Below are 71,388 nucleotides of genomic sequence, written 5' to 3'. Positions count from 1 at the left end.
ACGGTACTCGTCACGCCGGATACAGTAAATCCGGCCGGGCCGAACACAGTAGACAAAGCTCGTTTGAGCTGCGTCGTGATATAGCCCAATACAGAGGCGCCGCACACCCACTATGCTTCACAGATGAAGTAAAGGATCATCAAATCCCCGAGGGTTTCAAACCCGTGAACATCGAATCATACGATGGCACAACAGATCCTGCGGTATGGATCGAGGACTATCTCCTTCATATCCACATGGCCCGCGGTGATGACCTACACGCCATCAAATACCTCCCACTCAAGCTTAAAGAAACAGCTCGGCATTGGCTTAACAGCTTGCCAGCAGAATCAATTGGTTGTTGGGAGGACCTGGAAGCTGCATTCCTCGACAATTTCCAGGGCACTTATGTGCGACCACCAGACGCCGATGACCTTAGCCACATAACTCAGCAGCCAGAGGAATCGGCCAGACAATTCTGGACACGGTTCCTAACCAAGAAAAATCAAATCGTCGACTGTCCGGACGCAGAGGCCCTAGCAGCCTTCAAGCATAACATCCGCGACGAGTGGCTTGCACGGCACCTAGGACAGGAAAAGCCGAAATCTATGGCAGCCCTCACGACACTTATGACCCGCTTTTGCGTGGGAGAAGACAGCTGGCTAGCTCACAGCAATAACATGACCAAGAGCCCTGGTAATTTGGACACCAAGGACAGCAGTGGCAGGTCGCGTCGCAACAAGCAAAAGCGCCGCATTAACAGCGACAATGCTGAGGATACGGCAGTTAATGCCGGATTCAGAGGCTCTAAACCCGATCAGCGGAAAAAGCCATTCAAAAGAAATACTCCGGGCCCGTCCAGTTTGGACCGAATACTCGACCGCTCATGCCAGATACATGGCACCCCCGAAAAACCAGCCAATCACACCAACAGGGATTGTTGGGTGTTCAAGCAGGCAGGCAAGTTAAATGCCAAAAGCAGAGACAAGGGGCTGCATAGCGATGACGAGGAAGAGCCCCGACCGCCGAACAACAGTGGACAGAAAGGTTTTCCCCCACAAGTGCGGACGGTGAACATGATATACGCAACCCACATCCCCAAGAGGGAGTGGAAGCGTGCGCTAAGGGACGTATACGCGATGGAGCCAGTCGCCCCAAAGTTCAACCCACGGTCTTCCTGCCCGATCACTTTTGATCGAAGGGACCACCCCACTAGCATCCGTCATGGCGGATTCGCCGCATTGGTTCTAGACCCAATTATTGACGGATTTCACCTCACTAGAGTCCTTATGGATGGCGGCAGCAGCCTGAACCTGCTTTACCAGGATACAATGCGGAAAATGGGCATCGATCCCTCGAGGATTAAACCCACTAAAACGACCTTTAAAGGCGTCATACCAGGTGTAGAGGCCAACTGTACAGGCTCAGTTACACTTGAAGTGGTCTTCGGATCTCCGGATAATTTCCGAAGCGAGGAGTTAATCTTCGACATAGTCCCGTTCCGTAGTGGCTATCACGCACTGCTCGGGCGAACTGCATTTGCCAAGTTCAATGCGGTGCCACACTACGCATACCTCAAGCTCAAGATGCCAGGCCCTCGAGGAGTCATCACGGTCAATGGAAACACCGAACGCTCTCTCCGAACGGAGGAGCATACGGCGGCTATCGCAGCGGAAGTACAAAGCAGCTTCTCAAGGCAATTCTCCAGTCCGGCCATTAAACGTCTGGACACCGTCAAGCGCGCCCGGAGTAACCTACAACAAGACCGCCTGGCACGTTCCGAGCAAGCGTAGCAATGCGGCCCCAACCCCAGCCCTCGCGAACTTGCGAAACCAGTGTTGTGCGTACATAACTACGCTCTGGAAATACCATGGGCACAGGGGGAGGGGCACCATCACGGCACGCCCGAAACGCGGCTTAAACCGCACTAGGGGCTGCCGATTTCTTAATTTTCTCTTATTTTCAGGACTCCATTCTTCGGAAGGCCTGTCCGGCAGTACAATTGCCGCACAAACGATACAACAACCAGGGGAGCAGAAAGCTACGCCGCACTATGGAACTCTAAGGTGGTCTCTATAATGAGCAGTATACCTGTTTCACATACCATTCCGCAGCTCGCCCCTGGAAAGGACATGTTAAATAGTCCCATCTTTTGCTTATTGCACTATTTGTATCGTTCTGATTTGATCGCAGCTTTTTTAAATAAACAATGCATAGCTTCCGTCTATTATTGCATTACTCTTTTTTACGAATATATGTTCATTAATGACATGTTGCACCCGTACACTTTGGTACGGCCAATACGCCAGGGGCTTAAGTACCCCACAATATGGTGTGAGAAGTCCAAACACTTTCACAAGTGCGGCACCCCGAACTTATATCATTATATGCATCAGCTCTGAATCATGTCTTGGGTCAATAGTTGGGTTTGCCCGGCTCCTATGTTTTGGTACCTTACGTTTCGTTATATCGGCTAAGGTAGCACTAGGAGAACTACTGCGATTGTGCCCCAGTTGAGCTGGGCTAAGCACCTCAGTAGAGAAAGCTAAAACTGACCGTCATGATGAGGCGAGAGCTGGTCGCTGTTCGAGAGGTTTTCGAGTCCCTAAAGACTTATGCCGCTTAGAGCGAGGAGTCGGCTTTGTCCGGCCTAGGCATGGATAGCGCCCCGAACTCGGTCTTCCGAACACTAGGGGCTTCGCCGAAATTTAAAATTATAGAATTCTATGGCTAAGTGAGAGTGTTCAAGCATTATAGTCCGATTTCCTTGTTCGTTGTGTTGAGCGCCTCCCTCGAAGGACCCAAGAATGGGAAAAAGAGCGCTCATGTTTATCCCGAACACCCCAGCACTCGTGGCATGGGGGCAGAAGCCGACGACTCGCCATCTCTCAAATTTGATAAACGGCCGCACAGAAGGTAATATTTTAAATTCAAAAGCGTTGCTTAGCGCATATGAACAAGTTTTCAGCGTACAGGATCACAAAATGCGAGTTTACTCAAAAATTACATCTTTGGAGCATTCATCCGCTATAAGGCGGGCACCCTTCAGGATGCCCTCATAATACGCTTCCGGGACGCGATGCTCCTTGCCCGGCGGTGGCCCGTCCTTCACCAGCTTCTCTGCATCCATCTTTCCCCAGTGCACTTTAGCACGGGCAAGCGCCCTACGGGCACCTTCGATGCAGACGGAGCGCTTGATTACTTCAAGCCGTGGACAGGCATCCACCAGCCGCCTCACTAGCCTGAAGTAGCTCCCAGGCAGAGCCTCTCCAGGCCAAAGCCGAACTATGAGGCCCTTTATGGCCTGTTCGGCCACCTTGTGGAGCTCGACCATTTGCTTCAGCTGGTCGCTCAAAGGCACCAGGTGTCCGGCCTCAGCATACTGAGACCAGGACACCTTCTCCGTCGAGCTCCCCTCCTCGGCTCGGTAGTAGGCGGCGGCATCAGACGCACTGCAGGGCAAATCTGCGAACGCTCCTGGAGAGCTCCGGACTCGGGTAAGTAACAAGTAATTCGCTTTCACGTGCTTGCTTTGCATAATGAATGCCTTACCCGCCAATATTTTCTTCATCGCTTCAATTTCTTGGAGGGCTTTCTGGGGTTCGGCCTTGGCATACTTCGCGCTTTCGAGGGCTGCCGCAATCTCGGACGCTTGCGTCTTTGAGTCAAGCTCCAAACTCTCGTGTTTTTTCACGAGAGCCTGGAGCTCTTTCTGCACCTCCTCCACCCGCGCCTCCTGCTTCCCTCTCTCTTTGCGCTCCGCGGCCGCTCTGTTTTCGGCCTCGGACAGCGCTTTCTTAAGGTTTGCCACCTCGGTCATGGCCCCTATAATAGCACGTTGATCCTGTCATTTTTTGCAACCACATCTTCTCTATATACTTGCGCAAGGTATTACTTACCTTCCTTCTCCTCGAGTTGCCTCTTGGCATGGCCGAGCTCGTTCTCGGACCGCGCGAGGTTTTGCTTCAGCGTATCCACCTCCGCAGTCAGTGCGGCGGAGGCCAGCAGCAAAGCCTGCATACGCATATTGACTTGAATATGTTAGACTCCTGCGAATGTTATTAGATCCTCTATTCGGCTTTTCTTTCCAAACGTCGAACAGAGCATCAGGGGCTACTGTCTATGTGGTAATATTTTTACATATTCTTTACTTACCTCAAAGCCTGCTAGAAGGCTGGCACAGGCTTCAGTCAGTCCGCTCTTGGCGGACTGAACCTTCTGGATCATCGCACTCATAATAGTGTGGTGCTCCTCGTCGATGGAGGCGCCGTTAAGCACCTCCAGCAAATTGTCCGGTGCCTCCGGTTGGACGGAGGTCACCAGCTCGGTAGGCTTGCTCCTCTTGGAAGGAGGCTGCCTACCGGAGTCCGGAACCGTTGAAGGTTCCGGCGCGGTGTCCGGCTCAAGGCCGGACTTGGAGCCCTTGGGGGTTCTATCCCCTTTACGCCTGGAGTCCGGGAGGTCGCCTTGCGGCGCCTCCAGGACCGCCTCCTCCTGGCTTGGAACCTGTTGGGACGCCACCTCGGCGTCGTCCGTAGGGTGGGGGGAGGTAGCTGTCGAAAGCGAATTCACATCCGACGAATCCAGGGAACCGCTCGACGACAAGTCGATCCGGTCTTTGGGTGGACTGCATAAACATGTTCGACGTAAGGAAAAGCTGTGCAATGGAGGAATACTATGAATCACTCTGGTATCCGGATACTTACGATTTCGCCAGGGACTTGGCCCTGAGCGGCCACTCCTCTTCGCCGTTGTCGGCGTTGGTGGAGTAGTCCGGAGGAGGGGTCTTCCCCTTCTTGGACCCTTCGGCCTCCCCTGTTGGGGCGGCCTTCCTTTTCTTCCCTCCCCCCGCTGGAGGGGGAGAGGTCTCTTCTTCCTCCTCCTCGTCTTCACGGGAGGAGTGCGTCTTGGAGTCGTTGGATGATGAATCCGACACCTCCAGGCGCCGGGCACTCTTTCGAGTCCCCGTGGCCTTCTTCTCGGCCTTCTTCTCCGGCACCACATAGGGTGCCGGAACCAGCAGCTTCGCCAAGCGAGCGTCCGCTAGGCCTTCGGGCAAAGGAGCCGGACAGTTGATCTGTCCGGACATCTCCTGCCAATCCTGTCAAAGGTAAGGGAGCTTAGATCCCGCATGGAGTCAAACTATGAAAAACTAATACCCTGTAAAAGGTAAAAACAGCTTACCACACTAGCGTGACGCTGCATGCTGAATCCGCGATCCTCGATAGCAGATGCGGGGGCCTCGGCGCCCTTGAAAAGCACCTTCCAGGCATCTTCGTACGTCGTGTCGAAGAGCCTGCTCAGAGTTCGGTGCTGCGCCGGGTCGAACTCCCACAGGTTGAAAGCCCGTTGTTGACACGGGAGGATCCGGCGGATGAGCATAACCTGGACTACGTTGACAAGTTTGAGCTTCTTGTCCACAGGGTTTGGATGCATGTTTGGAGTCCGGTCAGCTCTCCTTTTTACCCCACGACAGGCCTGTCTCTTTTCAGGAGGTGAGCCGCGTAGGGGGTCCGGATCGGAACTCGGGGGCTGTGACCCATTCAGGGTCGCGCGGCTCGGTAATGTAAACCACCCCGATTGCCACCCCTTTAGGGTCTCCATGAAGGAGCCCTCGAGCCATAGGACGTTGGGCATCTTGCCCACCATGGCGCCTCCGCACTCCACCTGGGTGCCACGCACCACCTTCGGCTTGACATTGAAAGTCTTGAGCCATAGGCCGAAATGGGGGCGGATGCAGAGGAAAGCCTCGCACACGGCGATAAACGCCGAGATGTTGAGGACAAAGTTCGGGGCCAGATCATGGAAATCCAGGCCATAGTAGAACATGAGCCCCCGGACAAATGGGTGGAGAGGGAAGCCCAGTCCGCGGAGGAAATGGGGGAGGAACACCACCCTCTCATGGGGCCTAGGGGTGGGGATGAGCTGCCCCTCTTCGGGAAGCCGGTGCACAATGTCGTTAGACAAGTATCCGGCCTTCCTCAGTTTTTTGATGTGTCCCTCCGTGACAGAGGAGACCATCCACTTGCCTCCCGCTCCGGACATGGCTGGAGAAGGTTGAGGTGGGGTGTGCGGACTTGGGCGCTGGAGCTCGAGTGCGCGGAAATGGATAGGCAAAGGAGGAAGAAGGCGTGGATGAAAAGGTGAATCCTTATCCCCTTATATGGGTGGACGCGACTATGCGTCCCAACCAGCCTGGTAAAACTCGCTTATCTCCCAAGCACCGTAATCAATGGCGCGGTTGGGTTACCCACGCCCGTATTGATGAGAATCCCGGAATAAGGGGACACGATCTCTGCTTTGACAAGACGTGCCAAGGAAACCGCCTCGCTAAACGCGCTGAGGTGGGACAGTAAAACGATTCAAATAAAGACTTGGCCGTGGTGTGATGTCACGCTACGAAATACGTCGGCAGATTAGATTTGTGTAAATATTAGTCTCTCTATGGCAATATGTGGAAACTTATTTTGCAGAGCCGGACACTACCTTTGTGTTCAAAATCTTTTATAAAGTACTGGGAGGAGGAACCCGCCTTGCAATGCCGAAGACAATCTGCGCGTCGGACTCGTCATCATTGAAGCCTGGTTCAGGGGCTACTGAGGGAGTCCTGGATTAGGGGGTGTCCGGATAGCCGGACTATACCTTCGACCGGACTCCTGGACTATGAAGATACAAGATTGAAGACTTCGTCCCGTGTCCGGAAAGGACTTTCCTTGGCGTGGAAGGCAAGCTTGGCGATACGTATATGTAGATCTCCTACCATTGTAACCGACTCTGTGTAACCCTAGCCCTCTCCGGTGTCTATATAAACCGGAGGGTTTTAGTCTGTAGGACGAACAACAATCATACCATAGGCTAGCTTCTAGGGTTTAGCCTCCTTGATCTCGTGGTAGATCTACTCTTGTACTACCCATATCATCAATATTAATCAAGCAGGTGTAGGGTTTTACCTCCATCGAGAGGGCCCGAACCTGGGTAAAAACATCGTGTCCCTTGTCTCCTGTTACCATCCGCCTAGACGCACAGTTCGGGACCCCCTACCCGAGATCCGCCGGTTTTGACACCGACAGCTAGTGAGACCAAGCCATCGACCGTGTCATATGCTAGTCTAGTTGGCTGCGCGTCCACACAGCCCTTCGACTAGGGACCTTTTAGGACAGTCATTATACAATGCATAGTCCCACAAACAAGTCACGTACATGCTGATACACATTATCGATAATGTCCAAAGACTATTCTTTATTCATAAACACATAAGAACATAAGAAATATCATCATACATGATTGCCCTTAGGGCATATCTCCAACAGCTTCAGCTTCATCCCCCCCCCCCCCCCCCCCCCCCCCCCCCCCCCCCCCCACCCCCCGCCGCATGGTTGGCACTCCCTCCGACGGCGGCGCACCACATCCTCCGTGATTTTTGCTTCATGCAGCCGACACCCTATCAAGAGCCATAGCAGATAGGTGGATGCTCTACCACCGGCTTGCCCATCGTTTGAAGGCCTCACAACCTCCTTGCCGACAGGAGCAGGGGCATTAGCATTCTCACTGGACGGATCAACGCCTTCTCACATGCCAAAACCAAACCGATCATTGTCAATGCTGGAAGACCTTGCAGGAGGCCAAGCTACTCCATGAAGGACGTGATAGACTAGGAAGGAGGCATGACTCGTTAGGTAGGGAAGCCGAGGGGGAAGGTGCGGCTGGGCGGAAGGTGAAAGTGTGGTACACTTTTGTTACGAGAGATCTTGGGCATATAATCGATATTGCAGAGAGCCATATTCGATTACGTGGTAATATGAGCAAATATAAGCGAAACAACCATATCGTTTTCGGGCCGCACCGTAATCGGATGACACGAGGAAATCAATGAACCAAACACCTCCTGTCAAAAACTGGCCTTTGCTTTTGGGGACTCGTTTCTCCTTCTGGAGAAACTCTCCACATCACAAAGAACCTACGTGTTTGTGGTGATTGCCATTCTGCATACAAATACTTGTCCCTCGTCTCCGGAAGAAACCACAAGTTTCATCATTTTCATAAGGCGGATTGCTTATGTGCTGGTTATTGGCGATGGATCAATAAATTATTTTTTTATTCTCCATTAATGCATCATAACATTGATATAATCATCTAGCATTGCCTAGACAACGGAAGTTTAGCATGTCTTGAGGTTTCCTTCTATAGCTAGATTATTCTATCTGATGCCCCTGGCAGCATGTTTACTTACACCAAAACATGTAAACAAGGCAAACAATCCTGTCATGGTGATTATAAGGTTGGCACCAGTTTCTCATTCAGAATCACGGGATCTGTGGGTAATATTGTGGTGATGCATTTCAGCTTGCAGTATCCTTCTAAAATGAAGCTTGCGGCATCCCATTTTTCATTTGCGGAGGCTGCATTTTCACAACATTGATAAATTTTCCATAGATTCTATTCATTTTCGTCAGGAGTAAAGATGAGATTCTTCACAATGTAAGTTGGAATCGGCACTGTTTTTACTCTTCTGGATTTGTTTTGTTTACTTAAGCTCTTATATTAATTTTTTTATCGCTTCAGCGAACTCAAGATCAAGAATGTGTTGCTCATCACTCATTGACCTTTTGTTTCCACCCTATGGACGTTCATCCAAGTGTTATCTTGAAAATTCCATTGTTGCACCCTGAAAGGAAAATTTGAGTGACATTTTCAGGAGTAGAGGGCGGAATCCGTAGAGGGCCCAGTAGTGATATTGTTGAATCTATTACTTCCAGTAAAGTTATTACGTCACTAAAGAGATGTTACCTGGACCTGATCGAACTTACAATCCTAAGGTGGGATTGTCCACTTTGTACGGCATTGACAGTGAAATTGATCCACAGATCAAACACTTCAATTCTTTACTTGCAGCCTTGCAGGAGAATAAAACGATGTGAAGTGTCCAAGACTGTCGTTCAAATGTGATATTCAACAGGAGTCAGGCGATAATTCCATTGCTGTTATTTAAAACCTGTCTCACAGTTTTACCCTTTTGTGTGTGTAGTAATAAACATGCACTTAGAGCATCTATAGTCGGGCAACCCAAACACCCCTCATACGTCCGAGCGGACGCCCCGGTCAGTGACCGGTCATAAAAAAGCGACCTAGACGGGCGTCTCAAACGAGCCTCAAACGTACGTTTGGGCTGACCGGCACCTCTTATATCCAGCCAAAATCTAGGGTGGATATGGGGCGCCTGGGCGTGTCCGCCACGTCGGATCCGGACCACGTTGGCTCACCCGACCCCACATATAGTTCTCCCCATCCGCTGCTCGGACCAAACCCTAGTCACTTTACTCCACTCCCCTCAACCACCCAAGCTCCCATCCGGCGATCTCCGACCTTCTCCGGCATGGCGGCCAGCGAATCCGACGACGAGCAGTACAGATCCATCGACTATGGTGTCGTCCCGTGCGGTTTGAAGGAGGCAATGGTCGTCCGCATTGCACTACCGCCGCTCCCGGGAGGACAATGCCCGACCAACGACGGGATCTGTCCGGCGCGAGTCCATTGCGATGGCACATCAGGCGCTCAGATCCTTCGGCGCTGGATCATCCTGGTCGTCTCGGGAGCCTTCTTTCAATCTCCCTTTCCCCATCACCGGTTCGTCGGAGTATGAGTCCTACCAGGACCGGTGTGCCTGCCGTGAAAAGGAGAGGATGAGGGCAGTCAAGGCCCGCCTCACTGCCGGCATGGCGGTAGCGGAGGCGGCTGATGCGGCGACATGGGCGGCCCCAGAGGAGGAAGCCATTTGCGCCCGCATTGTAAAGAAGCGGAAATGGAGAAACACGCACACCCTCGCCCGAGAGCAAAATCGGACGGTCTGTGCCATGGCCGGACTGCCCACCAAGAAGGACAACGACACGTCAGACAGCTCCGGCGATGAGTAGATCCGGCTCGATCCGTACTACGTCTTCGGCCGCTACTTCCGCGAGAAGGACGACAAGGGCGCTGGGAAGGGCAAGGGCAGTTGTGAATGATCTTCTTCATAGCTAACATGTAGGTTAAACATGCCAATTTTTGGTAGTCCGATGGTAATGTCCTGATGTAGTAGCCGAACGATGTGTGTACTGCATCATTTACATAGTTGCATGAGTTTGTATTGATTTGAGGTATGTTAAATTGAGGTGTCCAATTGTGAGAAGGAAAAATTAAGGCGTGACCAATTAGTGTCCGGGGACGCGCCCGAGCGCGTCCGCGAGCGTTTGAGAGGCCAGATTTGCTAAGTCTGTTTGTAGATGCTCTTAGGCTGTATTGTCACTTATACGTTGACTGCAGTCACTACTTTTCTTCTCAACTGGTCGCTCCAAATATCTAAGAAAAAATGAACTAATGTTTGGCAAATATTGGGGTGAAGTTTTTAGAGACTATCTTCGATGCAGATTAACCCTAGCCGCCACTCCATTTCCTTCCCCTTTCACCGCTGCAAGGGTGCACCGCTTGCGGTGGCAGGGAGGCTGCTGATCGTGGAAGCCTGATATGGAGGGTTCGGTGGCCTGCTGTGGGTTGGCAACGGGGATGTGTGACCGAGTTGCAGTCTCCAGCAGGCAATGTTCGACGACGGCATTGGTGTTCCAGCGTAGCGATCTTCAGCGAAGGTCTGGCCTGGCTAGGCATCGGAGAAGAGGAGTTCGGTGCATGGTCCTGGACGGCGAGCTCGACATCAATCTCAGACCTGGCGTGCAGCGGCATGGGTGTCGTGTTTCGTTTGGGGAAGCGAGAAGATGGCGTTGCTACAGTGTAGGAATAATGTTCTCCCCGCCCTTTCCATCTGCCCCGTTGGTGTGCTCATCGCCGGCGGAGGGCGTGTGGAGTCGTGTTTCTAGCGGGTCTTTCGAGATTTGGATGATTTGATTTTCAGTGGATCCATCTGGATTCGGCTGGCTTTTATGGCCTTCAAAGTTTCTACACGCCCTTATTGGTGTATTCTTCTCCGTGGCGGCTATTTGCTTTGTAGATCGCAGTCGATGGCGTCTTTCCGGCCGCCGCTTCTACGAGCTCCCGGGTTCAAACAAATTTTCTCTGCTGAGGGCGAGGTCTGGTGGCAACATCGAGCTATGCGCACAGCGCGCCGCCGGCGGATGCAGGCGGAAGAAGACTTCGACACTCTCAAGGATTTGAATGTAATTTCATTTTTCTGTATGGGTGTGTAAGCACCTGTGGTACTTTTTTTTGGCCCTTTTGAAAAAAGAAGAAGAAAACCTGCATATACGAAATGTTAGAATTGGTCGGTCCGGGGTCCAAGTTGGTGCACCAATTTAAACACCAGCATACACGGAAGTGCAGCCACATGTCGCCGTGGAAACGAGCAAGTGCCCGGGAAAGTGTTATCAATTCTCTTGTCTATGGCATCTCAAAAAAAAAAAACCCCTCATGTCCATGGATCTTTTCGCCTGGTCCAACTAAAGGAGGGAGCATCAATAGGCAAAGCCCATTAGAAATTGACACAGCTCGCTCTTGTCCATTCCGAGGTGAGGATCTCGACTCGTGGAACATGATGTTAGCCTTGATTCCATCGTCCCTCCACACCAAGATGCCCCCCTCCCTGCCGTTTGGGCTTTTCCTCCTCGTCTCCCCCCATACAAGTCAAATCATAAACCTAGTGATTAACATCCTACAAATACTCCTTCGACTCTTCCTCTTCTCCCACTCTACAAATATAACCCTCCCCCTCCCTCTCTCTCTCTCTCTCACACACACACTCATAGCTAGACAGGCCATAAACATGGAGGCCACCGCACTTGTGCTCCTCCCTCACAGCCACAGTGGCCTCACGGCCAGAGCACCGCCTTGCGTGGGTGGAAGCTCCGCGATGAAGAGGAGCTACGTGAGGAGGATCAAGCGGAGCTCCACGGTGCGAGGGGTCATGGCGAGGCCACAAGAGGCGACGCTAGCTCGGGTCCCGGCGCCGGCGCCAACAAGGCCGGTGAGAGAGACGGCCGCGGCCACGACGACGACGAAGACGGTGTACCACGACACCTGGTTCGACAACCTGGCCATCGGCTACCTCTCCCGGAAACTTCAAGAAGCTTCTGGTTCGTGCTCGTATACACATATTTGCCAGCTTTGGGAATGGAATGATCCATCCTTCATGTCGTTTTACCCTACCCATGTGAGTTTCTGCTGCATGTGAAGAGACATAGTTTCATTATAGCGAATAAACCAGTGTTACTTTTAGCTTTCATTAATGGTAACGGAGCCCTATTCTGATGATAACCAAAGCCGCCACGGTTTCTTCTTTCTTGGCTCGCCCTCACGATCTTTGCCTCGACTAGGAAGATGGCCGCCCGTGTGGCTCAGACATTTGTGTCCCACGCGGCCACACGTATTTGTGGAAGGTCTTTTTCTTTTTCAGATGGGAGGTGGTCGGATCTAGGGAGTATATAAAAGTCGCTAGGTCGACAAAAGAAAAGTTCGTGGTTAAGTTGGGAAAAAAAATGATCGTAAAAAAATGTCGAATTAATAATGAGTAATTTGAGGTTAGATGCTTCACAAGAATAAAATGGGCATTTCCCAGATGCTTCTTTTCGTCGTTAGCTGATGGCCTTGCCTCCTGACGTATGCTACTATGGTCCATTTTTGTCAGCATAGGCCGATTAATTTAACTTAGTTAGCCAATAGTTAATGATTAATCAACGTTGATCACGTAATGCCATGCTTGGCTTGGTGCTTTCGTCCGTACGTGGCACGGCAAATTTTCTACCATTGCGGTATGTATATCTGTATATGTACGATCATATATATAAATATTAACGGAATAGCTTCGTTTTTTGGCCAAGAAGCCATATGTGGTAGTATTATGCATCTCCGTTTATGTCGCCCGGCTGGGTAGGACTTAGGCCCCACATCACCACATGCATGTATATATAATGTGAGAGAAGAAAATTCACTCGAGATTAGTGATGACAGGATAAAAGGAAAAATATTAGACGATCAAACCAATTTCATAATATGTTGAAGAGCTTAGCTACGCGATCGAGCCAGTAGCATATATACTTGCAAAACAAGCGCAAGTGCGTATCAGCATATATAGCCAGGCAACTACGAGTGGCCATAACTTGCCGATCGTATAACAATAAGAATGTGAGGCGCACACTCTAGGAATCTTTCAGTGGTGAGCCTGTCCTTTTTGTTCTTCTTCTTCTTCACACGATACTACCTAGTGGTAATGGAGAAGTCAAACATCATGTAGCCTCTGGGAGTTAGCCACTTAGTTAGTGTGTCTACTATGTGGCAGCTGTAAATTCCTTCTGGCACTGATCAGATTTTTCGACCCGAATTACATCCCGTATCTATGACGTACCCCTGTTTGATTTTTATATTTTTTCCCCCTCTAGACTAGAGTAAAGCGTTGGTGTTAGTCTGCTGTTGTGCACTATAGTTTTCTACAGTAATACAGTTTATTTAGATGTGGTGCAAATTAAGGATGGTCAACACTTGCTGTCTGGCCTGAACATATCATGCATGTATGACAGGGATAAAGAACGGAAAACATGGCTACCAAGGATTAATAGAGGCCGCTGTGGCAATCTCCAGAATCTTCAGGCTCGACACGCAGTGCGAGATTGTGGCCGGCGCTCTCGAACGAGCAATGCCAAGCTACATCGTCACAATGGCAAGTACACGCCCCAGCCCCATGCATAATTAACTTTATAACCGTATTCAGCAGGCTATGTCATCCCACCAGTGTTTTTCTAAATAAAAACAAAATTACAAAAAAAATGCCTCTACTTTTTACCTGTATTTAGTTTGACAGAACTCTGTTTGGGCAGATAAAGGTGATGATGCCACCTTCAAAATTTTCCAGGGAGTACTTTGCTGCCTTCACCACCATATTCTTCCCTTGGCTGGTTGGACCATGTGAGGTACTATATCAACAGATTTTCTCTCGATGACATGTTCTTGCTCCATGTACTCCCTCCGTCCCAAAATTCTTGTCTTAGATTTGTCTAGATACAGATGTATCTAATACTAAAACGTGACTTGATACATCCGTATCTAGACAAATCTATGACAAGAATTTTGGGACGGAGGGAGTAGTAAATATGTAATATCAGTTCATAATATAAGTAGCCTGCCCTCAATGAGGGCATCATCATTCAAAGAAAGACTCCATGCTAGTGCTTCTGGTGAGCCCTGCCCAAAATGAACCGATATAAAGCCACATGCCAAGTTGATAAATATTGCAAAAGTGGTAGGAATATACAAGACATTTATAGTACATATATTAATATTTCTTTAATGCAGTCCCACATGGAATACACTCCCCACTTTGGATAAGTTTTCTGAGTGATCATTATTATGTCATTGAACAAGGTCAGGGAATCTGAGGTCGATGGAACGAGAGAGAAGAATGTGGTGTACATCCCCAAATGCAGGTAACTCAATCATAACCGAGGAACTGTTCCGCTGAACAGCTAATGCTAAGGAAAATAAATGCAAGAAAACAAATTGTGGAATGAGTTAAACTAGGTTGAATATAAGGTGTCCCAAATATATTGGTCCAAACGGTTGCTCTAAGCATTCATAGGTGCAAAAACAATTAACTTATTTTGATATAAACAGTGCATGATTCTTCACCCATTGATTGAATGAATTTATTGCAGTATGTCCATCTTATAAGTAAATCCACTTGAAAGAAAAGGCAAGAAAGTACTAAGGCTGACATGCCACTTGTACTGTCCATGTCGCAATTGTGGCAGACTGATGTTCCTACTCACACTCCACAAACTGCCTATGCGAATAGATGAAAAATATCTTCTGAAAATAAGAAATGAAAAGTAAGAGGCCAATGCAACATACCAATACTACCCATGCTTGAGACACTATCCCAATTAACACCGACATAAGGAAAATATTTACTAAGGTGCAGAGTGCAGACATACCAACAAATCTTGACGTAAGTGGTGCTTATCTGTCTTAATTTGTTATCTTACTCGGCGACAGGTTTCTGGAAAGCACCAACTGTGTCGGTATGTGCACCAACCTTTGCAAGATCCCATCCCAGAAGTTTATGCAAGATTCGCTCGGAGTTTCTGTGTACATGTCACCCAGTAAGCTTCCTTTGCTCTGATCCACGATAGGCTATCCTGAATAGTGAGTATATTAGTGGGTACGCAACAACTGAAATATAATCGGTTCGAATACAAGTGAAATGATAAAATTAATATTCCGGCCCTCTGAGCAAGAGATTAATGGATTATCACTTAAGATATTGAAACCTGAAAGTGTATCTGAACTACCCTGGTCAGTGACCAAATTATAATGCAAGTGTAACAGTATACTACTAATGTTGACTTCAGTGAACTTAGAATGACATCTTTCCACTTTAAGTAGTGCTATAATAGGTCCCTAGCCACCCAAATGTTTAGACTAGCCCTTGAAGGGAAATGTTAACTCAAAGCATCCGTGATATCAAGATTCTCATATGAATAATACAGAACTCGATACTTATAAGACCTTGCCATCTATACCTAGGTTCTTTACCTTTTTTTGGTTATGGGAACCACAGGCCACCATTTGAGGAACAAAGAGGGTTGGAGTGGGACCAACGTGTTTGCAGGTCACACATTAATTGCAAGTGTTGGACAGAAATAGGGCTAGAGGAAGGGGGGCTGGCAGACAAGTTGTACTGTCTATTCCAACTGTTCCACAACCCAGGACTAGACAAACACAGTATAGGCACCTTCGCTTTAAAGTGCAGGGCCATCATGTTTCAAATATCAGAGCAATATGGTTCAGTCTCACTTATGAGAAGCACTTGCGAGTGTTGGTTCTTCCAGGGTGATTCGCTGTATATTTCAGCTGCAACAATCATTATTTCTAGGTCATACGATGTTGATATTTTACGACGGCAGTCCACCCAACTAGGATCAACTTGAGTTGGGATATGCAAGGCATGATTCTCCTTTTGTGCTTTAAAGTACATAGCTCCAGGGGCAGCCAGTGAATGTTGCTTACTGCCACTACAAAAGTGCTAATTGTCTTACCCCTTGGGGCTTCACTCCTGTATATTACAATGGAGCGCTTCCAACTCCATGTCTGATGCCCACAAAACCAAATAATCTATTCTTTCTTTATCTACTTTCTTTTATTTGGAATAAGTTCAAACAAGCCTTTAAGGACGTTACTAGTTAATTAAGAGGAAATAGAATATTACGTACTTATGTCAATCATATTGTTGCTATTCAGATTTTGAAGACATGAGCTGCGAGATGATCTTTGGACAGCAACCTCCTGAAGATGACCCAGCACTGAAGCAGCCCTGCTTCAGCACAAAATGTATGGAAGTCCCCAAATGAGACATTCAACATACTCAACAAATATTCTTCTTTAAGTTCTTATGCTTTTTGACTTTTATGCAGGTATCGCGAAGCAGGACTATGGTGTGAGTTGCTAGCATACTTGATCAGATAGAAATCATTAATGATTAAACACTCATGAAATATCAGTGAAATGCCCACAGCTCCATAGTTGTATTTTTCTTGAGAAACTTGCAGAAGGCATTTTTAATACATTCAACTATTACGTCAAATTGTTACCCAGAGTGGTCTAAGATGAAATGAAGAGCAGCGGAAATCATCATATCACTCAGAGCAAGAAATATGTAACATACTAACATCACTTGGTGGATCATGTTGTATACTTATAGGATGCGTATAGCTGTTCGGTAAACACTTACCTGGTTACCATTGATGTGCGTCCACATCAAGTACGGACCAGTAACAGAAGAAATTAGTTCAGATCGTTGGTTCAATCTTTGTAAGAACAAGACAAAGTCTGCTCGGACTGTGAAGGTTAAACGAGTGTAATCATCTGAGCTCTGGCAAAGCAATCCAAGACGAGACAATCCAGGACAAGGCTACAATTTGGTAGATGGCAAGAGCAAAATGATTGAGGGAGTTGTGTGCATCACTGAAAGCGCAAGTTTCAACATGAAGGCCTTCATAATACTACTCCATTTTGCTGTTTCTTTAGTTTCTTGTAGTTTACTAGCTTATCTCGTCTATCTGGCACAAAGTCTCTTGTTCACAACCTTGTAAAATTTCAAGCCATCTTAATAGGAATCTATTACAATTCTCAGCTAAGGTTAATAGGTTATTGGCTTTATCTTTTAGTTTCATATATTATTTGATCTCTGTTTTGAAGAGCAGCATATCTTATCTCTTACATAATCGAATTTGTTAGAGGCTTTATGTGAAGACAGGACCTCATACATTTAGGTCCAGCAAGAACAAGAAATAAATAGAGAAGTGCGCCCAAACCTTGCAGGACTCAGAGCCCTGCGTTACGGCGATGGAAGAGCCTAGTCACACGATCGATTGAGGACGAGCTCTCCAACTACCCTCTTGTGCACACACACACACACACACACACACCATTCTAAGGTATAGCAAATGTGCACCAACACAAAAAGAAGGGCAACGCGGAAAGCAAGCTTTATTTCGGGGATGTGAAGGTTATCTATCTTACTTGATACAACTCCGTTATTATTCAGAAATTTCTTGTTTCTGTCAGTAGTCTGGAGTTAATTACGTTTTTTACACTGTTCACTCACTCATACACAGGCTCAGATCACACCTGCACAGAGTGTAGCTAGAGGCAAAAAATAACATGAGGGCATCACTTTGCACTTATTGTGATACATTTTAGCCCAGAGCTTCTGACAGTACATTATGCAATCACATAAGATCTTTTACCAGTTAATTACATACTACCTCCGTCCGGGTTTATTAGTCCCCTTGGTGAAATATAAGTTATACTCCCTCCATTCCTAAATATAAGTCTTTTTAGAGATTCTAATATGAACTACATACGGAGCAAAATGAGTGAATCTACACTCTAAACAGCGTCTATATACATCCATATGCAGTCCATATTAAAATCTCTAAAAAGACCTACATTTAGGAACGGAGGGAGTATTATGCAAAAATAGTATCATTGGAAAGTACTTTCAAATATGAACTAACAATATAACTTTAATGACATATCACTTATATTTTGCTGGTCAAATATACGGTCAAAGTATGACCCAAAATACAATGGTGACTAATAAACCCAGACGGAAGTAGTACTAGAACAGGATATTACGTCTACTTGGCAGAAAGTGCACAACATTTTCTGAATATACGAAGTTGGCAGTGGCATATATCTAAGGGAGTACCTAGAACTCATCTAGAGGAGACGTAATTTGGTCTCATTCACCTGGAAAACAAGAACGGATACAACCCACGTCAGCACACACGCATCTTATAGCACCACATCCAATGGCTATAAAAGGTGAATGAGACCAAATTAAATCTCATCTAGATGAGTTCTAGCAAAACTGTATATTTAATTAATACATCAATCTCATACGTCTAAGTATCTTCTGGTATTTTGTAAAACAATCAGCCAAAAACTGGATCACACTTACAAACTCTAATATCTATTAAGGGAAATAAGTGTCTCAGAAAGGAGGGAAAATAGTTCAGCACCTTGCTAGATTGTGGGGCATATCTCCAGAGAAGTTGTTCTTGGTCCGAGAAAAAGGAAAAAGGGTTTCCACATCCTGATTCTGGAAACATTGGTAAATAAATCATGACTGACTTGACCAAAAAAGTAAAAAGTATCACAGCTTCAACATTATTACAGAAAAGAATAGTTAGGATCTACCAGCCTGAAGATGCCACTTTCTGGGACCTAGTGCACTTACAGAATATATTCACATAAAAAATTCATACAACACAACAAAGTCAAGACAAGGATAATCATCATTCAGCACTACCGACATGGCAAGCACTATTACCATGTTTTGGCTGCTGAGTTATTTCTGTGGCTTGCTTTGATAATTCTATTGGCGTTGAAACTGACACTACTCAGAACAGTTCCTGATCCCTCACTGAATGTGCCACACAATAATATGTATTTTTTATAATAACTACCAAATGAAAAACATTATCTCTTTCCCTGACACTTATTTTCCTTCAGAAGCATATAAACTTGTATGGTTACAGTAGTACTAGTACCGCAAATGGTGCACATAGAAATTTAACATTAAGAGATGTACACTCATGTTTCTATTTATTAATATTGAATGTCACTAGAGATGCAAATAAAAAATGTTAGCATTAAAAAAGGTCCCCGGTTTCCTAATTTAAATAGTCCACAAAAGATAAATCTCCAAAAAAAATTGAGATTTAAGTTTAATGAGGGGATAAAATCATATCTCAAAGTCTGTTCTCGACATGCAGATACGGACATATGGTCACTACTCCCTCCGTCCCGAATTAGTAATCTTAGATTTGTCTAGATACAGATGTATCTAGAGTAAGACACATTTTAGTGTTAGGTACATCCGTATCTAGACAAATCTAAGACAACTAATTTGGAATGGAGGTAATAAGCAGTTGCAATTTAAGAGACATGAAAGGACAGAAACCCAATAGTTCATCTTTTCATGGTATCCAGCTAAGAGATTCTAAATTGAATTTGATATCATGATACAATATGTCTGCAACTTAAAAGAATGCCATGAGCCCAAAAGGCATAAGCTCCAGAACTCCATATAGTTCCATTTCTAAATTCCTTTTCAATAGCACTGAAGGATTGTGAAATAGAATGCTAATACCAATCTTTCATTCACAGAGGTAGCTGCACAAAATTTCCTACCGAAGGGACTAAGATAGAACATCTAGCAACTCACATAGAGACGTGTGCATTCCAGTTACTTTAAAGGACAGACCCAGTGCTAATAGCTCCCACACCAGGGGGGTCTGGGGAAGGATTATACGAGGCAAGCCTTACCCCTGCACAATGCAATGCAGAGAGGCCGTGTCGGAACCAGGACCTCTTGGCACAAGTGGGGAGTACTTCACCACTGCGCCAGGCCTGTCCTTCGTGCATTCCAGTTACTTGAGAAATAAAAATAGAACAGGAAATGCCAAAGTGCAAATAAACAATAATCCCCTCATAAATCACATAAATCACTACTCCTATAAAGACGTCAATCAGTGGTGGCAGTTAATCACCTTCTGGCTCCTTTCTGCTGTGAGCCGTTAATCTATTGCAAACGTCTGAGATGGTGGTCATGCTTGCCACCAAAGTTGGAATAAAAGCAATATGTTGGGTCGTCTAACTTGATTCATCCATAGCAACGCATAGGTATTTACCTAGTATTGAAAATATTATATCTTGAGATTTTAGCATTACGACCAATCCCCCCCTTGAGTTTTTGTCCTTCAAACCACTTTTCACACTGAGTATCTTCAAAATATCACACCTGGACTAACTATTAACACTCAACACATGGTTTAGTCATGCATTTGATGCTTTTCGAGAAAATGCAAAAACGTTTGCGTTGCATTTCATTGAAAAGGAAGGGTTAATCTTATGGTCACACTCCAAGGTTTTGTTGGGTTCACAACTTATAGTTCTATCAGTGGATGCATTTGTGAATTGTAATTAAAATATAATTGAAAATCTCATGCTCAAATAGCAGTTCCAGAGTGTTGAAGCAAAGGTGCATGGCCTAACTGGTGTCATGTCAGTAGTATTTTCCACGTGTACAAATAACTGTGCTTATGGTCGGTGGTTTGAACACGAAAGTAAAACTCAACAAGGCAAAGAGCTGTAAGTTGGATGACTTGAGTATTGGTTATGCTAAAAGAACTATGAAACGTTACCATTGAATGGTAAGAATATTATACATCTAGACAATAATATCAGAGCCTGCTTTAGAACTGAGAACATGATAGATGAAATATAAACAGAGGTGAGAAAAGAGGACGATTTAACCATATTTGAGTCATACCATCCAGCATGTATTTGCAACATTTAGCCACCTTCAGTCCAGCTGCAGCCTGGTTTCGAGTCTAGCCCTCTTGACAATGATAGTCTAAGGATATTATCAGCACTATCCCTTCTCCCAAGCGAGACATAAATATCAGCAAGCATTTTATAGTTGGCCCGATTTTCTGGATCTAGGGACAAGAGATGTCTGGCAGCTGCTTCTCCAATCACCAAATTCCCAGATAAACGGGAAGCACTTAGCAATATCCCCCATAATATATGATTGTCTACACGTTCAGAAATAGTACTTTTTATCAGGTCATATGCATCAGCCAAGCGTCCAGTACGACAGAGCATATCAACAACACATGAAATATGCTCAACATCCGGCTCAAGACCATATTGCTCTTCCATGAACTTGAGCAAGTCCATTCCCTCTTCAACAAGACCTGTGTTCCTACATGCAGACAGCACGGCAAGAAAGGTGTAGCGATTCGGTTTCACTTCTGCTTTCTTCATCAACTCAAAAAGCTGGACAACTTCAGCAGCATGTCCATTCCAGGCATATACCTGAATCATAGAAGTCCAAGAGATTACATCCTTGTCCACAATCCCACTAAAGGTGTCAAATGAATGTCTAAGATCCCCGCATCGACCATACATGGTGATGAGTGAATTAGCAATTGCCCTTTCACTCTGGAAACCTCTTTTAACGATCTGACCATGTGCTTCCATCCCCTTCTTCAGTGATGGAATCGAAGAAATCATAGGTAGGATCTCCAAGAATGTGACAGCATCTGGATCAATGCCTACCCTTTGCATTTCCACTGCAAATCCTATTGCCTTTCCCACTTCCCCAATAACTCCACAGCCTTTGATCATGGCATTCCATGCAACTATGTCATCTCTCATTGCTGCAACTCCATGTAGAAGAGCAATTGAAGAATCTAACTGTCCACACCTTGCATACATATATATCAGTGCAGTTACCAAAGATGGATCTCTATTGAATTCACTAGAATCAGCCAGCACATAGCTTTGTTCAATCCATCTTCCTTGTTCCCACTGCCCCAGCTCAGCGCAGGCCGCAATGACATTAAGCAAGATGGACCTAGTGGCCGACACAGTCGAATTTGACAGCATCCAGTGGAAGAGGTTAAGAGCAGAATTGGGTCGTCCATTCCGAACAAGCCCACCAATCATCGTACTCCAAGTGATGGAATCTTTCTCCTCCATCTGACGAAACAACATCACAGCCTCCCTCAAACAGCCGGAGTAAAGATAAAGCTCCAGGAGAGAGTTGCAAACACAGACGTTAAGGTGGAAACCAGACCTAATCACAGCAGCATGCATCATATAGCAGACCTTCCAAGAACCATAGCTTGCAAACCCGGAAACCAAGCTCACCAGTGTCGCCTCAGTCGGAGACATTCCATCCACCATCCTCATCCTTACAAATAACCTGAGAGCCTCTCCCATGCAATTCGCACGGGCATAGCCAGCAATGAGGGCATTCCACACCACATCATCGCGGTGCGGCATTTCATCAAACACGTTGAGAGCGGCCTCCATGTCACCTGCTTCAGAATGCATTACGACCAGCGCCGTCCCGACCAGGAGGTCGGTCGAAAGCCCTCTGGAGCACGTTTCGCTCCCGATACGCCGGCCGAGCTCAAACTCCGACGCGCGAGCGCACGCCATCACGGCGAGGTGGTACGTGTGGCGGTCGGGCGGGCACGCCATCTCTCGGAAGACACCGACCGCCAGGCGGGGGAGGCCGAGAGCGAGGTACCCGCGGATCATGGCGTTGTAGAGGAGGGGCTTAGGCGGCGGCGCCGAGACGGGGAGCGATGCTGCCCGGGGCCGGGGAACAGCGTCGAACGCCCTGCGCGCGGCATTGGCGGCGCCGAGGCGGAAGTAGCGAGATACGAGGAGGGAGACGACGTAGCCGTTGCCGGCGAGACCCGACACTACGGCGAGGGCGTGGGGGCGGCGCACGTCGCCGGCGGTGGAGATGGAAGCGGCGAGGGCCTCTTTGAGCGCTTGGTAATGGTAAGTCGCGACGGGCATGTCTTGACAGGAAAGAAAGCAGGGGGAATACTTTCTTAGTGTCAGGGGAATGCTTATACTTTCTTTCTTAATATTTTAATTTATTGAGAAGATCATATTTCTTCCAGGAGAATACTTGTATACATGTTTCTAGTGTAATAAGGGGAATATTTAGACAAGTACTGCCGTGGGAGTTGGAAATGTGGTAACAAAAGTTTACTTTGGGGCTTCGGTGAAGGCATGGCAGTCGGAAACATGGTCATTCCAAGGAAGCAACTGGGTAAAGAAAAAAAAAAGTGAAGCATAGATGTGCTACGCGGTGGAGCACATGTGTGTTTTTCGCAAAACACATGTGTGCTCCGGCAGGTGAGGCAAGGGTATGATTCATCGTGAGCGCAAAGTATATTTTCCAGTGAAGCACAAGCTTCGTGACGGAGCACAATCGTGCTCCATTTGGTTCGGTGAAGCATATTAAACTGAAAAAAAACAATAGTGTACTCTTTTTTTTTCGCCGCACGTTAAATGCGGAGCGTCTTGAAGATCGGTCTCGATGTGTGATGTCTGCATCATCTTGACTCTTCAAGCTATACTAAGAGAAGGGTAAGCACTTACATACAACCCCTTTATTAGTACACAAGTTGCAAACAAAGAATCGATCACCCCAGGATCGAAAAAACATGTACTCCCTCCGGTCCTTTTTAGTTCGCATATAAGATTTGACTGAAGTCAAGCCTTGTAAAATTTGACCAACTTTATAGAAAAAAGTACCAACATTCACAATCTGAAATCAATATCAATAGATGTGTCATGACTTAAAATTTCATATTGTATAGCTTTAGCATGGCACATGTTGATATTTTTTCATATAAATATGATCAAACTTTATGAAGTTTGACTTTAGAGAATTTTAATATGCAAAGTAAAAAGGACCGAAGGGAGTACAAAACAGAGCTAATCTTTCCATTTCCCAGCATGTCAAAATGCACACTCTTGGTTTCTCTTCGAGAGGAAGCCAAGAAGCTGTAGATGATGTTGAAGGTATGGAGGAAGAGGACAACCTACAACGCATGTGAATGTTGTCAATGTTTTTTGTTGTAATTGAGTTGATTTTGAATAGACCTCTGCAGTGTGAATTAATTGATGTAACAAGCATTGTAATTCCCTTTAATTCAGTGAATGTATGCAAATTGATAAGTGAATTAATTGAAGTAAACGTCATTCATGTCAAGTATTTATTTTCTCTGCATTGTGACTTGAAATTTATCCGATATTGGCACCAATTGAATTGAAGAAAATTTGCAGCAGTTGAAAAATTCAGACAACAAGTACACTTTGAGCTATTGGCAAACAATATAGCATGATGTGTGCATCAGGAGTTCATGACACGTTCTTTTTCCTCCCTTCCTGTTGCGACAAATAAATTATGCATTGTTAAGTTGTATTTTTTTGTCGTTAGGTGGTATATGGATCTAGATGTAATTTTTACTATTTGTGGTATTTGTTGTACTGTCATGATTGAAGATGAATAGATTGAAAGTTTTTCTGCAATTTTTTTTGTAAACTTTCCTCTGGGCAGCATACGTATGTTCTTCACCAGACAAAACAAAAAATAGTAACTTGGAATAGTTCAAGCACAAAAGCAATCTTCTTGGAGGGATCGTGTGCCTGCTTTTATTCATGGAAATATTTTTAACAGGAGGGACACATGCATCAGATGAAATCATAGGAAGAGATCGAGTGGCAGATGCTTGCACAAATCAGATCCAATGCTATTGCATAAAACAAATCCCTTGCCTTAATGGATCAATTGTGATCATAAATTACACTCATTAATGGTATGATTCTAAAAATAATTAGTGATAAAATTCAGAATCTCACTCGCACTACTGGAAAACATGTCAGTGCAATACTCCTAGACACTTGCAACCAGACTACATAGCTGACAACTTGTTACTACTTATCTATTCATTTGTTTCTCTGCCTTTTCTGCTTTGCTCGGCTAAGTAAGACCACCACTGCAGAGTACTTCCTCTGCTTTGCTCGGCTAAGTTAGAGTACCAGACTGCACGCCGGAATCCCTCCTAAGCGGTGGTGCTACAGTGCCTAGTGGCGATTTGGGCGATTTGCCGGCGACTGGCGTCTATGTCGTGCTTCCCTTCCCGGTTCCCCCTGATCCCTTCTCCCCTCAGCTATCTTCTCTTCTGATCTGGTTTTCCTCTAGATTTCCCCTCTATCTCTTTCCCTTTCTCATGTATTGGTCTCCCTTCCTCTGTTATCTGTCTCGTCTTCGAATCCTACTTCTAAGTCATCTACTCTGTCCCAATAATCATGATTTCTTCTTCCTAGTGGTTTTCTATTCAATCCCCTCGGTCATCCCTTTCTTTTTCTGGTTGGAGCATGTTGTCGATGAAGCTATCCGGTGAGAGCCTTACTGCTTTTCCCGGGAAGACGGGAGGGCGCCTAGGTGTGGATTTGGCAGAGATGGAATGTTTCAAGGCGAGGGCGATGCAGATCATTCGCAAGTCGAGGGATCCGTCAAGATGTCTCGAGTTGATGCGAATTAAGGTGGGTTCATTACTGGATTCTGGTGGGTCTTCGGAACGAGGGATGTGCTCGTCGCGGGAAATTCCTCTTCCCCTGCAGGTTGGCACGACGACACTTGTGCTAAATGGAGCTCAGCTAGCTGCTCCTGAGATTGATATTACTGGGCGATGTCATGGAAATAAGCCTCTGGCTGGGTCTGATTCTAAAGCAGCAGAGGTGCAAGTGGATTTGGGGATGAATGATGCTGCGGTTGGCGTTGGTTCAGAGGGGCAGTGCCTTCTTCAACTGTGTGCTAATGCTGACCTGGGAATTCAACAATTTATGTTTTGCAATACAAAAGAACTGGATTGGATATGTGCGTGCATGTTTTCGGATACAAACATATCCAGTTATCGCTTTGTTCATGGAGTCCCGGTGGAAGAGGAGCCAGATCCAGGAGGATTTTGGTTGTCTGTTAAACATACAGTTAAAGTGCAGTTTCGGAGTTTGTTAACAAGTACATGGAAGAAGATCCAGCGGAATACAAAATGGGGTTTCTGGAAAAGCTCAAATAATATTAATACATGCTTCTTTGTTCGTTGTGGGCAGGATACTGATAATAGAATTATGGCAAGAATTCTGATCGAAGTAACTAGAGTGAACAATGTGACAGAGTTTTCTTTGTCTCAAGGATGTAGTGGTGTGGGGATACAGAGTATTGTTGTGATCGATGGTACAGCAGGATCGGCGGCATCCCTTGAGGATGACCGCCGGAACCAATGAATATTCTCTGCCTGAACTGTCGCGGAATTGGGCAACCGGAGATAGTTCGTGAAATCTGTGACCTGATTAGGTTACATCGCCCGGCCTTAGTTTTTCTCTTGGAGACTAAGGTCTCAGATAAGAGAGCTCAGGAGTTGAGGCATCGCTTGGGATTCAGCAATGCTTTCGGTGTTAAAGCAAGGGGGCTGAGTGCTGGTCTTGTTCTTTACTAGAATAATGATTCTAGTGTTTCGTTGAAATCTTTCAGTGACTCGCACATTGATGTATTTGTGTGCAATGAAGAGACAGGGGAAAAGGAATGGCGTTTCACTGGGTTTTATGGGGAGCCAACAAGAACCAAGAGGAAGAATAGTTGGGAATTAATACAGTTTATGCGAAGAGAATATGATCACCCATGGCTGTGTGCGGGGGATTTTAATAAAATTCTTGATGCATCTGAACAGTTTGGAGGCAATGACAGGGAAGAATGGAAGATGGAAGGATTTAGAGATACTGTTGATTACTGTCGCTTCACTGATTTGGGCTTCTCTGGTCTCCCATATACATGGGATAACCGACAGCAAGGACAAAACAATGTAAAAGTTCGCCTAGATAGAGGACTAGCTGATGACAAGTTTTTAGATCTATTTGATGACACTTCGGGGCGGCACATTCAGACCTCTGTGTCTGATCATTGCGCACTTGTATTAACGACTAATAGATCAGCTTGGTTACGAAATAAAGGACGAAACAAACCGTTTCGCTTCGAAAATGCCTGGACTCGCCACGAGAGGTATGAACAAGTGGTGGAAGAAGGATGGCATCCGCAAGCTAATGATCTGGCCGGCGTTTATGATGCGCTGAATGGTGTGCGACGTAGTCTGCAGAAATGGAGCCGGGAGGAGTTTGGTTCGGTGGAGAAACAACTTAAAATGATGAGAGAAAAATTGGAAAGGCTAAGAGCAGTCTCTTTAGGAACTGGGCCAACTCTAGCTGAACGAGACCTTCTCAAACGTATATCGGAGTTGCTGGCCAGAGAGGAGGCTCTCAAGAAGCAACGGTCCAGGGTTTTGTGGCTGCAGGAAGGTGATAGGAACACTGAGTTCTTCCATGCTAAGATGAAAGAAAGATCACGTACAAATAAAATTAAGTCATTGCGGAAGCCAGATGGTACGGTTGCGACCGAGCAACACGAGTTGGAAGCAATTGCTATGAATTTTTACATAGATCTGTTTACGGCACAGCAAGAGACTCATCCGGAGCTAGCAACAGAGTTGGTTCAGTGTAAAGTTTCACAAGAAATGAATGAAAAGCTGTGTTCTGTTATCACAAACGAGGAGATTGAAAGAGCTCTTTTCATGATGCATCCAAACAAGTCCCCAGGTCCAGATGGTTTTACAGCAGGTTTTTACATTCACCATTGGCATCTTTTGAAAGATGTTGTTTGCAATGCTGTGCGTACTTTTCTTGAAGGCGGTGATATGCCGGAGGTGGTTAATTCTACTGTTTTGGTCCTTATTCCAAAAATAAAAAATCCGCAAGACCTTACACAGTACAGGCCAATCTCATTGTGTAACGTGCTCTATAAACTAGCTTCAAAAGTTCTTGCTTTGAGGCTAAGACCAGTACTGCATCATATCATCGCGGAAGAACAAACAGCGTTTGTCCAAGGACGATTGATTTCAGACAATGTTCTTACGGCTTATGAGTGTATTCACTACCTCAAGAAGAAAAAGGGCAAATCTGGTGATGTGACAGTTAAGTTGGACATGGCCAAGGCATATGATAGGGTGGAATGGTCTTATCTACGTGCGATGATGAACAAGTTGGGATTTGCAGAAGCATGGATCGATAGAGTTATGGTATGTGTGCAGTCAGTATCTTTTTCTGTGCGCGTGAATGGGCAATTTTCTTCCACTTTCAGACCCACTCGAGGAATTAGGCAGGGCGATCCAATATCTCCCTACTTATTTCTTATTTGTGCGGAAGGATTGAGTTGTTTGCTGAAATTTAAAGGTCCGGTACATCTTCCTCGAGGTGTAAGAGTTGGCGTTCATGCTCCATGGGTCTCACACCTACTATTCGCCGATGATTGCTTGGTCTTTACACAGGCTACGGTTGAGGCTGCCACTAGGCTGCATAACATTTTGGACATCTATAAAACAGCTTCTGGTCAGATAGTCAACCGTAGTAAATCAGCCATTTTCTTTAGCGCAAACTGTACTGATGAGACAAAGGCAATGGTCCATGTGAATATGGAGATTGAGACGGAAGCATTAGTTGAGAAGTACCTTGGACTACCAACCGCCATTGGTAAATCTTCTGATGTACAGTTTGAGCACATAGCAACAAATATTCGAAAATTGGTGAATGGGTATGTTCCTAAACTCTTAAGCAGTGCGGCAAGGGAAGTTTTGATTAAAGCGGTATGCCAAGCTATCCCAACTTATTCTATGAGCTGCTTTAGACTTTCCAAGAAATTGTGCAAGAAATTAACCAATATTGTGGTCCGCTTCTTTTGGGGGGGAGATGATAATAAGAGGAAATTGCATTGGAAGAAGTGGAAGGATATTGCAATACCTAAAGGAGAAGGAGGGATGGGTTTTAGGGATTTCGAATTATTCAACCAGGCTATGCTGGCGAAACAAGGCTGGAGGTTGCTTACATCACCAGATTATCTATGCGCTAGAGTCTTAAAGGGTAAGTACTATCACGATCATGAATTTATGTCAGCTAAGAACAAAAGAGGATCCTCGCATATTTGGAGAGCCATTCTTCATGGCAGAGAGGGTCTAAAATTAGGCCTGATAAAGAGGGTTGGTGATGGTTCTTCTATTCACCCATGGGAGGATCCATGGATTCCTTTTAACCATGATTTCAAACCCCTAATTCAGCTTCTTGATGCAGCTATCAGTAGGGTGGAAGAATTGATTGACGCAGACAATGGTGAATGGAATATGAATTTGATTAATGCAAATTTTGTGGAACCGGATGTTAGTGTAATATGCAGGATTCCGATTAGTAATTCAGCTGAGGATATTTGGGCTTGGCAACCAGAAAAACATGGTCATTTCACTGTGAAATCGGCATATAGAGTTCTTGTCTCTAAAAGTCGTCAAACTTACCAGCCCGGGTCTAGCATCAATCAGGAGAAGGTATGGAAGAAAATGTGGAAACTTGAGGTCCCTCCCAAGGTGAAGAATTTCTGGTGGCGTATTATCCATGACTTTATACCCTGTCGTGCCGTTTTGAAGCGACGACATATGAAACGTATTGATTTCTGTGACACTTGTGGTCAACAGAAAACTACAATGCATGCTATCTTTGATTGCACTTGGGCAAGGATCTTCTGGGAGCAGGTGAAGTCCCTAACTGGCATAAAAATTCCTGACCTACATCCACACTCTTGGATGTTCGATGTGGTGGATGGTACAAAGATACCCCAATCTGAAGCTTGTATAATTTTAAGTGGAGCATGGGCGATCTGGACTGAACGAAATGCAAGAAAGCATGGAGAGTCTGGGCGCTGTATCATGCAATCAGTAAGATGGGTGATAGACTCGGTAATGGACTCAACAAGTGCTGGAAAAGTAAGCAAGCCGAAGCAATCAAAACAAATAAAATGGAATCCACCTGATGAAGGCGTGATGAAGATTAATGTAGATGCATCCTTTGATGATGTTTCCTGTCAAGGTTCGACTGGGCTGGTTATTCGGGATAGGGAGGGTGCATTACTTCGTGCACAAGCCTTTGGTATAATTTTGCAGCTAGCTCACAGTCCATGGAAGCAGAAGCAATTTGAGATGGGGTTCGAATGGCTATTGAGAGAGGTTTCAGCAGAGTTGAGGTGGAAACTGATGCTCAAGCTATTGTTAAGTTGTGGGAGTCAGATACCTTCGATCGTTCGGAGATAACTGCCATTCTTCAAGAGATCAGGGAGCTTTCTGATCAATTTGAGAGTTTTAGGCTGAAATTCGTACGTAGAGAAGCTAATGAAGCGGTTCATTTATATGCGAAGCAGGCGACAAGTGTTAGGAGAAGATGTTTATGGCTTAATTACACTCCTGTTTTCCTAATGAACACGTTGTATCATGACTGTATGCCTGCTTAAGTAAGCAATAAAACTCTTTTATGTTGCAAAAAAAAAAAGACTGCACGCCGGAAGAACTTTCTTCTTCTCTTCCTCCTCGGACCACTTCACTTGAGCACACGTCCGTGGATATGCTACACATGCATCACTTGTACGTCTCCATGTCCCGTCGACGAGCCATCGCAATGAGCTGAGCTTGAGCACGCCATGCTTCTTGTCTTGCTTCCAGCAGCTCATGCGGGGACTTGGTCACGTCGGAGGGGTCGATGTAAGGGTCGTTGAACTGCACGGTGTCCACCATCCGCTCCACCTTCCGCCGGGCCTCTGCTCTGCTGCGCTCGATGTCACGCCGGCGGCTGGCCTCTTCTTCGGCGGCGGCAGGGCGAGCCCAAGCCTTGGCGAGGCGAGCATTCTCGATCAGTTCGCGCATGCTGATCGGCGGCTTCGGTTGCGTCGCGCTTGCCGGAGATTCGGCGACCTGGTTCTTGGGACTTTTCGGACCCTTGCCGCTGGTGGGACACGGAAGGTTGATCTCGGCGGCGACCGCGACGCGGAGCTCGCCGCCGGGGCAGACTCCGCGTACGCGCTTCGCCGGCGGCTGCGGCTGCGATCTGTCGCGCACGGACATGGGACGCTTCGGCCTCTTGGCAGCGGCGGGGTTCGCCATCAGGGCAGGGTTCACGCGCACACGGGAAGAGCACGAGTGAAGGTCGGCGGCGGCGGCGCTACGGCGCGGGGGCAGAGACGGCGGGAGCACCGTGGTGCCGCCCATGGTCACGGCCGTGGAATCGCGAGAGCAACAGATCAGACGCAGCGGGAGGGAGCAAGAGGACGCGGATCGTGATCCTGGGGCAAGAAGGCGAGCTCGCCGGATCGGAGGTCGGGAAGCGGGAGGGGCAAGAAAGGGTTGGAACCGGTGGTGTGGCGGCAAAGGAGTAGTAAACCGGATTCTCGATGGGGATTGAATCCGAGTTGGGCCCTGAGACGCGCTGTTGGGAACGCGCTTCGATTTTCTGCGATTTCGTCCAACAACAATTCGAAAGGGCTAAGCTTCTCCAAACTCAAAGCCCAAATTAAAATCTCGAAAGCCCGTCGCGGCCCAAACCGGACACACGGCCGCCGCAGCAGAGATGGCCGCCGGAGTCAACGCCGATGGTCCTGATCCGGCCGGCACAACAGCCTCCGCCCCCAGCCGCTGAAGACGGCGCCGACTCCGAGGACCACGTGGGCTGCGGCGACAAGCCCCGGTGGCATTCTCAGCCGTGGCCGGCGACGGGAGCCACCTCGAGCCGTTCGCTGGGAGCATGCCCGCTGCGGGAGGCGAAGGGAGAGCTCCGGCGTGTTGCGGGGCACCGGCAGCGATGTTACACGGCCTCGAGCTCGGAGGTAGCCCGCCGCTCGGTAACCTCCACCACCCTGTAACTGTAAGCGCCTGTATTTGTGGCTTTTGTATTTTGTGTACAGACTACAGAAGCATACATAATTGCACATACAGAAGCATTATTCAGGACCAATTTCTTGCGAATTTACACCAGGATTGAAGAGCACAACGAGGAAAAATGGCCGGGCAATCCGATGGCGTTGGCGCAACGGACTAGCTCCTCTGCCTGTGGAAGCATTTGAGCCTCCCGCAGAGCATCACCAGGACAAGAACCACCTTCCCCTGGTCGCTCCACCACCCGGAGAAGCTGTAGGGCATGTCCTGGCAGACGCTCTGCTTCTCCGCGTGCGGCAGCCTCGCGCAGCTGTAACCGGTGGACAGTCCTACGTTCCTGTACGCGCTGCACGCACGCGTGGAAATCGATTCAGTCACAACACAAGCAGTTCCTGAAGAATTATGAGAGCACTAAAGTTTCAGAAGATTTTCATATGTTCGGCTAGTTACCTTATGACCTCGAAGATCATGTTGAATGTGGAGAAATTGAGGGGGTCGGCGGAGAGCGATCTCCTCTCGGTGATGCAGGCCAGCATTATCAGCACTGCGGTGCAGGCTAGTGGTGAAAACAGCATTTTATTCAGCGACATTCTTCTCTTGTTTGCCCCATCCTTGTGTTCTGTGATGCCCCTCTCGGCACCTTCATGCAGTGAGAGAAATGATGTCGAGGCCGGGATGCACCTGAAAATGCACAGATACTTGTTGATTGTTCTTGTGGTTGTTTGCCTGCCAACAAGAACTTTGAGTGCGCGGAACTTACATCATGGCGATGAATAGTATTAAAACCGCAGGAGCGACGAGGGAGCAGTCAATGGAATTCTCCCCTGCCTGCCTTGTGTTCACCGCCATGAACAATGCGTTGGTGATCTTCTGATTGGGGGTCAGCCCCGCAAACACTGCGGATTCCCAGTTCAAGCAGCAGAAAAACGTGACGGGCACGGCTATGAGAGCAGCGACCGATGCTGCAAGGAATACTGTCTGCTTGTTAGGCAGCAAGTGGTTAGAACCCAAGGCCTTTGTGTTGTTCATCATGAACTCCAACTCTTCAGGTTTAGCTCTGGTTATTCTTAGTCCTCTCAGTGCCCATATCATCAGCCTCAGAAACACAGGAAGCAGGGTGTTGCCTGCAAGAATCTGGCCAGTGAGTAGCAGGAGGAGGCCCTGGTTTGAGGAAAAAACCGCCATGCTCTCGTTCGTCGGAATTAGCCCTCCGTTGGTGAAAGAAGAGACGGTGACTGATATCGAGAAGAGCATGGTATTGATACTTTTCCTTGTTAGCACATCTCTTGCAGTTGAAACATGTGCTACGTACAAGAACACCAATAGAGAACCTACAAGAAGAATCAAGACCATGTATGCCAACAGCACAAATCCTATGTATTTGCGGCAACTCTTCTTGAGGCTAGTGGTATTAATTGATGGTGTTGCCGGGATTGCCTCTTCTATCTGCGACTCATCTTGCACGGTAACCGATGTAACTCTACTATCTTCAGGGTCATGCTTGTTTTGCTTGCTCAACTCATGAATATGGCCAAGCAGGGAAACAAACATCTCACTTCCTAACAACATCAAGAGAGTTAGGATAACTACTTGAGAGGTAGAAAGATCCTCCATTTTGATGGTAGCTAATCCTGTAACTGTGACTGCAGATGTCGAAAGGAAAAATATATCGACATAGCGAGGACTGTAGTTAGGGTTGCTTGGCTTCAGGGCCATCAAGGCAGCAAAGCCAAGTACATCAATGACAACAAAATAGGACAAGTGAATCAAAAGTGGGCTAAGATGGAAAGCAATGAACTGAAAAATGAACACAGATGAATTGCTGATATGCCTTGCCGAACTAAGAAAAGTATGCAGCCGGACAGGCATTGGAGTTAGATAGATGGCAGTGTGCCTCTATATCTTTGATGTATGTGCCTTGATTCAGCAGGCAACTACAAGTACAAGTGAGCAATGGAAGTATATATACAGCCCGGTCAAAGTTAGTGGACAAGCAGACATGGACAATGCGGTTTGAGATGCCTTCCATATTTTCCTTTGGAAAAAAAGATACCTTTCAGAACTTAATGCTATGCATGCGGGCGTGCAGATCGAGCTTAGAAAAAGAACAGTTTGAATGCGTGGTAAATTTTTGTCCCACCATTTGCCAATTGTCATCTTTCTAACGTCAACCATGACCAGCTCACCAGAGTAGGCAAGTGAAAGTGTTGTTTACATAGAAGGCAATTTGCCAATTGCCATGCCACTAAGGCAACCTTGATCGGGTGGTGTAACAGCTCGTATGTTCTGGTTGTGGAATTTCCTGGAAGCTATGCTAAACTTTTTTTGGATGGATGTAAGAGCACCTCTGAATTTCGCGTTGTAAAGTGCAAACAAGAATGTGCATAGAGCGATTTTGGTACTTTACCTTTGGCTCTTTCCTTGAAGATGTCCAGCAATAATGAGTCAGAAAGTGATTGCAGCTGCTATGCTACAAGGACATAGAGCATGTTTAGCTGTAATGGAACTCATGGCTAGGAAGTATTCTATGCCATGCTTCAAGGGAAATGTACAGACACAAGTGGACAAGAACCTTTCTCAGTTAGTCCCTTTGTAGTCAGTTCCCTGCTGACCATGGTACATCACAAATCCAGGATACAGTTACATCTTGATTGGTCCTAAGCTGAGGAGGTAAGATGAGTCCCGAGGTTATTTTAGTGCATGCGGCTAGGATTTCTCTACTCAAATTGGTGCTCAAATGGAGAGTGTTGCTTGATTGGCATCTTGAGGTAAAACCTGTAAATGTTACTGACTGAAGATGCTAATGGATTCACCTCACTTTGGAAGAGGACCCCAGAGAAGGTTCACTGAACTCAATAGCTTACCCCTTTGCATGATTTGGCGTTTGTTGTGACTTTGGCTTATATGATGGCCTTTCGTGTTCTGTTTGTACAATTATTTCTTCAAGTGAATCATTTGTGCGGTACTCAGACTGGATAGCGCCTCAACAAAATATACCGAGGTATTGTTCATTATTTCCATGCAGACTTTAGGGTTCGATTCCATAATCAACTAACCTTTGTTCAAAGCCATCAAGGAAACAAAACCAAGTACGTCGATGAAAAAAAATTAGGACAAGTAAATCAAAAGCAAGCTAAGATCGAAAGCAATGGACTGAAAAATAAACACAGATGAGCTGATGATATGCAGCTGGCTAGGCATTGGAGTTAAATGGAGTGGTTCGAGCTCTTTATAGTGTATGTGCCTGGCATTTACAAGTGAAATTTTACCAATGGAGTATTGGAGTATATCATCAGTTCTTAAATTTTAATCTTCAGAAAAAGATACATTTCAGAATTTAATGTTATGTCTTAGGAGCATGCACCAACATGCTCAAATGCACGGTAAAGCAGCATAGAAAGAACAGTTTGCATGTGTACTAAAATTTTCTCTCACCATTTGCCAATTGTCATTTTTCGGGTAACCATGACCACGTCACCAGATTAGCCAAGTGAAGGCTTTGCTTCCAGACGAAGACAAATTGCCAATTGCCATCCCGCCAAGAGCAACCTCGACCAGGTCACCAGAGTAGACAAGTGAAAGTGTTACTTACATATATGTAGAGAAATAATGGCACAACATCTAATAAGTGCTACTGGTAGTGGAGTTTCCAAAAAGTTATGCCAAACTTTTATTTAATATTTAAATCGATATAAGAGCATCTCTGAATTTCACAATGCAGAAAAAAAAAGAATTTCACAATGCAAACAAGAATGTGCAGAAGATGATTATGGAACTCTGCAGTTGGTTCTTCCCTTGAAGATGCCCAGCAGTGATGGTCAGAAAAGCGATTGTGGTGCTATAAAATAAGATGATGACACGCTGCATGTTTAGCTGTGACCGAACTCATGGCCAGGAAGTGTTCTAATGCCATGCTTCAAGGGGCATGCATAGGCCACCAGTGGACAGGAAACTTCCCTCAGTTAGTCACTTTCTAGTCTGTTGCTTGCTAGCCATGGTACATCATAAATGAGGCATGCCGTTGTTACGTCTTGATTGATCCTGAGCTGAAGAGGTAAGATGAGTCCAAAGGCTATTCTTGCGGATACGACTGGGACTTCTAATAGGGCCGACATACTCAAATGATATTTTTTCGGATGGAAAGTCATTGCTCACTGAAAATCGAGGTAAACCTGTTATTGTTATTGATATGAAGATGCTAACGAGTAGTTACTTTGGAAGAAGACACCAGACAAGGTTCAGTGAACTCAATAACCCGCAACTGAATGGCTCTATCGCTTTGCATGATTTGTGTGTTCGCTATGACTTTGCCTTCCCTGGTGGCCTTCCGTGATCTGCGTGTACAATTATTTCTTCGCATGAATTGATCATCACATGTTCACGTCCCGAAGAAATTATGCGTTAGTGCAAAACTCAGACGTGTTAGCTGGATCTTCATGCTTGCTCTGCCTGTTGACTAGAATTGTGGAACACCTTTTGAAGATCTCAACAAAATATACCAAGGTATTGCTCATTATTTTAATTCAAACTTCAGGCTTTGAGTTTCGATAATTAAGTAACTTTTTTCTAGTTTCTCCCGGAACTTCTGTGTAGTATGTACTACAATGATAGAGCAACATTAGCTGTGCTTATAAATAGGGTGTCAAGGCCCACAAGTTTTTTCTATATTGTAAATTGTGTGAAGTAATAGTGTAATACTAACCCTGCCCTAACAATAAGAATAAGAATTCAATTGTCTTTCCGCTGCAACTCTACGGAACACACGTCAAGATGCCACACATTGATAGATAATTTCCATTGCATGCCCAACATCCACCAACATATTTTTTTTCATCCATTGATCCAGCTAGAAACCTGATTCATCTTGCAAGTACGCGACAGTTATACCAGTTTGGCACACTTGCCTTTGCAATTAGTCTTGGCCAACTGTATCATACTTTCCAGGATTTACCCGTGGACACTGCGAACACCTTAAGCCTTCCATAGAGCATGACCAAGACTAGCAGAAACTTTCCTCCGTCACTCCACCATCCAGAAAAGCTGTATGGCATGTCCTGGCAGATGATCTCTGGGTGCAGCTGATGCAGCCTAGAACAACTGTAACCAGTGGATAGCCCAACGTTGCCGTATGCACTGCAAAACAAAGCATACAAAATTAATTTCCTTATTACTGAAATGCATTCACGAGTTAGATTTTGCCATCTAAGTTAGTTTAGTGCCGTGTTTAGCTCTTGCAGACACAAAGTGCTCTGTTTATGAATTAACTTCATTCTTATGTTATGCTGCAATTGCCATTTATGTCTAGTCTACGGTACCATTGCCTTGCTAACTTTTCTCCATCTTTAGTTAGGGAGAGTGATGTAAGTTTTTTTTTATCACATGAAAGAATAACACACCTGATGACCTCAAATATCATGTTCAAGGTGGAGAAGTTGAGTGGATCGCTTCTGAGCCTTCTCCTTTCAATGATGCAGGCAACTATCACAAAGATGATGTTACACCCGAGCGGTGAGAATGCCAAATTCTGCACCAACAACCCTCTCTTGCCTTTCCCTTTCGTGTTCTCATTGGTGGTTTTAGTGTCTCCACTGGGTGGTGCAAATGTTGCTGATGATGGCAAATACCTGAGACCAAGAAGTAAATTACCGCACATGAATTTGAGATTCCAAAGCCAGTAAGTTGTACCTACTTATCAAATGATTCGAAATGAAACATCAAATTAAATGAAGTGCCATGCAGTAATGAACTTACATCATGCCGATGAATAATACTACAATGGCAGGGGACATGAGCGAGCAGTCAATGGAATTCTCCCCAGAGTGCCTCGCATTCACCACCATGAAGAATGCATTGACTGTCTTCTGATAAGAGCCGAGCCCATCAAACACTGAAGAGTTCCAGTCAACAGAGCAAAACAGCGTGACCCCAGCTGCTACAATGCCGATGACCGTCGAGGAGAGAAACACAGTCGGCAACCTAGGAAGCAAATTAGCAAAATGCACTTCCTCAGGGTTCTTGGTCATGAGCCTCAGCTCCTTCACCTTTGTGAGCTTCCCCAGGAACCATACCAGTAGCCTCAGGAAGAGAGGGAATAATGTGTTGCCTGCGAGCATCTGGCCACTGAGCAGCAACAAGAGGCCTGAATTCTTTGAGAAGATGACCATGTTCTCATTTGTGGGCACGAGTCCTGCATTCGCACAGGAGGCGACGGTGACTGATAGTGAGAAGAGCACGATGTTGATCCCTTTCTTGTTCAGTGGGGCACTTGCAGTTGGCACATGAGTTATATACAGAAAAACCAGCACAAAACCCAAGACATGGATCACGGCGAAGTACCCAAAGACCACATATCCTAAGCACTTGACAGACCTACTCCTCTTCAACTCTGTACATTTCTTTGGTGGAATTGCATGAGAAGCGTCTTCAAGCTGCGACTCATCACATAGTGCCATGCTGTTGGCCAAGTCTAGCACTTCAAGCTCGACCGGAACTGAGCTGATCTTCACGCTCGGAAGATCTTGCATGTCTTGATGGTTCACTCTAAGCATGAGGCCTAAGAGTGAAACAAAGATCTCCCCTCCTACAAGCATGAGCAGTGTTAGGACCACAATCTGAGAGCTCGAGAGGTCCTCCATCTTGACGGTGCTGAGGCCAGAAACTGTTAGAGCAGAGGTTGACAAGTACAACATGTCAATATAAGGAGGGCTGAACTCAGGATTGCTTGGTTTCAGCGATATCAAGAGGACTGAACCAAGTATAGCAATGGCAAGGAAGTAGGACAGTTGGATCCAGAATGGATGAACATGCAATGCGACGAATCGATAGATGAAAACTATCGAATCAATGACATATCTACTGATACGGCTGAAGCTATGCAGCTTGATATGGATGAAATCCTGGTAAAATCTTTTCACCCGACCCATGGTGCTATGTACGAGTGTGAGAAACAAATGCATATGTCTGTGACAAGATAGGTCTCATACTGGTGCTACTTATATGTGTGCACTGCATCATTGGCTTGGTACCATGAGCAGCTCAATCTAGTCCTAAGATTCTAGTTCTGGTTTAAATAATAATCATAGGTCGGCAAGCCCACTACAATCATTTTATTCTCAATCAATCAATACTATATTATTTCTTTGAGGTCTTTTCCAAGATAAACATTGTCACTCACAATCATACACTTAATTATGTGTGCCTTCATTCACAATAATGCATTCTTGTTTATTGGAGGTTGACGAAGCGTAATATCCACTAGCATTTCGAGTATGTCCCATGTGCAACTGCAGGAGTGTGTGGCCATACAGACCAATCAGGAGGAAGAACCTTCAATAATTGCAGGTAGTCTGTCCGTAGTCAGACTACGTCGTGCATGCCCCATGTTAGCAACTTCATGGTGTAGCAGACTAGGATCAAAGCATCTTCCATTTGCTTGGTCAAAGAGTGTAGGATATAGTAGAAGGATACATGCCAAGTTGCTGCTTTGCATAATTTGCACTAGGGTGTTCTTTCAGTTGAGCTCAGGGCAGCCGGCCGGTGAGTGATTCGTACGGTGCACATGCGTGTCCGCCTTCAATTCGCCGCTGCCAGGTCTCAGAAAATGTATCCATTGAGGCCCTTTTTATTTCTCTATTTTGGATATCACCACGCTCTGTAGTGCTCTGCTTTCAGTTTCTTGTATCAAACTGTGATGGTGGTTTTGGGTGTTGGTTTAGTAAGTTGCTTGAGATGGTTGCACATGTTTATTCGACTATTTCACGACATTACGACTTGAGCCTCCCTCTGCCAAGTTTTCTGTTAATTTTTTCTTCTTGGACGCAGATCCTGCAGGTACTGCACATGTTCTCAGGAAATTGTTCTGAAGTTGGATTGGTGATCATGCTGAGTGAAAAATCTCATTCTTCAGTTTATTCTATGATGGCGCTGATAAGTGCAGCTGTGGAAGGTTGCACTTGCATCCCACAGTACTTGGTATACCAGTCCTCAATCAAGTTGCTGTTGTTCATAGCAACACTCAGGAAGGTTAGGTTACATGGTACTGTATGAGCAGCGTAGCTTTTTTGTTACGTTACATTTCAACGAACGATTACATTTAAAAAGCAGGGCTGAACTCAGGACTGCTTGATTTCAGCGGCATCAAGAGGACTGAACCAAGTATAGCAATGGCAAGGAAGTAGGACAGTTGGATCCAGAAGGGATGAACCGACGAACCGATAGATAAAAACTATCGATATCGACGACATATCTACTGATGCGACCGAAGCTATGCAGCCTGATATGGATGAAGTCCTGGTAAAATCTTTTCAACCTTATGTGGATGCTGCCTGGTGGCTTTATTAATTTAAAGCCGGACGCTTCTAGCATCTTCGTTCCAAAAAAAAAACTTTTCACCCGACCCATGATATGATATGAGTGTGAGAAACAAATGCATACATCTGTGATAAAAATAGGCCTCATACTGGTGCTACTTATATGTGTGGACTGCGTCATTAGCTTGGTATCATGAGGAGAGCAATTTAATCCTATGATTCTTGTTCTGATTTAAAAATTAATCATAGGACGACACGTCCTCTGCAATCATGATTATTCTCAATCAATACATAGCATGTTATTTCTTTGAGGTATTTTCCTAGGAAACCGTTGTTACTCACAATCATACATTTAACTGTGTGTGCCTTGATTCACAATAATCAGAATAATGTGTTGACATTTATTGGATGTTGACGAAGTGTATTATCCACTAGCATTTCGGGTATGTCCCATGTGCAACTGCAGGAGTGTGTGGCCATACAGACCAATCAGGAGGGAGAACCTTCAATAATTGCAGGTAATCTGTCCTTAGTCAGACTACGTCGTGCATGCTCCATCATGCTGTAGTAGACTAGGATCAAAGCATCTTCTGTTTGCTGGTCAAAGAGAGTAGGAGATAGGAGTACAGGCTAAGTTGCTTCCTTGCATAATTTGCACTCGAGTGTTCTTTTGAGCCAAGGGCAGGCGGTCGGTGAAGGATTGGTACGGCGCTGCCTGGTCTCGGAAATATGTATCCATTGAGGCCCTTTTTATTTCTCTATTATTGGATACCACCATGCTCTGTAGTGCTCTCTTTTCAGTTTCTCATATCAAACTGTTAGGGCGTGTTTGGTTGCCGTTGTCAACAGTTCCTGCATCGCATGCACTTCTCAACCCAGTCTGGTTGAGTAAAAACAGGCCTAATACGCCATATGCAACTTGATTGGTTGCCTGCATCCCTAGTCCCTGCATTAGGTAATACGCAAGTGCACTTTGTTTGGTTGGCTGCATTGGCCCTAGCGGCACATGAACACGGCGTTTGGTTGCATACGGCATACATGTTGTGCTTACCTTATACCCTAGTTGGTGAGCTTACCCACAATGATCACACCTAGCACACCAACGCCACAACACAGCAATGGTGACGAACTGGGCGAAGATGATGAAGTTCTTCAGCTTTAGGCCGAACTGACGATCCACCTTAGGAGCTTCCACTTTGACAGCTCCAACCTTGGCACTGTCGATACTGCTGCCTCCGTGCTTTCGCACCCAGGCAGAGTAAGCTTGTTCTGCTGCCTGCTTAGTCTTGAACACTCTATAGTTCCTGTTGCTATACGATGCCACTTGTGCATTGGCTTCTTCCCATGAACTATAAACCTCTGGAACCTCACCAATGAACACGGCATACCACTTGCCCTAGCAATGCACAAGAGCAAGAGTTGAAGCAACAAATCAATGGAGCACACAAGTAGCAAGCAAAGTAGCACACAAACAACAATGGAGCAGAAGAGAAGAAGTAAAGCATGCATGATCATACGACATAGCAAGTTCTTCCTAGCACTACCTTGGTGTTAACCTACCACCACATCCAAAAGAGGGTGTCGTCCTACCACCGCAAGTTCACCGTCACCGTGAGGGGTTAGTATATACCACCTCACCAAAATATACAGACCATCAAATAGTTTTTGAGCCCTAGCTACACAAAATGTACGTCGTCATCGTCGTCGTCGTCGCCACCACCACCATCGCCGTCGGGATCATGCACGCTGATATGTCTCCAACGTATCTATAATTTTTGATTGTTCCATGCTATATTATATTCTGTTTTGGATATTATTGGGCTTTATTATATACTTTTATATTATTTTTGGGACTAACCTATTAACCGGAGGCCCAACCCAGAATTGCTGTTTTTTTTGCCTATTTTAGGGTTTCGCAGAAAAAGAATATCAAACGGAGTCCAAACAGAACGAAACCTTCGGGAACGTAATTTTCGGAACGAACATGATCCAGAGGACTTCGGACCCTACGTCAAGACATCAACCAGGAGGCCACGAGGTAGGGGGGCGCGCCTACCCCCCTGGGCGCGCCCTCCACCCTCGTGGGCCCCCTGTTGCTCCACCGACGTACTCCTTCCTCCTATATATACCTACGTACCCCCAAACTACCAGATACGGAGCCAAAACCCTAATTCCACCGCCGTAACTTTCTGTATCCACGAGATCCCATCTTGGGGCCTGTTCCGAAGCTCCGCCGAAGGGGGCATCGATCACGGAGGGCTTCTACATCAACACCATAGCCCTTCCGATGAAGTGTGAGTAGTTTACCTCAGACATACGGGTCCATAGTTATTAGCTAGATGGCTTCTTCTCTCTTTTTGGATCTCAATACAAAGTTCTCCCCCTCTCTTATGGAGATCTATTCGATGTAGTCTTCTTTTGCGGTGTGTTTGTTGAGACCGATGAATTGTGGGTTTATGATCAAGTTTATCTATGAACAATATTTGAATCTTCTCTGAATTCTTTTATGTATGATTGGTTATCTTTGCAAGTCTCTTCGAATTACCAGTTTGGTTTGGCCTACTAGATTGATCTTTCTTGCAATGGGAGAAGTGCTTATCTTTGGGTTCAATCTTGCGGTGTCCTTTCCCAATGACAGTAGGGGCAGCAAGGCACGTATTGTATTTTTGTCATCGAGGATAACAAGATGGGGTTTATTTCATATTGCATGAGTTTATCCCTCTACATCATGTCATCTTGCTTAAAGCGTTACTCTGTTCTCTTGAACTTAATACTCTAGATGCATGCTGGATAGCGGTCGATGTGTGGAGTAATAGTAGTAGATGCAGGCAGGAGTCGGTCTACTTGTCTCGAACGTGATGCCTATATACATGATCATACCTAGATATTATCATAACTATGCTCAATTCTATCAATTGCACAACAATAATTTGTTTACCCGTCGTGAATACTTATGCTCTCGAGAGAAGCCACTAGTGAAACCTATGGCCCCCGGGTCTATCTTCCATCATATTAATCTTCCAATACTTAGTTATTTCCTTTGCCTTTTATTTTACTTTGCATCTTTATCATAAAAATACCCAAAAATATTATCTTATCATATCTATCAGATCTCACTCTCATAAGTGACCGTGTAGGGATTGACAACCCCTTATCGCGTTGGTTGCGAGGATTTATTTGTTTGTGTAGGTACGAGGGACTCGTGCGTGGCCTCCTACTGGATTGATACCTTGGTTCTCAAAAACTGAGGGAAATACTTATGCTACTCTGCTGCATCACCCTTTCCTCTTCAAGGGAAAACCAACGCAAGTGCTCAAGAGGTAGCAAGAAGGATTTCTGGCGCCGTTGCCGGGGAGGTCTACTCAAAAGTCAACATACCAAGTACCCATCACAACCCTTATCTCTAGCATTACATTATTTGCCATTTGCCTCTCGTTTTCCTCTCCCCCACTTCACCCTTGCCGTTTTATTCGCCCTCTCTCTCTATCCTCCCTCTCTTTCTCTATTGGCCTCTTTTTGCCCGTTCCTCGTTTGCTTGTGTGTTTGATTGCTTGCTTGTCACGATGGTTTTACCTAGATTTGGTGATCCTCACCTTAAAAGGTTTGAAGAGATCGAAAGCAACGTCAGGAGTTTTATGGTTTTACAATTTGAGCATAATAGTTTGTTTAGAAATGAGCTTAAAGAACAAAAAAGTTTTACGAGTTATATGTATAAAGAGTTCGATGATATGTCTAAAGAATCTGATGGTTTGAAATCTCAGATTGCTTATCTTGAGAAGTTAATAGATGAAGTTTCGGATAAGCAAGCCACCTTAGTTAATAAGATGGTCGCTAAGCCGAATTTTTTTCTGAAAGATAAAGATGAAGATCTAAAAGTTATTGATGTGTCCCCTATTAAATCTTTATTTTGCAATATGAATCTTGATAATGATGGGATTTAATATGATCCACCTTTACCTAGACGGTGTTCCAAAAATTCGGAGTCTTTGGATCTTGATGCTAAAATTGTTAAAAGTGGGATTGAAGAAGTCAAAACTTTAAATATTGATGAACCCACTATTTTGGATTTCAAGGAATTTAATTATGACAATTGCTCTTTGATAGATTGTATTTCCTTGTTGCAATCCGTGCTAAATTATCCTCATGCTTATAGTCAAAATAAAGCTTTTACCATATTCAAAAAAATAAAGCTTTTACTAAACATATCGTTGATGCTTTGATGCAATCTTATGAAGAAAAACTTGAGTTGGAAGTTTCTATCCCTAGAAAACTTTATGATGAGTGGGAACCTACTATTAAAATTAAAATTAAAGATCATGAATGCTATGCTTTGTGTGATTTGGGTGCTAGTGTTTCCACGATTCCAAAGACTTTGTGTGATTTGTTAGGTTTCCGTGATTTTGATGATTACTCTTTAAACTTGCACCTTGCGGATTCCACTATTAAGAAACCTATGGGAAGAATTAATGATGTTCTTATTGTTGCAAATAGGAATTATGTGCCCATAGATTTTATTGTTCTTGACATAGATTGCAATCCTTCATGTCCTATTATTCTTGGTAGACCTTTCCTTAGAACGATTTGTGCAATTATTAATATGAAGGAAGGGAATATTAGATTGTAATTTCCGTTAAGGAAAGGCATGGAACACTTTTCTAGAAAGAAAATTAAATTAACTTACGAATCTATTATGAGAGCCACTTATGGATTGCCTATCAAATATGGCAACACCTAGATCTATCCTTGCTTTTTATGCCTAGTTAGGGGCGTTAAACGATAGCGCTTGTTGGGAGGCAACCCAATTTTATCTTTATTCCTTGCTTTTTTACTCCTGTTTAGTAATAAATAATTTATCTAGCCTCTTTTTTGGTTTTGTTTTTTGTGTTTAATTAGTGTTTGTGCCAAGTAGAACCGTTGGGAAGACTTGGGGAAAGTCTTGTTAATCTTGCTGTAAAAAAACAGAAACTTTAGCGCTCACGAGAATTGCTGCCATTTTTATTTGGAAAGTGCTATTTAGTTAATTCTTTTTGAAGATGATTAATATATAAATTCCTCATGTCCAGAAATTTATTTTAGAATTTTTGGGGTTACAGATCTTGCGTTAGCTACAGATTACTACAGACCGTTTTGTTTTTGACAGATTCTGTTTTTCGTGTGTTGTTTGCTTATTTTGATGAATCTATGGCTAGTAAAATAGTTTATAAACCATAGAGAAGTTGGAATAAAGTAGGTTTAACACCAATATAAATAAAGAATGAGTTCATTATAGTACCTTGAAGTGGTGTTTTGTTTTCTTTCGCTAACGGAGCTCACGAGACTTTCTACTTTAAGTTTTGTGTTGTGAAGTTTTCAAGTTTTGGGTAAAGATTTGATGGATTATGGAACAAGGAGTGGCAAGAGCCTAAGCTTGGGGATACCCATGGCACCCCCAAGATAATCTAAGGACACCTAGAAGCCAAAGCTTGGGGATGCCCCGGAAGGCATCCCCTCTTTCGTCTACTTCTATCGGTAACTTTACTTGGAGCTATATTTTTATTTACCACATGACATGTGTTTTGTTTGGAGCGTCTTGTATTATTTGAGTCTTTATTTGTTAGTTTTCCACAATCATACTTTCTGCACACACCTTTTTAAGAGAGACACACATGATTCGAAAATTATTAGAATATTCTATGTGCTTCACTTATATCTTTTGAGTTATATAGTTTTTGCTCTAATGCTTCACTTATATCTTTTAGAGCACGTCGGTGAATTTGTTTTATAGAAACCATTGTTCTCTCATGCTTCACTTAGATTATTTTGAGAGTCCTACAAAACAGCATGGTAATTTGCTTTAATTATTTGAGGCATTCAAGATTAAATAAATAAAAATTTCTTATGAGTGTGTTGAATACTATGAGAAGTTTGAAACTTGATAATTGTTTTGAGATATGGAGATGGTGATATTAGAGTCGTGCTAGTTGAGTAATTGTGAATTTGAGAAATGCTTGTGTTGAAGTTTGTGATTCCCGTAGCATGCATGTATGGTGAACCGTTATGTTAAGAAGTCGGAGCATGATGTATTTATTGATTGTCCTCCTTATGAGTGGCGGTCGGGGACGAGTGATGGTCTTTTCCTACCAATCTATCCTCCTAGGAGCATGCACGTAGTACTTTTCTTCGATAACTAATAGATTTTTGCAATAAGTATGTGAGTTCTTTATGACTAATGTTGAGTCCATGGATTATACGCACTCTCACCCTTCCACCATTGCTAGCCTCTCTAATACCGCGTACCTTTCGCCGGTATCATACACCCACCATACACCTTCCTCAAAACAGCCACCATACCTACCTATCATGGCATTTCCATAGCCATTCTGAGATATATTGCCATGCAACTTTCCACCGTTCCGATTATCATGACACGCTCCATCATTGTCATATTGCTTTGCATGATCATGTAGTTGACATTTTAGTAGTGGCAAAGCCACCGTTCATAATTCTTTCATATAAGTCACGCATGCATCATTGCTATCCCGGTACACCACCGGAGGCATTCATATAGTGTCATACTTTGTTCTTGTATCGAGTTGTAATCATTGAGTTGTAAATAAATAAAAGTGTGATGATCATCATTCATAGAGTATTGTCCCAAAAAAGGCCAAAGAAAAAAAAGAAGGCCCAAAAAAAAATAAAAAATATATATAAAGGGGCAATACTACTATCCTTTTTCCACACTTGTGCTTCAAAGTAGCACCATGATCTTCATGATAGAGAGTCTCCTATGTTATCACTTTCATATACTAGTGGGAATTTTTCATTATAGAACTTGGCTCGTATATTCCAACGATGGGCTTCCTCAAAATTCCCTAGGTCTTCGTGAGCAAGCAAGTTGGATGCACACCCACTTAGTTTCTTTTTGTTGAGCTTTCATATATTTATAGCTCTAGTGCATCCGTTGCATGGCAATCCTTACTCACTCATATTGATATCTATTGATGGGCATCTCCATAGCCCGTTGATATGCCTAGTTGATGTGAGACTATCTTCTGCCTTTTTGTCTCCTCCACAACCACCATTCTATTCCACCTATAGTGCTATGTCCATGGCTCGCGCTCATGTATTGCGTGAAAATTGAAAAAGTTTGAGAACATTAAAAGTATGAAACAATTGCTTGGCTTGTCATCGGGGTTGTGCATGATTTGAATACTTTGTGTGGTGAAGATGGAGCATAGCCAGACTATATGATTTTGTAGGGATAACTTTCTTTGGCCATGTTATTTTGAAGAGACATAATTGCTTAGTTAGTATGCTTGAAGTATTATTATTTCTATGTCAATATTAAACATTTGTCTTGAATCATTCGGATCTGAAGATTCATGCCACCATAAAGAGAATTACATTGAAATTATGCCAAGTAGCATTCCACATCAAAAATTCCGTTTTTATCATTTACCTACTCGAGGACGAGCAGGAATTAAGCTTGGGGATGCTTCATACGTCTCCAACGTATCTATAATTTTTGATTGTTCCATGCTATATTATATTCTGTTTTGGACATTATTGGGCTTTATTATACACTTTTATATTATTTTTGGGACTAACCTATTAACCGGAGGCCCAGCCCAGAATTGCTGTTTTTTGCCTATTTTAGGGTTTCGCAGAAAAAGAATATCAAACGGAGTCCAAACAGAATGAAACCTTCGGGAACGTGATTTTCGGAATGAACATGATCCAGAGGACTTGGACCCTACGTCAAGACATCAACCAGGAGGCCACGAGGTAGGGGGGCGCGCCTACCCCCCTGGGCGCGCCTACCCCCCTAGGCGCGCCCTCCACCCTCGTGGGCCCCCTGTTGCTCCACCGACGTACTCCTTCCTCCTATATATACCTACGTACCCCCAAACTACCAGATACGGAGCCAAAACCCTAATTCCACCGCCGTAACTTTCTGTATCCACGAGATCCCATCTTGGGGCCTGTTCCGAAGCTCCGCCGGAGGGGGCATCGATCACGGAGGGCTTCTACATCAACACCACAACCCTTCCGATGAAGTGTGAGTAGTTTAGCTCAGACCTACGGGTCCATAGTTATTAGCTAGATGGCTTCTTCTCTCTTTTTGGATCTCAATACAAAGTTCTCCCCCTCTCTTGTGGAGATCTATTCGATGTTATCTTCTTTTGCGGTGTGTTTGTTGAGACCGATGAATTGTGGGTTTATGATCAAGTTTATCTATGAACAATATTTGAATCTTCTCTGAATTCTTTTATGTATGATTGGTTATCTTTGCAAGTCTCTTCGAATTACCAGTTTGGTTTGGCCTACTAGACTGATCTTTCTTGCAATGGGAGAAGTGCTTAGCTTTGGGTTCAATCTTGCGGTGTCCTTTCCCAGTGACAGTAGGGGCAGCAAGGCACGTATTGTATTTTTGCCATCGAGGATAACAAGATGGGGTTTATTTCATATTGCATGAGTTCATCCCTCTACATCATGTCATCTTGCTTAAAGCATTACTCTGTTCTCTTGAACTTAATACTCTAGATGCATGCTGGATAGCGGTCGATGTGTGGAGTAATAGTAGTAGATGCAAGCATGAGTCGGTCTACTTGTCTCGGACGTGATGCCTATATACATGATCATACCTAGATATTATCATAACTATGCTCAATTCTATCAATTGCTCAACAGTAATTTGTTTACCCGCCGTGAATACTTATGCTCTCGAGAGAAGCCACTAGTGAAACCTATGGCCCCGGGGTCTATCTTCCATCATATTAATCTTCTAATACTTAGTTATTTCCTTTGCCTTTTATTTTACTTTGCATATTTATCATAAAAATACCAAAAGTCTTATCTTATCATATCTATCAGATCTCACTCTCGTAAGTGACCGTGTAGGGATTGACAACCCCTTATCGCGTTGGTTGCGAGGATTTATTTGTTTGTGTAGGTACGAGGGACTCGTGCGTGGCCTCCTACTGGATTGATACCTTGGTTCTCAAAAACTGAGGGAAATACTTACGCTACTTTGTTGCATCACCCTTTCCTCTTCAAGGGAAAACCAATGCAAGTGCTCAAGAGGTAGCAAGAAGGATTTCCGGCACCCTGTGAGCGTCGTCCATGGCAACGCCCAACACCCTGGGCCTTGTTGTCAAGCAGGTGGCTGAGAGCTGCCATGAGAGCCTCGTCGCTGAAGCCACCCTTGGTCATGACAGCGCCATACAGGTCAGGGTGGACGTCGAGGGGCTTGCACTCCTTGATGGCCGTTGCCACCTCCTTCACCGCCTCAGTCATGCTGCAGAAGACATTGATCTCCTCCTCCATCAGGCCTCCTCTCTTCCTCTTCCTATCAACGGGGTCAAATGGCTTGTCGAAGGGCTTCGCAGCGGGCTTGTCAGGGCCATCAAGGATCTCGACGTCCGGGGTCTGAGGGAAGTCAGGCATGGGAGAACCAAGAGGCTCCCCCGAGCCCATGGCATGCTTCCCAGTTGCCAGCCCGAAGGAGAAGATGTGCTGCATCTGGTTGTAGTTTTGAATGGGTATGTTGAGGAACTCAGCATCCCTTGGGTGGTCCTAAGAATGAAACACAAGTGTTGTTAGTTGCGATTAGGAGTAGGCAATGGTGGACACTATGAAAAGGAAGAGGGCTGTGAGCTAACCGCGACATGGCCGGCGTAGTGCTCTTCCTCCAGAACTATGGAGCAAGTGTTCTCATCCCATGAGGCGCCGCTAAGGTCTCTCAGCTTGGACACTTGGATCCATCGACTTCTCCACTTCCTCAGGTGGTTGTACACCTGGGTGGCAGATATCTCTTGCCCACAGAACTCGAACACCTGCTTTGCAACGGTGTTCAAGTGCACCTCCTTGAAGCCCTTGTCAGTCCTAACTCCACTAGAGATGAGCTCACACATCTTGTTCAGCATGAACGTGGACATGAACGGCTGCCACTTCATGTTGTTTGACCTACTATCCTTCTTTGCCTTTGCTGCTGCTAGCTTGAGTGCAGCGGCAGCAACAACAACAGCAGTACTTGGCTCAACGAGCACTACTGGCACATAGAGGGAATCAGACTCGAACACCTCTGAATCAGGTGCCATCTCGGACATAGGCTGCGAGTCCTCGACAAACGATGGAGCAAACTGGCTGTCGGACACGATTAGGGCCTGACTAAGATCTTGCGTCTGCGTGGTCATGTCCTACAATCGTAGCACACATTGACAGTGAGCATAGCACACAACATACCGGACAATCCATGAAAGCAGGAGCATACATGTACATGGTTCATCACTATCATAGCAAGCACATGCTTCATCACTATCATACTAAGCATACATGTACATGGTTCATCACTATCATAGCAAGCACATGACCACCAATAGCTACAAATCACAGATCTGAGCATGATTCAACACAAGCACAAGGTTCAACTTCAAACTCTACTACTAATCTAGCCTACCACATGCTTGAACATCTAGCCCTACCACAAATTGTAACCGTAGCATAGCAACCAACCATATCAGCTCACAGATCAGACCACTAATCAATCATGCATCTAGATCAAACCCTAGATGCAGCTCATATCTAGCTAGAAGGAACAGAGAGAAAGGGGGATTGAACTCACAGAGGACATGGCTGCAGCTTGAGGATGAGGGGGGATGGTGGTGGAAGATGAACGCCGGCCGGTGAAGGAGCTCCGACACCGTGGACAACCGGCCGATGAAGATGCATCGCTTACCTGCTCGTCGGTGCTGATGCGCGTCGGCAGGAAGGCGCGAATGGAGGAAGAATGGTGGCGGGAGTTGGGGCAGTGAGGGAGGGGCTAAATAGGGGGTGGAGCGACGGGAGGTGAGCCAAAATCCTCCCGCTGATTTTTCGGCGACGCGGGCGAGCTCGCGCCATCTCCCTTGCTCGCACGAGGGGAGAAACGCGCCGCCCTCCCCTGCCTCGCCCTGGCCAGGCTCGCCAGCTACTGCCGATTCGTGTGTTGCCCCTGGGCCAGGCCTGGACGTGCTTTAAGCTTCGTGCGATGTGGGCCGCACAGTGAATGCAGGAAACCAAACGGTCCAAATTCTTCCCGCCCGGGCCAGGCTGGGCCTCATGCGGGCAACCAAACACGTCCTTAACTGTGATGGTGGTTTTGGGTGATGGCTCAGCAAGTTGCTTGAGATACTTGCACATGTTTATTCGACTATTTCACGACATTCTGACTTGAGCCTCCTGATACGTCTCCAACGTATCTATAATTTTTGATTGCTCCATGCTATATTATCCACTGTTTTGGACATTATCGGGCTTTATTATCCACTTTTATATTATTTTTGGGACTAACCTATTAACCGGAGGCCCAGCCCAGAATTGCTGTTTTTTGCCTGTTTTAGGGTTTCGAGGAAAAGGAATATCAAACGGAGTCCAAACGGAATGAAACCTTCGGGAACGTGATTTTCTCACCGAATACAACTCAGGAGACTTGGACCCTACGTCAAGCCAATCAATAGGAGGCCATGAGGTAGGGGGGCGCGCCTGCCCCCCCAGGCGCGCTCTCCACCCTCGTGGGCCCCCTGTTGCTCCACCGACATACTTCTTCCTCCTATATATACCCACGTACCCCCAAACGATCAGATATGGAGCCAAAACCCTAATTCCACCGCCGTAACTTTCTGTATCCACGAGATCCCATCTCAGGGCCTGTTCCGGAGCTCCGCGGGAGGGGGCATCGATCACGGAGGGCTTCTACATCAACACCATAGCCTCTCCGATGAAGTGTGAGTAGTTTACTTCAGACCTATGGGTCCATAGTTAGTAGCTAGATGGCTTCTTCTCTCTTTTTGGATCTCAATACAATGTTCTCCCCCTCTCTTGTGGAGATCTATTCGATGTAATCTTCTTTTTGTGGTGTGTTTGTTGAGACCGATGAATTGTGGGTTTATGATCAAGTCTATCTATGAATAATATTTGAATCTTCTCTGAATTCTTTTATGTATGATTGGTTATCTTTGCAAGTCTCTTCGAATTATCAGTTTGGTTTGGCCTACTAGATTGATCTTTCTTGCAATGGGAGAAGTGCTTAGCTTTGGGTTCAGTCTTGTGGTGTCCTTTCCCGGTGACAGTAAGGGCAGCAAGGCACGTATTGTATTGTTGCCATCGAGGATAACAAGATGGGGTTTTCTTCATATTGCATGAGTCTATCCCTCTACATCATGTCATCTTGCTTAAGGCATTACTCTGTTTTAACTTAATACTCTAGATGCATGCTGGATAGCGGTCGATGAGTGGAGTAATAGTAGTAGATGCAGGCAGGAGTCGGTCTACTTGTCTCGGACGTGATGCCTATATACATGATCATACCTAGATATTCTCATAACTATGCTCAATTCTGTCAATTGCTCAACAGTAATTTGTTCACCCACCGTAGAATACTTATGCTCTCGAGAGAAGCCACTAGTGAAACCTATGCCCCCCGGGTATATCTTTATCATACCAATCTCCTACTACTTAGTTATTTACTTTGCTATTTATTTTTCCTTTATTTTACCTTGCATCTTTATCATAAAAATACTAAAAAATATTATCTTATCATATCTATTAGATCTCACTCTCGTAAGTGGCCCTATAGGGATTGACAACCCCTATTTGCGTTGGTTGCGAGGATTTATTTGTTTTGTGCAGGTACAAGGGACTTGCGTGTAGCCTCCTACTGGATCGATACCTTGGTTCTCAAAAACTGAGGGAAATACTTACGCTACTTTGCTGCATCATCCCTTCCTCTTCGGTTAAAACCAACGCAGTGCTAAAAGAGGTAGCAAGAAGGATTTCTGGCACCGTTGCCGGGGAGGTCTACGCAAAAGTCAACATACCAAGTACCAATCACATACCCTTATCTCCTGCATTACATTATTTGCCATTTGCCTCTCGTTTTCCTCTCCCCCCAATTCACCCTTGCAGTTTTATTCGCCCTCCCTCTCTCTATGCTCTCTCTCTTTCTCTATTTGCCCTTTTTTGTCCGCTTGCTTTTTGTTTACTTGTGTGTTAGTTTGCTTGCTTGTCGTTATGGCTAGTCCCTTATCTTCTCCGTTGTCTCCCGAGAATGAAATTCTAAATTTTAAGCAAAGGGAGGGCGAAAATCTAAAAGATGCTTGGTATAGAATTTGCAATGCACAAAATAAATCTGCTAGGAAGCAATCTACCACCATTCTCCTTCGCAATTTTTATGTAGGCATTACTCCTTGGCACCGTTATGTTCTTGATACTATTACCGGAGGGAATTTTTTGGGTAGCCATACTTTTGATTCTTATAATGCTATGTTAGATTTATTTGGCTCTCCCCTCTTTTGGTTAATGGAACTATACTAACTTTGGAGCATTTAATGCAAAGGCTTGAAATTATTGAAAATAAGGTTGCTACCATAGAGTTAATTGAAAATTTGGATAAAAAGATCCATAGCCGAATCTCTCAATATGGATCTAAAGTAGGAGTTACTTTGAAATATATTAAAGAAAAGGAACCCATAGTTAATGAGAAAATAAATCACGATTCCGTTAGGATCGATAAACTTGAGAATATTATTACCAATTTGGGAACCGATTTTTCTTCCATAAAGAATACTCCAAGTTCCTCCACTAAAGTTGCTAAGCTTATGTATGTTCCTAAAAATAAGGGTGAATCATCTAGTAAGGAAAATGCGGATCTTAAATCTATAAGTGTTCATCCCAATCTTTTTGCTATCATTAAAGAACCATTTGTTACAAATGAATTTTTCGATCTTGTGCCTAAAAGTTTGATAATTAATAAAAATAAAGAAACTCCTAAAGATGGTAGATGCCTCATTGAAGAATTGCCTACCAAAGATGGCAATACCTAGATCTATTCTTGCTTGTTATGCCTAGCTAGGGGCGTTAAACGATAGCGCTTGTTGGGAGGCAACCCAATTTTATTTTTATTCCTTGCTTTTTTCTCCTGCTTAGTAATAAATAAATTATTTATCCTCTGTTTTGGTTGTGTTTTTTGTGTTTAATTAGTGTTTGTGCCAAGTAGAACCGTTGGGAAGACTTGGGGAAAGTCTTGTTGAACTTGCTGTAAAAAACAGAAACTTTAGCGCTCACGAGAACTGCTGTAATTTTTATTTTGAAAGTGCTATTTAGTTAATTCTTTTTGCAGATGATTAATAGATAAATTCCTCACGTCCAGCAATTTATTTTAGAATTTTTGGGGTTTCATATCTTGCGTTAGCTACAGATTACTACAGACTGTTCTGTTTTTGACAGATTCTGTTTTTCGTGTGTTGTTTGCTTATTTTGATGAATCTATGGCTAGTAAAATAGTTTATAAACCAGAGAGAAGTTGGAATAAAGTAGGTATAACACCCATATAAATAAACAATGAGTTCATTACAGTATCTTGAAGTGGTCTTTTGTTTTCGCTAACGGAGCTCACGAGATTTTCTACTTTAAGTTTTGTGTTGTGAAGTTTTCAAGTTTTGGGTAGAGATTTGATGGATTATGGAACAATGAGTGGCAAGAGCCTAAGCTTGGGGATAACCATGGTACCCCCAAGATAATCTAAGGACACCTAAAAGCCAAAGATTGGGGATGCCCCGGAAGGCATCCCCTCTTTCGTCTACTTCTATCGGTAACTTTACTTGGAGCTATATTTTTATTTACCACATGATATGTGTTTTGCTTGGAGCGTCTTGTATGATTTGAGTCTTTGCTTATTAGTTTACCACAATAATACTTGCTGTACACACCTTTTGAGAGAACCATACATGATTTGAAATTTGTTAGAATACTCTATATGCTTCGCTTATATCTTTTGAGTTATATAATTTTGCTCTAGTGCTTCACTTATATCTTTTAGAGCACGGTGGTGGATTTGTTTTATAGAAACTATTGCTCTATCATTCTTCACTTAGATTATTTTGAGAGTCTTAAATAACATGGTAATTTGCTTAAAATCCTAATATGCTTGGTATGCAAGATTAATAATAAAAATTCTCTTATGAGTGTGTTGAATACTATGATAAGTTTGATACTTGATAATTGTTTTGAGACATGGAGATGGTGATATTAAAGTCATGCTAGTTGAGTAGTTGTGAATTTGAGAAATACTTGTGTTGAAGCTTGTGATTCCTGTAGCATGCACGTATGGTGAACCGTTATGTGATGAAGTCGGAGCATGATTTATTTATTGATTGTCTTCCTTATGAGTGGAGGTCGGGGACGAGCGATGGTCTTTTCCTACCAATCTATCCCCCTAGGAGCATGCGCGTAATATTTTGCTTCGATAACTTGTAGATTTTTGCAATAAGTATATGAGTTCTTTATGACTAATGTTGAGTCCATGGATTATACGCACTCTCACCCTTCCACCTTTGCTAGCCTCTCTAATACCGCACACCTTTCGCCAGTATCATACACCCACCATATACCTTCCTCAAAACAGCCACCATACCTACCTATTATGGCATTTCATAGCCATTCCGAGATATATTGCCATGCAACTTTCCACCATTCCATTTATGACACACTCCATCATTGTCATATTGCTTAGCATGATCATGTAGTTGACATAGTATTTGTGGCAAAGCCACCATTCATAATTCTTTCATACTTGTCACTCATGCATTATTGCATATCCCGGTACACCGCCGGAGGCATTCATATAGAGTCATATCTTGTTCTAAGTATCGAGTTATAATTATTGAGTTGTAAGAAAAATAAAAGTGTGATGATCATCATTATTAGAGCATTGTCCCAAGTGAGGAAAGGATGATGGAGACTATGATTCCCCCACAAGTCGGGATGAGACTCCGGACAAAAAATATAAAAAAGAAAAGAAAAGAGGCCAATAAAAAAAGAGAAAGGGCCCAAATAAAAAAAAGAAAAGAAAAAAATGAGAGAAAAAGAGAGAAGGGACAATGTTACTATCCTTTTACCACACTTGTGCTTCAAAGTAGCACCATGAGCTTCATAGTAGAGAGTCTCTCATGTTATCACTTTCATATACTAGTGGGAATTTTTCATTATAGAACTTGACTTGTATATTCCAATGATGGGCTTCCTCAAAATTGCCCTAGGTCTTCATGAGCAAGCAAGTTGGATGCACACCAACTTAGTTTTTTTTGAGCTCTCATATACTTATAGCTCTAGTGCATCCGTTGCATGGCAATCCCTACTCACTCAAATTGATATCTATTGATGGGCATCTCCATAGCCCGTTGATATGCCTAGTTGATGTGAAACTATCTTCCCCTTTTTGTCTTCTCCACAACCACCACTCTATTCCACCTATAGTGCTATATCCATGGCTCACGCTCATGTATTGCGTGAAGATTGAAAAAGTTTTGAGAATGTCAAAAGTATGAAACAATTGCTTGGCTTGTCATCGGGGTTGTGCATGATTTAAATATTTTGTGTGGTGAAGATAGAGCATAGCCAGACTATATGATTTTGTAGGGATAACTTTCTTTAGCCATGTTATTTTGAGAAGACATAATTGCTTTGTTAGTATGCTTGAAGTATTATTATTTTTATGTCAATATGAACTTTTGTCTTGAATCTTTCGGATCTGAATATTCATACCACAATTAAGAAGAATTACATTAAAATTATGCCAAGTAGCACTCCGCATCAAAATTTCTGTTTTTATCATTTACCTACTCGAGGACGAGCAGGAATTAAGCTTGGGGATGCTTGATACGTCTCCAACGTATCTATAATTTTTGATTGCTCCATGCTATATTATCTACTGTTTTGGACATTATCGGGCTTTATTATCCACTTTTATATTATTTTTGGGACTAACCTATTAACCGGAGGCCCATCCCAAAATTGTTGTTTTTTGCCTGTTTTAGGGTTTCGAAGAAAAGGAATATCAAACGGAGTCCAAACGGAATGAAACCTTCGGGAACGTGTTTTTCTCACCGAATACAACTCAGGAGACTTGGACCCTACGTCAAGGCAATCAACAGGAGGCCACGAGGTAGGGGGCGCGCCTGCCCCCCCCCCCCAGGCGCACCCTCCACACTCGTGGGCCCCCTGTTGCTCCACCGACGTACTTCTTCCTCCTATATATACCCACGTACCCCCAAACGATCAGATATGGAGCCAAAACCCTAATTCCACCGCCGTAACTTTCTGTATCCACAAGATCCCATCTCGGGGCCTATTCCGGAGCTCCGATGGAGGGGGCATCGATCACGGAGGGCTTCTACATCAACACCATAGCCTCTCCGATGAAGTGTGAGTAGTTTACTTCAGACCTACGGGTCCATAGTTAGTAGCTGGATGGCTTCTTCTCTCTTTTTGGATCTCAATAGAATGCTCTCCCTCTCTCTTGTGGAGATCTATTCGATGTAATCTTGTTTTTGCGGTGTGTTTGTTGAGACCGATGAATTGTGGGTTTATGATCAAGTCTATCTATGAATAATATTTGAATCTTCTCTGAATTCTTTTATGTATGATTGGTTATCTTTGCAAGTCTCTTCGAATTATCAGTTTGGTTTGGCCTACTAGATTGATCTTTCTTGCAATGGGAGAAGTGCTTAGCTTTGGGTTCAGTCTTGTGGTGTCCTTTCCCGGTGACAGTAAGGGCAGCAAGGAACGTATTGTATTGTTGCCATCAAGGATAACAAGATGGTGTTTTCTTCATATTGCATGAGTCTATCCCTCTACATCATGTCATCTTGCTTAAGGCGTTCCTCTGTTTTAACTTAATACTCTAGATGCATGCTGGATAGCGGTCGATGAGTGGAGTAATAGTAGTAGATGCAGGCAGGAGTCGGTCTACTTGTCTCGGACGTGATACCTAGATATTCTCATAACTATGCTCAATTCTGTCAATTGCTCAACAGTAATTTGTTCACCCACCGTAGAATACTTATGCTCTCGAGAGAAGCCACTAGTGAAACCTATGGCCCCCGGGTCTATCTTTATCATATCAATCTCCTACTACTTAGTTATTTACTTTGCAATTTATTTTGCCTTTATTTTACTTTGCATCTTTATCATAAAAATACCAAAAAATATTATCTTATCATATCTATCAGATCTCACTATCGTAAGTGGCCCTATAGGGATTGACAACCCCTATTTGCATTGGTTGCGAGGACTTATTTGTTTTGTGCAGGTACAAGGGACTTGCATGTAGCCTCCTACTGTATTGATACCTTGGTTCTCAAAAAATGAGGGAAATACTTACGCTACTTTGCTGCATCATCCCTTCCTCTTCGGGGAAAACCAACGCAGTGCTAAGAGAGGTAGCACCTCCTCCTGCCAAGTTTTCTGTTATTTTTTTCTTCTTGGTTGCAAATCCTGCAGGTACTACTCATGTTCTCAGGAAAAGGTTCTGAAGTTGGATTGGTGATCATGCTGAGTGAAAAATCCCATTCTCCAGTTTATTCTATGATGGCGCTCATACATGCAGCTGTGGAAGGTTGCACTTGCATCCCACAGTACCTGGTATACCAGTCCTCAATCAAGTTTTTTTTGAATTCTTTGGATTGCTTACCACATGTGTCCTGTGGTCAATCAAGCTGATGTTGTTAATAGCAACACTAGTTAGATTACATTGTATTGTACAAACAATGTGGCTTTTTTGTAAACGTTAGGACATCTCCAAAGTGGCACCTCAAAGCTCCCTTAAAGGGTCCAGACCATGTGGTCCGGACAATTTTTGCTATCCAATCCAGTCCCCTAAACTATGCCCAGATTTGATGCCTATTAGAAGGGTTGGACGCGCTTTGCTGTGCTATTGGTGTTGTTGGGTTTCTTGAAAAAAATCACTCTATTTCAAAATATAAGGTATTACTTTTTTGAAAACTCACACCTTTTAGTTTGATCAAATTTGTAGAGAAATATATCAAAATCCATAATATCAAATCGGTACGAGTAGACTCATCACGGAATAATTTTTTATATTTTTTTGTTTAATATTATGGATGTCGATTATTTTGCTCTAAACTTGTCAAAGTTAAAGAAATTTAACTTTCCAAAAAATTAATACCCCTTATATTTTGGAATTGATGGAATATTTAGCTTGACAGGCAGGGAAGATGATAGAGTGTGTTTTATTTTGTTTTAAAATGCGGTGATTTGGTGCCACCTTTCATGGTGTGATTATGTGTTATGCGCTAACCAAACTATATCTATGTAGCGAAATTTATGCGTCGGTGGCTGCATGCATTATATTGGTGCCCTTAATATCACATGGTGGCGCTTCATTCTTCTAGATGGTGGGAGGGTGTGCGGGATTGATATGTTTCTATAGACCGACTGTTGCTAATTGATTTGAAAAATTGTTAGCCCGATCATAAACCAAATCCAAAATTGAATACCTGAGTTGAATGAAAGAGTTTAAAATTTGGGAACATAGTGAATTAAAATAATTGAATGCGAGAGCTTGAGAAATTATTGACCCGGTCAAAATAGGGTGACCCAAATCTAAATTCAATACCTCATTTAGTTGTCCTTAAAAAAATAGAAACCATGGTGTATAGTGTAAAAGAATTAAATGAGAGAGCTTTGAGAAATTGTTGATCCGGTTAAAATAGGGTGACCCAATTCTAATTGGAGACCTCAATTGAATGTGTGTTCTTTAAGACTAGGGAGCATAGTGTATAGTGTTATGTTATAGATGACTAGAAGAACACCCATGCGTTGCAACGGGGCCACATTAACTTTAAGAGTTCAATATCAATCATGTTAATATTACATTTAATATTATCATACATATCAAGTGACATTGGCGACCTTTTTTACCATCAAATTCTCATACACACTCTTCCTCCCTCTTCCTCACTCTCTCCCCCTCTCCCTCTCTCTCTCTAACCACACACATATCCATCTTATTGGGTACGGGACCATAATCCATCTATTTCACACGCACACGCGCTAGTGCATAACAATATGGATTATGTGTATTATATTTGCCACCACAACTGAGGGAATTAATTTCATGTAAATCGGCCAGCCACAACTCCATGACAAACAATACATCTAAATTCTCAGCATTATTTTTATGTAACATTGGCGAGAGGTAAACGACGGTGATTGTTTCCTTTGTTTGGAGATTGATTACCATCCGTGAGTCAAGCTGGGTACTAAAGAAGAATCTGATTGTGATACATGAATTGATTGTTGCCTTGTACATTTGGTTTTGGTATTTGAAGATTGATTACCATCCGTTAGTTGGGTTACCAAAGAAGAAATCAATCACCATATGTAGAAAAAGGAACTACATTGCACATGCTTACACCTCATCTACGCGTGAGAATATATAGAATTGGAGCAAACAAAATAAGTGCAGACGAGAGATAAAACATCAATGAGGATCCCTAATGTCTTGACTAATATGTTGTCCTCCAGCTTGAGAAGCACCTACAAGGAAGGGCTAACATATAGAATGACGAGCCACTCCAATTTATGACTCACACAACTTCATCATCAACTTGTTAATGATGCGTGAACCTCAACGTACCATGATGACCTGGTGCACCTGTGACTCACCAACGTTCCATCATGCGCAATGCCTCCTGGAACGCCTTTGTCATCGCATGACAGAAGGTAGGAACACGTTAAGATCAACTGAGGCAAAACAACAAACAAGTGGCACCCCTCTTGTAAATATGTAACATTAATATCTTTTGTTAATTAAATGCAATAGAAGCCTCTCTGTCGTTTCCTCCTAAAAAACAAAAGAATGGCGCAATTTAATGGTAGTATCACATAATCCATCTCTTCACATCAGCGAACTCCTTAATCTGCCTGGCCCTATTCTTATTTAAAAGGTTGTGCAACCAGGACCGGTTACTCCTACAATTTTGCTGTCGAGACACGACTTATGTGATGCAGTAAAGCACATGAAAGAGATGACGCCGCTAACGAGATCTTGGCGATTATATGTAACATAATCAAGCGGTGCTAGCTCAAATTTAGTGCCAATCAGCATAGCCTATTTAGCCGATATATTACTGTTAAATACCGTAGCATTGCAGAGCTTATTGCATCCTTGTACACACGATCAATATCTAGTTATCTATGGACAAGAAAACATATGTATCTAGACCAGCGGGAACAAAGACAAAAGCCATGTTAAATTTGTCACCATGCACTTGCATACCAGCTCCTAGGCATGCACAAAGAAAAAGCTGAAGCACACTGATGAAGTAACTCAGAAACTATGTTCCTGTCTCAAATACAAATAAAACTGACGGCCAAAGATGAACTGGTTAAGCATTCCCAAAAATCACATGTTCAAAACTCCTCAGAGCATAACTCCAACTATCAATCTCATAAATTTGAAGTTAATATCTCTCAATCGTAAAAATAACATGCATCGGGTTGTCAATTGATTTTCGGATGCATCCACTATCAATCTCACGAAATGCAAGTTAATATCTTGCCAAAAGCAGGCGTTTCATATTGTTAGCAAATAAAGTTTTCAGAACACTCTATATACAACCACAAAATCATAAGAGAATGAGCGTATACAATCTACAAGGTAATGTAGCAATTTAGAGGTTGGGTACTTACTTCAGTAATAAAACAGGTTGAAGGTAGTAACAAGGATTCTTCTAATGCATTAATAAACAAATGTTCTGCACTAAAGACAAGATAAACAATTCCCAAAGTGCATCAGAGCATCACAGAACATTACTGGCAAGATAAATGCACGGCGATACACCCGACTCATTTAATTAATATAATTAAATTATTAGTAAATTAGTCACCAAACTGCTCAGATGAACCAGAACAGAGCCAACATATATCATCCTAGACAAAAACAGTATCAACCATTTACCTTGGTACTTTAGGGACCGACAGGAGGATGCATGTAGAAGTGCTTCTTGCCTGCGAATCCACAGCCAGATAGAGAAATTGGAACCCATTCCCATCACCAATTGATAAAGAAAGCACGTAAGAAAATTGATATCGGGCCAACTTGGATCTTCGGTGATTGTCCCCCGGTATGGAGAATTTAGGAGGATGGGTGTAGGGAGTGGCCTTGTGGATGATGGATGGAGGCGCGGAGGGATGTGGTCGCCGGAAGGTCGAAAGCGGAGAGGGTCGGGCACGTTAGGCGGAGCCGGTGGTGGCCGACAACCAGAGGCGGACCAATCATGGGCGGCGAACCGACGATAGCCTCGGCCCATCTCTCGACGCGGCGAAGATAGAGAGGGCGGCACTGCCGGTGCTCGAGGCCGTCGCTCGGCACCATCTACATCGAGGGGAAAGAGAGGCTAGAAAGCGATAGGGTGATGCGGGGATAGGGATTGCGAAGGAGGGTGGGGGTGTGTGATTTGAATGGATGGTTCTACCCACTGTTTTCTTGTACGTGGCGGTGAAGACGGTGACGTCCAGCCATGTAGGCGAGGCATGGATCGAGACGGGCACATGGCGAGGCGCAGTAGCAGATGCGGGGGCGATTTTTTGCTACTGAGATGCAAGGTGTGGGATTGATCGTTCATGATCTCTTTTCCTTTTTAACGGGAGATGGATGCAATTTTTTCACGAGGGGAGAGATGCGACCACGTACAGATTCCATAATAAATTAATTAGGTCCATAACGGGATTTGTTTACAATGCGTTAAGATTTACGTGTTAGTTTTCTTAATAAAGAAATGCACTTGTTGGGGATATGGTTACTGGAGGTAAACCGGCTAGGTGTAGCCGGGTTAGCTCCATGAAGATTGAAGCCCATGAAGATGTGAAGATATTGGCGCTTTACGAAGGCCCAAGGCCCAAAGGCAGGTTAAAGCCTATAGATGTGAACCGACTTTATCATATAAACTTGTATTGTAAGTTAGAGGAATAGAGACCGAGCCGGACACCTCTATGATCCGGCCTCGGGACTCTGTAAACCGACGGGTGTCAACCTATGTATATAAAGGGACGACCCGACCGCGGTTTGAGGACAAGAAACAACAACTCGAGAGCCAGGCAAAGCGGATTCGCTCCCTGGTCATCGAAACCCTAGCAATACCAATCACAACTAGACTTAGGCCTTTACCTTCATCGAAGGGGCCGAACTAGTATAAAACCTCTCGTGTCCCCTTTTCTGGTTTAACCCCTTTAAGCTAACCCGTAGCGATGGCTCCACGACTAAGTCCTTTCACGAGGACATCTGCCGTGACAAACCCACGACAGTTGGCGCCCACCGTGGGGCTATCGCATGATGGTTTCAAGTTCTTGAAGGGCAGCTTTGATGGACTCAAGGGATACGCTGTGGGCCGGATGACGAAGAGTCGTCGCGGCAAGCTCTACATCGGTGACGTGGGATGGGGCCCCGAGGCCGGTTCGATCGAATACGGGTACCGGGTCCCCTTTGGTGGGATTCACGTCTTCATCGGCAAGATCGGCGAACCGGGCCCTGAGCCGGACACCTGCACCGACATCATCGAGACGGCTCAACGTGCAAGCCCTTCCCCGGTTCGGCCCGCAGCAAGGCATGTTTTCGTAGGTGTCATCCATGGAGCAGAATATGAGGATGGACCGGCATCTAATGGAGAAACCGTTGTCTGCTCTGACGACGAGTCTTCTAGAGAAACCGAATCGCTATATCAGTTGCAGGACGGCCGGATTAGCGGAGGTTCCGATGGCAACAGTATTCCAGACTCCCTTGATCTGCCAAACCGGGTCGCTATCTTCATGGCCGGTACACAATCAGCGCCCCACTTATCAACCGCCGCAGCAATGCTCTCTGGTTCAGCAACAGCCACGCTGGCGGGAGCAGGGGGCTCTGCACCACCTCCGGCTCAAGTTCTGTCTGACTTGTTCGACACTTTGGCAACATTGATGGCCGTGGAGGTGGACGCAGCAGCCCGGGATCAGCACAATGCGGAGATCGCAAAGGTGAAAGATCAGATAACTCAGGCTAAAGCGGACCTAGCAGCAGAGAACGCTAGGATGGCTACAGAACGGGCCGAGTTGGAAGCTCAGGCCTACCGGCTTAGGCTGGATCAGAATGCCTCAGAGTAAGTCATGAGAATAAGATACCGGTCGCATCTCCCGCCGAGTTATGAGCCAAGAAATCTCTTCAACCAGGGGCGGAGCCAGCTATATGGCGAAGTTTGGCAGGTGCCATACCTAAAATTTGGCAAAAATACTACGTATATATACTATACTTGTCTGAAGATTTGAGCTGAGTTCAGTTTCGTTAGTTGGGAGGAGGAGAACACTCTCAGAGGCGCATCGAATTGCCCATGGCCCAATTATCCTCCCAGCAGCCCACCTAGCTGCATGTTAGCCCAGCTCCAGTCCTTTTCCAAAAAAAAAGCCCAGCTCCAGCCTCTAGTAGTCCAGTTACGCTACAAATCGAGCCCGCTGATGGAAATCACGCAGAGACACAACCGCAATTACGGAATCTAGCTCTCGGTTACGGGGATTCCGGCGGCGACCATGCTCGGCGAACGCGGCGGCGGCGGGTGGCACTGCAGGGAATTAGGTGGCGAGTGATACAGCCGCGGCGCAGACCCCAAAGCGACGAGCTTAATGCCTCTATGTGCCAACAACGGCGAGGTCCGAGCAATGACGTCAGGTCAGGATCCTGGCCGTATTGGTTCTAAAATTTCGTACTTCTTGTGTCCATTTTTTCAGTCCATACACTAGTAAACATCAATTCTTTTTTATAAATTCGATTAGTTGTTTTTTTAGGGGAATTCGATTAGTTGTTCTGTGATCTATCATCAGTGAATTTGTTTTTCTGATCTATGAAGTAAGTTGTGTTAAAAAAGGAATCTACTATGTACTCCCTCCGTTCCATAATGTAAGACGTTTTTTCACACTGGGACGGAGGGAGTAGTAACTAGAGAGACTAATAAGCAATTTGAGAAAAAAAATGGAAGAAAGCTTCAAAGAGCACTAATTCAACACCGACAAACGTTTATGTTTTGCAGTGAACGATTTATGAACCTTTATGTTATAACTTATCTTATTTGGAGTTACGGTTGAATTTCTATGTTTTTTCAAAGTTTTAACTATTTTCTGGAATTTCTGAATTATTTCGAAAATAAACTAATTCCAGAAAAGATTAACTGCGTCAGCACTGCGTCAGCGTGACGTCAGCGAGTCAAGAGGGCTGGTCCAGGTCAAATCTGACCAGTGGGTCCCGCGTGTCAGTGTCATTAGACTAACTAATTTTTGTTAGTCCTAATCCTAGGTTAATTAGCAGGGCGGGGCCCGCATGTCAGTGGCTCATCTAATTAGCTAAATTAATTAACACTAACTAAACCTAAGACTAATTAAACAGGCGCCTGGGCCCACACGACAGGGGAGGTTAAACCCCTGGTCAACTGGGGCTAAACCACGAGCGTCTAGCCCCCGGCGATGACCAGACGCGGCGGAGGGCCGCGAGAACGGGCTCTGGGGCCCCGTTCGCAGCGTGGTTGGGCTCGTTCGAGTGCCCAGGCCAGCGCGCGTCGGACGGTGGCACCAGCCGGGCCTGGGGCGGCCGGAGGCAATGGCGGGGAGCTTGGCCGCGGCGGCTGGAGCTCGGGCGTGCTCGGGTTCGGCACTGGGATGCACAACAGGGGCGCGGAGAGGGGCTATGGCCTCCTGGGAGTGTGGAAAACACGGTGACATGCTCGGTTTCGAGCCTGCGTGGCTGTGGCCACGACGGCAGCGTCGCCGGCGGAGCAGAGCGCTCGGGCTCGGTGGAGATGGCGGCTAGGGGGCGCAACCGAGGCGTAGAGGAGGGGGGTTAGGGGCAGGGGCTCACGGTGGATGTAGTGGAGCGGATGGCGAGCTCGGAGGAGGTCGGAGCGGAACGGGGCGGCGAGAGGGATCTCCGGCGACGAGAGGTCGAGGACGAGGTGGGTGAGGGAAGAGGAGCGCGTCCGGCGGCGTGTGGCGACGCGAGGAGGTCGAAGACGTCGAGGCGAAGCTCGAAGGCATGGCGAGGGATCGGGGGGAAGGCGGTGCCGTCAACTACGGCGGCGGCGGCTTACGGGCGTGTCGGCTATAGCGGGGGAGGACGAGGGAGAGAGCGAAGGGGGGGAGTGGTGTCCAGGGGGGTCGAGGCGGCGCTGGGGAGAAGACGCGAGGCGTCGCAGTGGCCAGGCGACACAGGCAGGCAGCCTGGTGTCGTGGCGCCCGCGTGCGCCGTGTGCTGTCTCTCCTCTGCCTACTGGCAGAGGTGGGTGACGACTGGCATAGGCTAGGTGGGCCGGCCCAGCCGGTAAGTGGACCTGGGGTCCTTCCTCTCTCTCTTCTATTTGTTTCTGTTTTCTATTCTTTCCTCTGTTTTTTGAGGGAAGGCCATCATGGCTTGCTTTATTAATCAATGAAAGGAAGTACATCATCTATGAGACGAGAGACCAGACAACCCGGAGGCTCATTTGTCCAGCTCTTTGAGGTCTTATTACAAATGCAAAATTTAGCAAGCACATGCGCCGCTTGATTACTAGAACGGAAACAATGTCTGAAGATGACCTTCCCAATCGATGCTCCCACATCTACACATTCTGCGAATAACGCCGCTGCTGCATCCCACCATATTGACTGTCCATCACAAAACTGAATCACAGTAAGGGAGTCTGACTCAGCTTCCACGCGAGGAAAACCTAGCCGATTTGCAAATACGAGTCCGTCTCGCATGGCCGTTGCCTCAGCTGTTACCACATCTGCTGTATGAGTGATATACTTACATTGTGCAGCTAGGAAATTTCCTTTATCATCTCTGATTACAGCTGCTGTAGCCGCCACCCCTTCATCAATAAAAAACGCAGCGTCCACATTCACCTTTACGCACCTGGGTTCTGGCTTGCACCATCTCTGCTCCATGGTAGTTCTTGCTTTATCATTAGCCTCCTGATAATTGTTTGTTATTGCTAGGACTGCCATGTGCCATCTCGTAGGAGGTGGTGGAGCACCATTATGAGTAAACTGCCTCCTGATCCACCAGAGATACCAGGATCCTACTAACACCACCTGCTTAATGTTCAGATTTGGTTTGATCGCCAAGGGTACGTCCGGTGCTAGGATTAAATGTTCCATAATTACAGAACCTGATCTATCAATCCTTTTTGCTTCATCAATAATTTTTGAAACTCCCAGGTTTTTCCATAATTCTCTTGCATGGCAACAATCGAATAGTAGATGTCTCACATCCTCCGCATCTTGATGACAGATTGGGCAAGCTCCCACTGTGCCTATATGTCGATTAGTAAGTATCGACTTTAAAGGTACTATTCCATGCATGATGCGCTAGCAAAAAATGTGAACTTTACGTGGCACATTTACCTTCCAGAGACAACTCCATACTTCTGGTGTATTTGAACTGCTCGGACGTGTCATTACATTTGCACGGGTCTGGACAGAGTGAGCCCACTGAATTTTGTATGCGGTTTTGACTGAGAAGTAACCTTTGCTCTCCGGATTCCAAGAAATGAAGTCATCGAAGGCCCCCAGATTCAGTGGTATTTGCAGAATTCGTCTCACATCCACCGGGTTAAAGATAAACCGAATCAACTCCTCATCCCAAGTATTCTTTCCTCTGTTTTGATTTAGTTTGAAAACTAAACCATTTTAATTGCTTCTGTAAATTATTGTATGGACTAGAGATATTACTCTAGAGCCCCAGAATAATTTCCAAAATTATTGGACATGTATTTCTTTTATAACAGAAATAAAACCAATTCAAATACATTATGGTTTAATTCAAAATGCCCAAATTAATTACCCTTAATGCCCTAAAATATTGGTTTGGATTTTTACCTCTTGCCAATATTTTCAGGGATTAAAGTGAACATTTCCTTGGGCTCATTTGAAGAAATTTTTAACTTGCTCATTTTTAAAAGATTTCTGAGGCTTTGGGAATTCCCTCAATTCAATTTTCCTTTGAATTTAAACATGATGCAACAACCAAGATAGTCCAAAGCCAAGGTAAAGCTAGGGATGTGACAACTCACCCCCACTAAACAAGAATCTCGTCCCGAGATTCAGGATGTGAGGTAAGAAGGCAGAGGAGACACGGAACTGACACAATCTTCATGATCCATGTTGCACTTCATAAGAGCGTTGATTCGATCATCATCTTTGATTACGACATCCTTTCCTTCGAGAACTTCATCCAACATGGCGACAAGAGAGCAAGACAACCTCACAAGAATGGATCATCGATCTTAATGAACACAAGATCAACTCACGGAATGAGACATGGAAACATCCCTTGAGCTAAGACGCGAAACACACATCAGAGATGATGGATGAGAAACATATGACAAAGGTTCAAATTGGTAGGCGATAATTCCATGCTGGAGTAGGATAGTGCATGGTTTTCAAGGTAGTGAGGAGATAATTGCCATGATTCCATAACGGGACACCTCGGGGATGGTTACTCGTAGAATTATTCCCTTAAGTGGCAAAAAGAATTACTTTTGATACAGAGATCATTGAAACTCTCTATACCAGCCTAAGGAAAATCACAATTGATCATTTGAATGAATTCGAAAGAATGGCTTACTCAGTTTGGAGAGGAAACTAGGGTTATAGGACAACTCGGCAACGGAAGGCACATTCCAATTGATACCGAGGATATAACCCAGTGACTGAGCATGCTCTCAAGAACTTGAGCATTTCCGTATTCATCAAGGTTTTACCAACATCCATGCCGAGGATCCTGGCAACACATCATACTACCATGATGAACGGTGATGGAGGATGCAGATGCAAGGAGGACATCACTTTCTCAGATTTTTCCTTAGTAATGCCAAAGAAGCAAATCTGGATGATCGACCGAGAGACATTTAGCACTCCGCTTCTAATGTTCTCCTTGATGTACTAGGTACCACGGTCAATGCTTAAAATCATCAACATGGCCATCAAGTAAAGGTCGGACTTCGGGAGCACAAAAATCCATAAGGAACAACTTGTGGAATAAGTCATGCCGAATCCTCATGGAGAAGATGGTCGAATTGCTCATTCAAGATACTACCATAATAGATCTTCCGACTAGGTGTGTCGACCAGAACATCAATCTCGTCGGGACCTACATCATAGATCTTGGAAATGTTCCAGCCATCATATCTGCCTGAGATTCAGATCTGGCTGGTAACAGGATTTTTTCAGACAATATGAATAGAAAAGAAAGGTTGCAACACAAGTCGACGAGATAACATTGCCAGACTCTTGGGAGATGAACTACGATAGCAAGCTCCAAAACATGAGCTGGTTCTGCTACACACATGTGAACATGTTGTCCAAGACAAGCATGACCACATAGTAGTCTTACAATAAAACACTACCAAAATTCAGGTGAGGAACCATCATCGAGGATATCGAAGTCTGTACACAAGTCTGGATTAGCTCTTAGGAAGGAACTTCTTCTCCTTGAACAAATCAATCAGTGGCTTGGTGTGCTAGGGAATACATATGGAGTGGAGGTAATTAATCTACCAAACCATAGAATACTTCGCACGTATGCATGACTGATTTGGGATGATTCCAGAGGAAACAAAACAAACCTTTCTCAAATTCATGGCGGCAACTTACACCTAATGCACGAGAACTTGGAGAAAGTCACTTCTTTCACCAAAACATATACTTCATGAACGGGAGATGAAGAAATGCTTACAAAAGTTTCCAACACTAACTTAGATGTTCAACATGAATCATGGACAAGATGAAAATATTGCCGATGGGCTCAACAACAACTCATCGGAATTTCCATATCACTGGACTTCCACCATTATGTGAACAATGTGATAGCATTGGTCAGACCCAAAAGATATCATGGTGTATGCTCGAGGGATCAACCACGAGTAAGACAGCATTACGAATATCGTTGGTTCTGATTTGATTTGACGACGGCCCACACTCAAATCAAGGTTTGGGGCAAGACGATAGGTCCAACAACTGATCACAGGGACCAATCGATGAAGATATCATCTTTCTTCAACAACCACATGAACACAAGGATATCCCTTTGAAAATGAACTAAGTGGGACAAGCTTTCATCTTCCAACTCTCCAAGTTATTGTTTAGCTTATTGAACTAGTTCACGGGTATCCAACACAAAATCTTGGAGAATGGGTGGTTTAGAGGAAAGCCAACATGATCACGAGCTCAACATAACAATCAGGGGAAAACCTGGTAATACTTCCGAGAAGATATCCGGAAAATCACGAACCACTGATATGTCTCTAAGCTCGAGAACAATCTTGCTTTTCAAGGCAAGACGACACGATCAGAAAAGTAAGGGATTCAATCCTAGCTCAAAGATCGAAGGGTACACCAGGAAAATGGTCTAGGTAGCACAATCTATCTTAGAATCATGATTCCATAACCAACACGCTAAGTATGAGGTTATTGTCCATTAACTACCAAGTAACACAGTTGCTAGGAGTATTGATTTCACACATCACAATTCACTTGTCGGTATTCCGGTTGCAACAACACGACAACGAGGAATGAATAATGATGGCAAGAAGTATCACTATGTCAAGAATTCATAAGGGAAGGTGCAATTCTCATGGCATTCCTGACATAAAGTGGATAATACTTCAGGGTAGAACAGACGGATAGCTTGATTGCATTTGATCTGTGAAATACAACTGCTTTGACCCAATCCTAGAAATGGATGAGGTACTGGAGTTTGTTTCTCCTAGTCATTCTGAACTACAATGGCTTGACGGACCACAAGAACGATAGGCACCAATGAACGAATGCTCACATACTCTTGACTATCAATTGATAGATGAAGGTCAGAATATAACTGAAGGGGGACAACTCAAAGGAACATATAACTTTCTGAGTTGTGGATGCATAGATTAGTATGTCGAACGAGTTCAACATATTTCTTCCAGATAACCCATGCAAAAAGGTAGAACTGGCAGAATCACAATTATGAATGGAGAACTCCTTAGGAGTACTCTAATGGTGATCTTTTGGTTCAAAGAACTTCTGCCTTAATGGTTCATGGTATTTGGAAGAAGGAAATACCACGGACCTCGAGAACTATCGCAAAGGTTACTAATATCCTAAAGGAATTAGCAACAATATCGACAGGAAGTGAACAGAGTGATTCTTGGGTCAAGAATACAGGAGTAGAATACCTACTACTAAATGGCATCACGGGATGCTTTCAAGAATGATGGCCAGAATCATCACACTGGGGATATGAAAGCATTGCTAAATTCTCGAGGACACCTAGGGTCATAATACTAACTCCAACATACACGTCAAGGCAATGGAGTACCTCAACACACCGATTAGTGTGCTTAATCTGGCCCAAAAATACAACGGGAACATGGAGGAAAGATTTGCAAGTGCATCAGACTATTTAGAAACCTAGGATGACTCGGACAGCATAACGGCTATAAATGCTCAAAATGATTTGAGACATCTTGCAAAATGGTGGCATAACCACTCAACATCACAATATCAAGGTTCTGAGGCCAGCTATGAACATATGGAAGTAGTAGGAACTGAACTGAGGCTTGAATCCATCAATCTTATAAGTCTATGGATTAGTAACA

At 44.6% G+C, this 71,388-nt stretch overlaps 5 protein-coding genes across 8 annotated transcripts; 1 reads left to right on the top strand and 4 right to left on the bottom strand.

Annotated features, from left to right (window-relative positions):
• The first annotated feature begins 11,483 nt into the window (after window positions 1-11,483).
• On the top strand, window positions 11,484-17,082 carry LOC125519881 (beta-carotene isomerase D27, chloroplastic). Its single transcript, XM_048684660.1, has 7 exons — window positions 11,484-12,035; window positions 13,476-13,615; window positions 13,773-13,865; window positions 14,317-14,378; window positions 14,947-15,053; window positions 16,192-16,281; window positions 16,365-17,082. Exons 1-7 carry the CDS (start codon window positions 11,495-11,497, stop codon window positions 16,397-16,399), a joined length of 1,068 nt encoding a protein of 355 aa, XP_048540617.1. The 5' UTR covers window positions 11,484-11,494; the 3' UTR covers window positions 16,400-17,082.
• Window positions 13,632-22,862, bottom strand: LOC125519880 (pentatricopeptide repeat-containing protein At4g13650-like). 4 transcript variants are annotated; one of them, XM_048684657.1, is made up of 5 exons: window positions 20,792-22,862; window positions 18,477-18,556; window positions 18,164-18,204; window positions 14,886-15,089; window positions 13,632-14,136 (listed from the first exon to the last, which is right to left on the bottom strand). In XM_048684657.1, the coding sequence occupies exon 1, from the start codon at window positions 22,837-22,839 to the stop codon at window positions 20,815-20,817; it is 2,025 nt and encodes a 674-aa protein (XP_048540614.1). In that variant the 5' UTR covers window positions 22,840-22,862; the 3' UTR covers window positions 13,632-14,136; window positions 14,886-15,089; window positions 18,164-18,204; window positions 18,477-18,556; window positions 20,792-20,814. The 4 variants fall into 4 exon arrangements, with proteins under 4 accessions (XP_048540614.1, XP_048540613.1, XP_048540615.1 ...); XM_048684656.1 differs by lacking the exon at window positions 18,164-18,204; XM_048684658.1 differs by lacking the exon at window positions 18,164-18,204 and having other exon boundaries at window positions 14,886-15,084.
• A 7,424-nt stretch (window positions 22,863-30,286) lies between these two features.
• On the bottom strand, window positions 30,287-31,525 carry LOC125523316. Its single transcript, XM_048688364.1, has one exon. It carries the CDS (start codon window positions 30,963-30,965, stop codon window positions 30,339-30,341), a length of 627 nt encoding a protein of 208 aa, XP_048544321.1. The 5' UTR covers window positions 30,966-31,525; the 3' UTR covers window positions 30,287-30,338.
• Window positions 31,526-31,669: 144 nt separating this feature from the next.
• LOC125523315 (probable cation transporter HKT9) lies at window positions 31,670-34,935 on the bottom strand. The gene is made up of 3 exons (XM_048688363.1): window positions 32,389-34,935; window positions 32,079-32,309; window positions 31,670-31,974 (listed from the first exon to the last, which is right to left on the bottom strand). The coding sequence occupies exons 1-3, from the start codon at window positions 33,495-33,497 to the stop codon at window positions 31,788-31,790; spliced, it is 1,527 nt and encodes a 508-aa protein (XP_048544320.1). The 5' UTR covers window positions 33,498-34,935; the 3' UTR covers window positions 31,670-31,787.
• Window positions 34,936-36,349: 1,414 nt separating this feature from the next.
• LOC125523314 (cation transporter HKT1-like) lies at window positions 36,350-38,649 on the bottom strand. Its single transcript, XM_048688362.1, has 3 exons — window positions 37,380-38,649; window positions 37,025-37,252; window positions 36,350-36,761 (listed from the first exon to the last, which is right to left on the bottom strand). The coding sequence occupies exons 1-3, from the start codon at window positions 38,582-38,584 to the stop codon at window positions 36,560-36,562; spliced, it is 1,635 nt and encodes a 544-aa protein (XP_048544319.1). The 5' UTR covers window positions 38,585-38,649; the 3' UTR covers window positions 36,350-36,559.
• Window positions 38,650-71,388: the final 32,739 nt, after the last annotated feature.

This window comes from Triticum urartu, chromosome 7 (assembly GCF_003073215.2).
Source record: "Triticum urartu cultivar G1812 chromosome 7, Tu2.1, whole genome shotgun sequence".
In the NCBI taxonomy this organism is placed as follows: domain Eukaryota; kingdom Viridiplantae; phylum Streptophyta; class Magnoliopsida; order Poales; family Poaceae; genus Triticum; species Triticum urartu.
Note: the sequence above shows the minus strand (reverse complement) of the source record. Positions and strands in the feature narration are given on the sequence as shown.

Bases quoted from the DNA above. Each gene is read 5' to 3' on its own strand.
- LOC125523314 (XM_048688362.1), bottom strand. From the start codon at position 38,584: ATGCATTTGTTTCTCACACTCGTACATAGCACCATGGGTCGGGTGAAA. The intron at 37,253-37,379 runs GTAAGTTCATTA...TCTTGGTCTCAG, and splicing joins GTATTATTCATCGGCATGAT to GTATTTGCCATCATCAGCAA. The intron at 36,762-37,024 runs GTGTGTTATTCT...TTTGTTTTGCAG, and splicing joins ATGATATTTGAGGTCATCAG to TGCATACGGCAACGTTGGGC.
- LOC125523315 (XM_048688363.1), bottom strand. From the start codon at position 33,497: ATGCCTGTCCGGCTGCATACTTTTCTTAGTTCGGCAAGGCATATCAGC. The intron at 32,310-32,388 runs GTAAGTTCCGCG...GTGCATTTTCAG, and splicing joins ATACTATTCATCGCCATGAT to GTGCATCCCGGCCTCGACAT. The intron at 31,975-32,078 runs GTAACTAGCCGA...GCGTGCGTGCAG, and splicing joins ATGATCTTCGAGGTCATAAG to CGCGTACAGGAACGTAGGAC.
- LOC125519880 (XM_048684657.1), bottom strand. From the start codon at position 22,839: ATGCCCGTCGCGACTTACCATTACCAAGCGCTCAAAGAGGCCCTCGCC.
- LOC125523316 (XM_048688364.1), bottom strand. From the start codon at position 30,965: ATGGGCGGCACCACGGTGCTCCCGCCGTCTCTGCCCCCGCGCCGTAGC.
- LOC125519881 (XM_048684660.1), top strand. From the start codon at position 11,495: ATGATGTTAGCCTTGATTCCATCGTCCCTCCACACCAAGATGCCCCCC. The intron at 13,616-13,772 runs GCAAGTACACGC...CTGTTTGGGCAG, and splicing joins CAAGCTACATCGTCACAATG to ATAAAGGTGATGATGCCACC. The intron at 16,282-16,364 runs GTATGGAAGTCC...ACTTTTATGCAG, and splicing joins GCCCTGCTTCAGCACAAAAT to GTATCGCGAAGCAGGACTAT.